Source organism: Ursus maritimus, unplaced genomic scaffold, assembly GCF_017311325.1.
Source record: "Ursus maritimus isolate PB19 unplaced genomic scaffold, ASM1731132v1 scaffold_9, whole genome shotgun sequence".
Lineage (NCBI taxonomy): Eukaryota > Metazoa > Chordata > Mammalia > Carnivora > Ursidae > Ursus > Ursus maritimus.
The window spans coordinates 40,575,244-40,645,622 of NW_024427107.1; the positions used below are offsets into that span (position 1 = coordinate 40,575,244).

The window sequence follows — 70,379 nt, forward strand, 5'->3', positions numbered from 1 at the left end:
TGTAGAGGGTAGGGGACCAGCGGCAAGGACCTTTATTTCTGCCCTTACCGTAGGGACTCTGACGTTGCAGTGATGTACTGAAATGACGGTGTCCTCTGAACCTGTTTGTGGAGTTCAAGGAGGACTAGAAGCACTGTTCAGCACAATAAGGACAACAACAACAAACCTGCTGACTGTGTTTTTACGGATTAGTTCCAAACTAGCTATTCCAGGCCACACACTCACAAACTAGGTTCTCCTTTGATGACCCCTATGTTGAAATAAAAGGAGGTGGTGAGTTATGCAGCCCCGGCCCTCAGGAACTGCCTGAGGGCCCTCGTTGCAACAATCTGATAACAGCGGAAAGCACTGAGGAGTACCTCCCCGCCCATGTTTGTGATCCTCCACTGCCCAAAACACTCCTTTCCAGGCTCCCACAGACTAGGCAATGGAAAACCTTGGCCCATATTAGTACCCAGGTAGGAGTCATCAATGAGAACACAAGACAAACTCAAGCACACTTTGTAAACACAAAAGAACATTCCTACAAAGTAGGCAGGCCCATTAAAACATAGGAGGTAAAAAAGAATAATAATAAAAGATAAAATAAAATAAAATAAAATAAAATAAAATAAAATAAAATAAAAAAGACCAAGGGCAGCCACAGAGAGTTGAGGGATACGTCAGCTTGTATTTAAGGACCTGCAAAAGGGGATCACATGTCAATGAATAGCATTGGGAAAGTACCATGCACCAAAATGTCCTCAATCACCCTATAAAGACTTCATATTCTTCAGCTCAGGAATGAAAAAGATACCCCATTCCATCAGGTGCATATGCCAAAAATCCAGGAACCATCATTTATTTCTCTCTTTTCTCCACTGCTTTCCTCCCACCAGTCTGTCAGCAAGCCTACTCCAAATTATCCCAGTCCAAGACACAATAATCTCTTTGCCCAGACAACCTCAATATCCCACCTACTGGTTTCTCTATACTCACTTCGGCTCCCCACCATCTCTGATTTCAGTATGGGAAGGTCTTTCTAAGCATAAACTGATGGAAGAAATTAACATAGGAAGAGTTACATATTTGACAACAAAGAAAGCTTAACATTTTGAATGTCAAAAAAAAATCACCAAACATATCCCTTAGCAGAAGTGAGAGGACTGGGGCAAAGAGAAATTTCACTTTCTACTATACATGTTTCTGTATTATTTAATTTATTCAGTGCATAGATATGTCTTTTAAAATAAAGAAAATTGCATACAACAAAACATGCTACAAACAACTAAAAATAAACAACAAACTGGAAAAGTATTTGACACAAATATGATAAGACTTAATAAATTTGATGGTCTTAATATATAAAAATTCATACAAATCAAAAAGAAAAACATTAAGACCATCAGCATTAAAATGGATAAGGAAAGGGGTACCTGGGTGGCTTAGTGGGTTGAGCAACTGACTCTGGGTTTCAGCTCAGGTCATGATCTCACGGGTCGTGGGATAGGGCACTCAGTGGAGAATCTGCTTGAAGATTCTCTCCCCGCTTGCGCACGTATGTGCATGTGCACGTGTGCTCTCTCTCTCTCAAATGAATAAATAAAGCTTTACAAAAATGGGTAAGAAAAAAATTATACTTTGAAATAAACTGCCAGGTTTTTGACAAAAAAATGAGGAAGGATATTGACAATAAATCACTGAAAATCCAATACAAATATGTAGTAAAGAGAAAATGTCCTACTCACTAGTAATCAAATAAAAGAAAATTAAAAGTGAGATAACACTTTTTACATTTTAGGGTACCAAGACTTTTTAAAAATTTAATAAATCTATCACTTTCACCCACATTTTGTGGGAGTACCTAACGTCTTTGGTAAGAATTTTGGCAATGTCAGATATCTCAAAAGTCACAGCCTTTTTTTTTTTTTTTAAGATTTTATTTATATGAGTGAGCGAAAGAGAGAGAGAAAGAGAGCACGCGGGAGCACGTGCGTGCAAGAGCATGGGAGGAGGGGCAGAGGGACAGGGAGAAGCAGACTCCAGACTGAGCAGGGGCCGGACATGGGGCTAGATCCCAGGGCCCTGAGATATGACCTGAACCAAAGGAAAATGCTTAACCAACTGAGCCACCCAGATGCCCCAAAAGTTCACAGCCTTTGACTAGTGATTTTATTTCTAGGAATTTATCACGAGGTAATAAAATCACAGATATGGACAAAGATTAAACTATAGTGGTTCATCTAAGAATTATTTATAAAATAAAAAATTGGGGAAAACATAAGGATCAAATAACAAGAACACAGTTAAATCAATGGTGTTACATCTAACAGTAAGGTAAGTTATAATAGTGCCATTAAAAATGTTTATGGGGGTACCTGGGTGGCTCAGTTAGTTAAGCGTCTGCCTTCAGCTCAGGTCATGATCTAAGAGTCCTGGGATTGAGCCCCCTGTCGGGCTCTCTGCGCAGCAGGGAGTCTGCTTCTCTCTCTCTCTCTCTCTCCCTCCCTCTCAAATAAATAAATAAAATCGTTAAAAAATGTTTATGAAGGCTCAATATAATAAAAATACCTATTTTCCATAATTTAGCTATAAATTTAATATAATTCCAATAAAAATACCTTCAGAATTTTTTCAATAGAAAAACTGATCCTAAAAGTCAAATGGAAAAATAAACAAGACTGGCCAGGAAAACACTGGTAAGGGAAAAGAGCAATGAGAAAGGACCAATATTACCAGACATATATGATAACATACTTTATGCAATAGTTAAGAGAGTACAGTATTAGAATATTAATAGACAAATGGAACAGTATAGATACAAAAACATACATTAGTTCATTCCTTGGAAAAGTAAGCATCTTAAGTCAAAGGGGAAAGGTGGACCCATGAGTATATGATGTCAAGACAACTAGAAAGATACAAAGAAAACAGCTGGATCCATGCCTTTGCAATATTTATCCCCTCCAAAAAACAAACAAACCCAAGAAAGACAAATATAAAAATTAGAAGTATAGAAGTACTAGAAGAAAACAAAGATTAAAAAATTTTTTTAATTGGGAAGGTCTTTATAATGATGATTCAAAATCCAGAAACCATAAAAGTAAATATTAAGTCTGACTACATAAAAACATATGCAAAAATTTCTACATGGGAAGATTCTACAAGAAAAGTCAAAGCCAAAACAAACTGAGAAAAAAGTTGTGATTTATGTCCCAGACATAGGACTAATCTCCCTCATGTACACAGAGCTCCTATAAATCAATATGGAAGGACTGTAACCTGTAGAAAAGTGGGCAAAGTTTATGAAAAGACAGTTTAGTTCCATACAAATTTTAGGATTGTTTGTTCCAGCTCTGTGAAAAATGCTGATGGTATTTTGATAAGGATTGCACTGAATGTGTAGATTGTTTTGGGTTGCATAGACATTTTAACAATATTTGTTCTTCCAATCCATGAGCATGGAATGTTTTTCCATTTCTTTGTGTCTTCCTCAATGTCTTTCATAAGTGTTTTATAGTTTTCAGAGTACAAACAAAGAGTACCTCTTTGGTTAAGTTTATTCCTAGGTATCTTAATAGCCAATCTGTTGAAAAAGACAACCAAAGCTGGAGGCATCACAATTCCAGATTTCAAGCTCTATTACAAAGCTATAATCATCAAGACAGTATGGTATGGCACAAAAACAGACACATAGATCTATGGTCCAGAACCCAGAACCCAGAACCCAGAAATGGACCCTCAACTCCATAGTCGACTGATCTTCAGCAAAGCAGGAAAGGATATCCAATGGAAAAGACAGTCTCTTTAACAAATGGTGTTGGGAAAATTGGACAGCAACATGCAGAAGAATGAAACTGGACCACTTTCTTACACCATACACAAAAATAAATTCAAAATTGATGAAAGACCTAAACATGAGACAGGAATCTATAAAATCCTGGAAGAGAACACAGGCAGCAACCTCTTTGACCTTGGCTTCAGCAACTTCTTGCTCTACACATCTCCAAAGGCAAGAGAAACAAAAGCAAAAATGAACTGCTGGGACTTCATCAAGATAAAAAGTTTGCACAGCAAAGGAAATAGTCAACAAAACTAAAAGGCAACCTATGGAATGGGAGAAGATATTTGCACATGACTTATCAGGTAAAGGGCTAATATTCAAAATCTATAAAGAACTTATCAAACTCAACACCCAAAACCAAAAAATCCAGTCATGAAATGGGCAGAAGACATGAACAGATATTTCTCCAAATAAGACATCCAAATGGCCAACAGACACATGGAAAAATTCTCAACATCACTGAGCATCAGGGAAATACAAATCAAGACCACAATGAGATACCACCTCACACCAGTCAGAATGGCAAAAATTAAACACTCAGGAAACAACAGACGTTGGTGAGGATGCAGAGAAAGGGGAACCCTCTTACACTGTTGGTGGGAATACAAGCTGGTGCGGACACTGGAAAACAGTATGGAGGTTCCTCAAAATGTTAAAAATAGAATTACCCTACAACCCAATAATTGCACTACTAGGTATTTATCCAAAGAATACAAATACAGTGATTTGAAGGGGTTCATGCACTGCCCCAATGTTTATAGCAGCAGTGTCCACAATAGCCAAAATATGGAAGGAGCCCAGATGTCCGTCGACAGATGAATGGGTAAAGAAGATGTGGTATACATATACAACAGAATATTACTCAGCCATCTAAAAAAAAAAAAAAGAAATCTTGCCATTTGTAATGATGTGGATGGAACTAGAAGGTATTATGCTAAGCAAAATAAGTCAAACAAAACAGATGGGACACAGGGGAAGGGAAGGAAAAATAAAATAAGATAAAAACAGAGAGGGAGGCAAACCATAAGAGACTTAACTATAGGAAACAAACTGAGGTTGCTTCGGGGGTGGCTGAGAGATGGGATAACTGGGTGATGGGCATTAAGGAGGGCATATGATGTAATGAGCACTGGTGTTATATGGAACTGATGAATCACTAAATTCTACTCTGAAATTTAAAAAAAAGAAAAGCATATGGAAGAATTCTGTACCGGATGTCCTTTTCAAGACTCTTTAAGATTTCATGCCACTTTAAAGAAGTTGAAATTTGGAATTGTGGATTACACATTATAGATGTGATTTATGCAAAAAAGAGATAGCAAGGATCCCCTGTGAGGGCACCAGGCTCAAAGAAAAGGCTTTGGCCCTATGTTAAAATATTGGCAAATAGGGGTGCCTGGCTGGCTCAGTTGGTAGAGTGTGGGACTCTCGATATTGGGGTTGAGTTCAAGCCCCATGCTGGGCATAGCGTTTACTCAAAAAAAAAAAAAATATATATATATATATATATACACACACACACATATATATATATACACATATATATATACACACACATATATATTCTTTTTAAAATATTGACAAATAAATGACACAGTGTTTTAAGTTAAAATGTTTAAAGTACAAAAAAATGACAGTTTATAGGAAAGGATATAAGAATAATTCTAAAACTATGAAAAGATTCTCATCTTCACTTTTTTTTGGAGAGGGAGAGAGGGAGGGAGGAGAGGGGCAGAGAGTGATAGAGAATTTTTTAAAAAGATTTATTTATTTATTTATTTGAGAGGGAGGGAGGGAGAGTAAGTGGAGGGGGGCTGGAGAGGGAGAGAGAATCCTCAAGCAAACTCCTTGCTGAGCCTGGAGCCCAATGCTGGGGGTGGGAAGGGGGTGATCCCAGGACCCTGAAGTCATGACTTGAGCCAAAATCAAGAGTCAGATGCTTAATTGACTGAGCCACCCAGGTGCCCCTCATCTTCACTCTTAATAAGAGAAATACAAATTAAAACTAATCTGAAATACTACTTTTTTACTTATCCAATTGGTAAAAATGTCCAAACTTTTGGCAAGGCTGCACAGAACTGTGTTCTCTCACAGCTAGTAGGAGTCCAAAATGCCGTAAGTTCAATAAAGGGAACTTAGCAGCATCTATCAAAAACATAATTTTGACCCAGAAATTCTACTTCTGGGAATTTATTTATGCATTTGCATGCAAAAATAATGTACAAAGCTAATAATTTAAGCACTGGTTGTCATAGGAAATGAATAGAGAAAAACAAGTGTCTACCATTAGAAGACTAGTTAAATTAACCAGTATGTATCTATTAAAAAAATGGTAAAACTCACTATGAACTTCTATGGAAATATCGATAAGAGAAATTATGATAATGTGAACAATATACTATCTTTTATGTAAAAAGGAGGGGGAGAGAATAAAATCTATATTCATATCTGCATATATATGCATAAATAAAGGGTATGTATTAGTTATTTATGGCCATATAACGAATCACCCTAAACCTTAATGGATTAAAACAACCAATATTTAATACCTCATATGGCTTTTGAAGGGCCAGGGATCAGGAAGTAGCTTTGCTGGGTGGCTCTGGGTGGCTGTGGCACAGGGTCTCTCATGACGCTGCAGGGAAGTTGTCAGCTGGGGCTGCAGTCATCTGAAGGGGCTGGAACATCCACTTCTCAGCTCACTCGTGACTGCTGGCAGGAGGCTTCAGTTCTTTGCCATACGGGCCTCTCCATAGGGCTGCTCACATGTGTGGCAGTTTTCTTCCCACAGTGCAAGTGACGGGTGGGGTGGGGGTGGGGATCCCAAGATGGCAAGTGCAGACCTTTTAGCTCCTCATCTCAGAAGTGGAATATCATTTTCCTTGTTAGAAGCAAATATGATAGAATTTGTGGACATGGTTTTTAAATTACCACAGACACATTCTAACTAATGATAGTGGTTACCTAGGGGTTATGGGGGAGTGAGGAGATGGGCAGGTATGGAATGGGTCAGAGAAAAACTTTCACTGGTATCTTCAATTGTGGTAAAATATATATAACAAAATTTATCATCTTAACCGTTTTTAAGTGTACAGCTCTGCATCATTAAGTCCATTCACATTGTTGTGCAACCATCACCACCATCCAGCCCCAGAATTATCACCATTTTGCAAAACTCAAACCCTGTACGAATTAGACAATGACTGCCCCCTCCTTCCCTACAGCTCTGGCAACCACCATTCTTTCAATCTCTGTGAATTTGACTCCTCCGGGTACCTTATATAAGAGGAATCATATAGTGTGTGTCCTTTTGTGACTGACTTACTTCGCTCAGCATAATGTCCTCAAGTTTCATTCACAGTATAGCATGTGTCAGAATTTCCTTCCTTTTTAAGGCTGAATAATATTCCACTGCATGTATAGACCATATTTTTTATCCATTCATCAATCAGTGAACATGTGGTTTGCTTCTACCCCTTGGCTATCATGAATGATGCTATGAATATCTGTGTACAAATATCTCTTTGAGTCCTCACTTGTGTATTTTTATATTTAAAAATTTTTATACCATGGAAATTGTATTAATAACCAGTTGCTACATAAGAACAATGACTTATTATTGCTTCTGGTTCTGTGGCTTGGCTGGGTGGTTCTTCTGCTTGTTTATCTGGCCTCAGTCACGTGGTAGCATTGAGCTGGGAGATGTGGTGGGCCCGAAGGCCCAAGTTGGCCTTGTTCACATGGCAGCCAGTTGGTCTTGGCTCTTGTTTTCCTCCCTAATCCTCTAGTGGGTTAGACCAACTTCCTTACAGGGAGGACTCAGAGAAGTATTCAAGACAGGAAAAGCAGGGGTGCCTGGGTGGTGCAGTTGTTAAGCGGCTGCCTTCGGCTCAGGGTGTGATCCCAGCATTCTGGGATCGAGTCCCACATCAGGCTCCTCCGCTAAGAGCCTGCTTCTTCCTCTCCCACTCCCCCTGCTTGTGTTCCCTCTCTCGCTGGCTGTCTCTCTCTCTCTGTCAAATAAATAAATAAAATCTTAAAAAAAAAAAAAGACAGGAAAAGCAGAAGCTGCAAGGTTTCTGAGGCATACGCTCTGGGACTTGCACAATGTCACTTCTGTTATCTTCTATTGGTCAAAGCAAATGTCAAAGACAGCTCAGATTTCAGATACAGAAAGACAAATGCCACATGATTTCACTCATATGTGAAATCAAAAGAGCAAAACAAACAAGCAAACAACAACAAAAAACCAAAGAGACTTTTAAATACAGAGAACAAACTGGTGGTTACCAGAGGAGAGGTCGATGGAGGGGGGGATGGGTGAAACAGATGAAGGGGATTAAGAGGTACAAACTTCCGGGTATAAAATAAATGAATCACAGAGATGAAAAGTACAGCACAGGAAATAAAATCAATAATATTGTAATTGTGTAGTATGGTGACAGATGGTGACCACACATACCATGGTGAGAACCAAGTAATGTATAGAATCGTTGAATTATGTTGTTATACAACTGAAACTAATGTAATGCTGGCTGTTAATTGTGCTTCAAAAAACCCCAGCTCCACTTCAAGGGATGGGGAACACTCTACCTCCTGATGAGAGTAGCTACAAGATATCTGTGGCCATATTCAGGGGCACCTGGGTGGCGAAGTCAGTTAAGTGTCCCGCTCTTGGTTTCAAATCAGGTCATGATCTTGGGATCCTGGGATTGAGCCCCAAGTTGGGCTCTGCGCTCAGTGTGGAGTCTGCCTAAGATTCTCTACCTCTCTCTCCCTCTGCCCCTCCTGCTCGTGCTGTCTCTCTCTCTCTAAAAAAATAAAAAAATTAAAAAAATGTTAAAAAAAAAATCTGGGGCCATTATTTAACCCACCACAAGAACATATTACTTATTCCAAAACATTAAATAAAAATGTCTATAAGTAAATCTTAATGATACGGGAAAATTCATGTTATATTTTAATAAGCAGAGAGCAAAACTGTATACAAATGATTTATACCTCTACCACCATTGTCGCCTGGCTTCCCTGCTGCTTCCCTGACTACTCTGTGTTTAGTCCTTTTCTCTGTCTCCACGAGAGGGAATGGCTCAAGCCAAAATGCTTAAATAGTAAGGGCTATGGATTATTTCACATAACAGAGAGTTGGGAGGAAGGCAGCTCCAGCGGTTGGAAATGCATCTGCTTGCTCATGTCAGCAGGCCCCACAGCCAGGTCAGCCGTTCAGCCAGATGCTCACGCTAGTCTCCCTCATGGCTGCACCACCGCCGTGTCAGTTACAGGCGTCGCATTCAGAACTGACAGCCTCCAGCGGGAGAAGAGTATGTGTCTTCCTGGTGTCTTTCTGCCCCCTCATCTCTTCACTTTGAAAAATTTTAAACATACAGAAAAGTTGAGAATAGTAACCACGACCCATATACCCTCCACCTAGATTCAACAATTGATAACATTTTGCCACATGCTACAATTGCTTAATCTCTCTCCTTCACTCTTTTTCCTGGACCATTTGAAAGTAATTTGAAGACATCATCCAGTACCCCTACACAATTCAGCCTATATTTCCTTTTTTATAAAGATTTTATTTATTTGAGAGAGAGAGTGAGCACAAGTGGGGGAGGGGGCAGAGGGAGAGGGACAAGAAGACTCTCCACTGAGAGCGATGCCCGACATCAAGCTTGATCAAAGGACCCCCGAGATCATGACCTGAGCTGAAGTCAGACGCTTAACCGACTGAGCCACCCAGATGCCCCATCCGCCTATATTTCCTAAGAATACAATGTCTCGGGGTGCCTGGGTGGCTCAGTCAGTTAAGCGTCTGCCTTTGGCTCAGGTCATGATCCCAGGGTCTTGGCATCCCTGTGTCGGGCTCCCTGTTCCGCAGGTAGTCTGTTTCTCCCTCTTGCTCTGCCTCTTCCCCTGCTCGTGCTCTCTCTCTCTCTCCCCCCCTCACTCTCTCACTCAAATACATAAAATCTTTTAAAAAAGAATAAATATGTCTACTACAGATCCACAATAACAGCACACTTAAGAAAAATTAACAGTAATTCCCTAGAATCACTTAATATTCAGTCCAAGTTCAAATCTCCTCAGTAGTCCCTAAAATGTATTTTATAGCTTATCTTTTTTTGTACCAGAATCCAATCAAGTTTCATACACTGCATTTGGTTTTATGTTTTTTGGTCCCCTTTCATTTAGAACATTCCCTCAATTTGATTCTCATTGCATTGTGTTTTTCTTTTGAATCATTCTGATATATTTCCTCATGATGCCATTTATTTTGTTCCTCTTGTCTTTGTATTTCTTGTGAACTTCAAAATTAGATTTAGACGCTTAACTAGATTTATGTTAAACCTTTGGCAAGAATATTTCATAAGTGGTTTATTGTATCTTTATCAGTGAGGCGAATTTCTCAGAAGCCCCATAGTAGACTTTTTCATAAGTGCCACTGGCCACAGCAGGGACACATGCACTGGCCTGGACCAATCACTGGTGACGGAAGTGGAAATACCATGCTTAGGTTGAGCCCACAGAGGTCTCAGGGTGGTGCCTGGCTCCCCGAAGGGAGGAAGGTGGATACACGTAGAAAAAGGGTTCTGCCAGGTGGAGGAAGCTAGGACACACCCTTTCCTTGACCCCTCCCATGCATCAGCAAGTTCTGCTGGTGCGACCTTCACCCACATGATATCTACCCACTTTTCTCCATCTCCACTACTCCACTTGTCCAAGTCACCAACAATGTTGGCCCGGGCTCCAGCCACAAGCTCCTAACCAGTGTCCCTGCTTCCAGTCTATTCTCCAGACAGACACCAGAGCTGTCTTTTAAAATCTAAATTGGATTATCCCAAACCCCTGCTTTAATCCCTCCACGGGCTTCCTTGTGCACTTAAGCTAAAATCCTCAAATCTCAACTTGGCCTACAACACACCACATCCCTGGTTCCTGCTTACCTCTCCACTTTCCCTTGGCCCACCCTCCTGCACATTCAATAAATGCCAGCTACGCAGGTTTCGCTCTTTGAATGCACTACTGGAATCAGTAGTGACTGATTCAGGGTTTGTGCACACGCCGTTCCCTCTCGTGGAACACTACCCCCCATCCCCACACACAGTCTTAGCCTGGTAGCAGAATGTACTAGTTGTTATGGGCTCAAATTGTGTTCCCCCCAAATTCATATCTTGAGGCCAACTTCCAGGACCTCAGAATGTAACTATTATTTAGAGATAGCATTTTCAAAGATGTAATTAAGGTAAAATGAGGTCATTAGGGTGGGTCCTAATCCAATGACTGATGTCCTTATAAAAGATAATATTAGGCCGCAGACACAGAGGACAGAGCATGTAAAGACACAGGGAGAAGGGCGCCGTTTACCAGTCAAGAGAAGCCTCTGAATAAATCAACCCTACTGACACTTTGATCTTGGACATCGAGCTTCTAGAAGTGCAAGAAAATAAATTTCTGTTGTTGAAGCCACTCAGTCCGTGGCACTTTATTATGGCTGCCCCGCCAGTAGTGAAGCAGGCAGGTTCCGGAGCGGCCTTCCTGGACGCAAACTCTGCCAGTTACTAGCTGAGTAATTTGGGGCAACTTTCTTAACCTTTTCATGCCTTGGTTTCCTTTTCTGTAAAATGGGGATGGTGACAACAGTACCGCCACAGTGACAACCATCCAGTTTGCCCCAGACTGAGGGGTGTCCCAGGATGCAGGACTTTCAGCCCTAAAACCTCAACAATCACCCTAAGTGAGAGACTGAATTAATACCGGGAGCAAACTCGAAGAAGGCCCGGCACTTGGGAAGCACTCAATAAGTAACGAGCGTCGTCACTACTATTATTACTAATTACATTTCGAATCTCAGTTTAACTGTCACTTTCTCAGAGATATTTTCCTGACTCCATAATCTGAATTAGGACTCCCTGTTAAATCCTTTCATAGTGTAAGGTTCTTTTTTTGTTAGTGGTACCCCAATATCCGTTCTCCTCATTTTCAATAATAATAGGACCCCTGATTTCTAACTGGGTACATGGCTGGCTAGAATAAAAACGATCTCCCAGCTTCCCTTGTAGAAAACTAAATTCTGACCAATGGGATATGGGCAGATGTGATATGTGGGAATTCTGGGGTGTTCCCTTAAAGCAGAAGGTTTTCTGTGTTGTTTTTTTTTTTAAGATTTATTTATTTATTTGAGAGACAGAGAGAGAGTGCACAGTGCAGAGGGGCAGAGGGAGAGGGAGAGAGAAACTCTAAGTAGACTCTACACTTGGTGTGAAGCCCCACACAGGGCTTGATCTCATGACCCTGAGATCATGACCTGAGCCAAGACCACAGGTCAAAAGCTCAACCAACTGCACCACCCAGGCACCCCAAGCAGGAGGTTCTTAACCTAAAAAAGTTGTGGATAGAATTCTCGGAGCCTGTGAACTAGAATGGGGGAAAAAAATTACATCTGTAGTTTTGTGAACTGCTAACTGAAATTCAGCATTTGCTTCAATTATGAATACAGGCAACGAAGCACAAAAATATTGGCACTAACTGTGATCCTGTCACCGAACGAAATCACAGACTTTTTCATATCACATAATTGTTTTGCATATATCTAATATATTGTTTATGTTCATCGCCACTATGAAATTTGAAATTAGACTCACTGCAAGTTTATTAGTTAATGCTTAAAGGAGCACATACTTGGTTATATGCCATGGCACAAAAATGACTTCATTCTTAAAGAGAAGGGCGTCTTGCCCCTATCCTTTCACTCATGCTACTGGCTGCCATATGGAACTACTAGAGAGCCATGCTAGACATACCGGAGAGGGCTACACTCCTCAGATGGTAGAATGACCAGACTGAAAGAGCCTAAGTCTCTGGGATCTCCGTACAATCTGAGACTGCATTCACCCAAACTGCCATGTGACCGAGGGATAAATGTTTACCTTGTTGATAGCACTGTTATTTTGTGACTTTATTTGAGCGGCTGAATTTATATCCTTAATAACACACTAGCAGTTATCACATTTTATGATTATATATTTATTTGTGATGATTTTTGGATAAGTGTCTTTATCTACTACTAAAGAATAAACTCTTTGAGGACATGGAGCATGTCTATTTGCTTGCTCTGGAATCTGGGCAACTAGTATCGTGTAGGAACAGAGTACACGTCCAATAAATGTTTTAGAATGAATGAAATAATAGCATAATAAAAGTTTATAACCGTGTTTAGCTATTCAAATAATATTGTACAGGCAATATTTAAAAGCAAGCAAAAAGCCTATGCATAGAAAAAAGGTTAGAGCTAATACCAAAATGTAAACAGTAACTGTTTGAATTATTGGTTTTAGCATTATTTTTCCCCTACATATATATATCTATATCTATACTTTATATACTTCAATTGTATATATATATTTATGCTTTAATGATTATATATATACACACACACACACACACACACATATATCATTGAAGGAAATCTGGAAACTATAGGCAACTCTGTGTGTGTGTGTGTGTGTGTGTGTGTGTGTGTGTGTGTGTAAAATGAAAAACATGTAACAAAACAAAATGGACTAAGAAGTCAGTTGATCCCTGAGGGCCTTGGAGAAGGAGGAGAAAGTATGTGGAGTAGTCTTATCCTGGGAGATTTAACCAGCTGTGATCTGGTGTAGACCCTCTCAGACCGTTTAGATGCTCAAGATGTCATGTAAAAGCCAAAATGCCAGACTGACTCTTAACATAAGGAACAAAACTCACTTCTTGACAGAGGGCCTGGAAAAAATAAGAGGGGGAGCAATATTATGGAACAATAAGGCATAACTCTATAAAATATAGCAATCAGGGGTGCCTGGGTAGCTCAGTCGGTTAAGCGGCTGCCTTCGGCTCAGGTCATGATCCCAGGGTCCTGCGATCGAGCCCCGCATAGAGCTCCTTCCTCAGCGGGGAGCCTGCTTCTCCCTCTCCCTCTGCCTGACGCTCCACCTGCTTGTGCTCTCTATGTCAAATAAATAAATAAATAAATAATCTTAAAAAAATACTAACTCCTCTAGTCCTTATAGCAAAAAATACTATTAAAAATAAAATAAAATATACCAACCAACCATAGGACAATCCTTATTGGGCTAAAGCTTGGAAAGAAATGTTATTATATTTCATCCATTATTACACAGATGGAACAGTTATAATCACCATCGACTCAGAAAGGATATAGTGAGCAAATGCCATAGCTAAAGGCCACGTTAACGAATTGTTCTCTGTGGTCATTTATTTGTAAATGTTAGTCCTGGTGTTAAGCACTGAGTTTCTGCCTTGATTGTAACCTGGACTGAATAAAAGTTGATGCATATTTCAAATATATTGGTTTTGATACCAAGTAATTAGACTAAGGAAATCTTTTATGTGCTCATAATTCTAAAAAAATTAATTCCAAGATTAGCAAATAATAGACGTTCTTATAAATGTTAGTTGGTGGCAGTGTGTTATCCATAGCATAATTTTAAAAGTCCTTAATTTTTCCTCCATTGCCATTAATTGGAATTCGGCCTTAGGGTTTATAGATCTATGGACTCATACTGTGCGTTTCTTAGATTTGCATTAATTTGTGATTACTAGAAATGATATTCTTCAATACAGACTGATTGACCTGGAGATAAGGAAACAAATGAAATATGTCCATCAGAAAGATGTGAAACTAGGTACTGGAAGTAAAAGGGAAGAGAAGTTAATAATACCTAATGGTAGTTGTTAAAGAATAATTTTTAACAAGATTGTATAACCACGACTCTCATACAGATATAAAATGAACACATGTCAAAAATTTCATTTAAAGGGCACCTGGCTGGCTCAGTCAGTAAAGCATGAGACTCTTGATCTTGGGGTTGTGAGTTCAAGCCCCACGTTGGGAGCAGAGATTACTTAAAAATCTTTTTTAAAAAGATTTATTTATTTATTTATTTGAGAGCGAGAGAGAGGGAGAGAGAGAGATAGCACGAGTGGGAGGGGCAGGGGGAGAGGGAGAGAGAATCTCAAGCAGATGCCATGCTCAGGGTGGAGCCTGATGCCCAGCTCGATCTCACCACCCGGAGATCACGACCTGAGCCGAAACCAAAAGTTGGATGCTTAATCGACTGTGCCATCCAGGAGCCCCAAAATAAAATCTTAAAAAAAATTTTTTTTTCATTTAACTCATTAATTAATGTGGGAACCAGTAAGATGTTGCAACCAATTCAAAGAAGTAATCTAAGTACCAGACTATATACGCAGTTAGGAACACTTAAGTAAATCTGCTGAACAGACACAAAGCTGGCAAAACTGGTCAATATCCATAGAACAGTAATCAACAGAATCTCCTACAAACATAATTTGCATATTTATGGACAAGAATTATTTGCATTGTTGTCAATATCCTGCAACTTGTGGAATTGTAAAATAGCTCAAAGATGATGAAAGGCACAAAGACCCCATCAAATCAAATAACCTGAACAATGTCTAGCATCCCACTGGGACACCCAGCAATCTTTTTGCTTCTTTTATTTATTTAAAGAGAGAGAGAAAGAGTGCATGGGGGGGCCAAGGGTTAGAAGGAGAGGGAGAGAGAGACTCTGAAGCAGGCTCCACACTCAGCACAGAGCCCATGCAGGGCTCTATCTCACAAGATCATGTGAGCTGAGATCATGACCTGAGCTGAAATCAAGAGTTGGACACCTAATGGATTGAGCCACCCAAACACCCCTTTTTGCTCCTTTTAAACAGTCTTTCTTAATATTTCCCCTACATAGCTGACTTGTGTTAAGTGCTGTTTATGGGCCAGACACTGCCTAGGTGCCTTTAATGTATTATCTTATTTAATTCTCATTAGAACCTTATGAGGTAGGTTTTATTATTATTTCCATTTTGTAGGGGAGGAATCTGAGGCACAAGAAAAGGTAAATCTGTCACCCAAGGTCACAGAGATAGGAAGTGGAGCCAGGATCAGAGTCCAGGTTTCTCATCAGCTATGAAGCCACGGATGAGAGTATGTGAAGGAAAAAAAAACTGATGGACCTGACCAACTATATTACATTATATAGAGAAGAGGGAAAAGGGAAGGATGACTCCAAAGTGTTTCCTCTGGTTGTGAGAGGGGGAATACTGTCCAGAGAAATAAAGAGACTGAGAAGTGCAGTTAGTTTGATTTGGTTTTTAGACAGATGGACTTTGAAGTAATGGCAAGATGTCTAGATGGAAAAGTCCTGCTGGGCAGGAGATCAGAATTGGAGATGTGGATGAGTGATTTTTCTTTTATGGATCAGGTTTAAACTGTGGTATTGAAAACACTAGTGTGTGTCTGTTTGAGCTAAAGGACAAAAGGCCACCGGGAAAAGAGAGCATTAGGCAGGAGGGACTGAGGTCCTGCACGGGCTGCAGGGAGGCGGTCTCAGGGAGTAAAACTAAAGCAGGGTGAATCCGCTAGATTTCGTAGGTCCAGGCAACAGGGTACACACTCCTTTGGGTTTAAGGAGAGGGAGTCACAAATGCAAATAGTTAGGGTTGAGGCTGAAAAGTAAACAGAGGCCATATCATGGAGGGGCGTTATCCAATGCACAGTAAAGACTGTCAAGCAAGCAAGGATCATGATCAGATATACACATGAGAAAGAACCAGTTTGGCTACCGCATGAACAGTCCGGGCAAATCTGCAGGCAGGTGTCACTGGGATCCAGATGTAGGCAGGGATGGCCTGGACCAGGGCAGGTCTTGGCAACTAGACCCAGCTCTAACATTTGAAAGGCCACGGGTAAGAGTACCAAAGAAGGCTCACATACCATGTGATAAGTACTTAAAAGTTGTAAGTTAAGCTAGTAAACTATCAAATAACATATTCTCTATCCTCCTACCTCGATAAATATTTTCAGAAGGACCTGGAAGGAAGGAGGAGAGCCGAGGCGAGGTCCCACGGATTTAGGCGGGGTTTTTCTGGAACCCACAAGGCAGAAGAGCGCGGCGACCCACATGCAGAGGACCACAGCGACACCTGGCTCCCCTCCGAGCTGCGTCCGCGGGCCGCCTGCCCGCCACTGAGAGGTGGGCGGGTGAACCTGCGGAGGCGTGGCGGGGTCGGAGGGCACGCGGCGTCGGTGTCATGGCGGCCTCTGTGCTGGGCTCCGCCTGCGGCCCGCTGCGGCTCGCTGTTGCCGGCGTGGGCCGTCGCCGGCCGCCCCGGGGACTGTGGGCGCGCGCGCGGCGGCTCCCGGGGCTCGCGGGATCCGGGCGGAGCGTGGCCGCGGCCAGCGGATCGGGCGCCTGGGGCACCGACCGCTACTGCTTGGAGCTGCTGCGGTGAGCGAGCCCGGCCTGCCCCGGCAGGCGGTCGGGGAGCGGCCCGAGGGGACCGGGTGGGCGCGGCGGGACTCGGGGCCGACCCGGGCGAGCGGACGACTGCCTTCCTGCGCTCGTGTTGGCGGGGAGTGAGGCCGTGGGAACTTTCACGCGGGTCACGGAATGGTGGCAAAACTCCGTCTGTCACCTTGACTGAAACTTTATTTTTACCTAGTTAAACGTACTGTCCGTACACCTTTTAAAAAATGGACAGACGACTAGTAATTTTTAGCCCAGTTCATATGTGTCAGGCACTACGCAAAGTACAAGTATTTTACTTAATCTTCGTTACAAATTGTGATACACGCGTGTAGACCTACCATTTAGGGTTAGGAGGATTAAAGCGTTTAGAACAATGTCGGGCACAAAGCAAGGGCACAGTGAGTACAATATAAGCCGTTATTATCATATTTAAATGGATGAGGATACGAAGGTTTTGAGAGATTAGGGAATTTACCTGAGATTCAGTAGAATAGTCTCATGAAGTCAGGGCCTGATGACAATAACACCGGAAAGGCTTGGCACATGGCAGTCGCTGTTAATCACGTGTGGTCGAGTTAGATGAATCAGGTCAACCAGGTGACCCAGTTCATTAGGCCTGACTGCAAAGACCAGTGGCTGAGGCCCTACTGACCTTCTGCTGCCTTTGATTTATAACAGTGGTGAAATGCTCAAAGTACCTGGTGTTAAGAACTTCTGAGAAGTGCTAGAATAATTAAGCTACCTTGGATTTGATTGGGCGAATACATCCAATTTTTTTGAATTTTATTTTAGCAAAATGTAGCATAACACAACAGAATTCCCATGCATTTCAGAATTTTGTTTTTAATCACTTTTAAAAATAATGTTCCTGCCCCACTCTATTTGTTGATTACTTGTAACTGAAACAAGATAACAATAGTGGAAATCAGAGCGATAAGAACTTGTAAAAGCCAAAACTGCTAAAAGTTATACTCATTTTTATATATTTTAAAGTTACCATTTTTTGATAATAAAAAGACACAAGTTACCAAAATGTATACCACCCATATCCACTGGTCCAGTACAATTTTTGACACTGGTAGTGTCCTAACTTCCCTGTCCAGAGGTGAATAATCACTCTTCCTTTTTTTTTTTTTTTTTTAAGATTTTATTTGAGAGAGAGAGTGAGTGAGAGAGAGCATGAGGGGGTAAGGAGCAGAGGGAGAGGGAGAAGCAGACTCCCCGCTGAGCTGGGAGCCTGATGGGGGGCTCCATCCCGGGACTCCGGAATCATGACCTGAGCCGAAGGCAGACGTTTAACCTACTGAGCCACCCAGGTACCCTCACTCTTCCTAATTTCTTATGTACTACTATGTATAAGTAATAGTATGATCACTATATTACCTATATAATATATATATTACTACATGTATATAGTGTATATGGTACATATAGTGTATATGGTACATATATAGTGTGTGTGGGTGTATATTTATATAGTGATCATACTATACTTCCAGTAATAGTCTGTGGGTGTCACATGACAGTTTTCTCAAATATATATTTACAAATGGGCAGATACTTAATCTGTCCATATAGGTATTTGAGTGGAATGGATGCTTTTGACTGTAGTGATTTATTAAAACCCTGGATTTTGCAGACAGACATGATCTGAGTTTATTAATCCTAGGTCCATCACTTGGGAAAGTTACTCATATTAAGATATTTCCTCATTCGTGGGGCGCCTGGGTGGCACAGCGGTTAAGCGTCTGCCTTCAGCTCAGGGCGTGATCCCGGCGTCCTGGGATCGAGCCCCACATCAGGCTCCTCTGCTATGAGCCTGCTTCTTCCTCTCCCACTCCCCCTGCTTGTGTTCCCTCTCTCGCTGGCTGTCTCTATCTCTGTCGAATAAATAAATAAAAATCTTTAAAAAAAAAAAGATATTTCCTCATTTGTAAATTTCTACTCCTACTTTATAGCCTGGTTATGAGGGTTAAATGCAATGATGTATATAAAAATGCTGGCGTATAACATGCACCACAGTAGTTCTTAAATAAAAACAAAAACTTGAAAGAAAGATTGCAATGTCTGTCTTCTGATTGTCCATTAATCTTTTTGGCCTCTGAAATTATCTGGGCAGAGTTGTTTTGGACATGTATCTTCTGTAAGGCTTCCAAATATTGAAAAAGATACCAGGCCAGAAGTGCAGGTTAGCCAGCCAGAGCTCTGCTAGGAGTCTAGGTTCCTGGGAGTATCTCAAACCTAATTTACATAGGTTTCTTGGGGTATGGTTTTGAGGAACCCCCAGGCTGCCTAAGGCCTTGGGATTAGCACTATAAGGAGGTAAGGAGGTGCTAGTGGTGATGTGTGAAAGTGTACCTGTTCTCCATTCTCCCCCAGCCACACTGGGGAACCACTTTTTGTACCTTGATGGCACAGGTCCATGAACTAGAACTAGCATAGTGGTCCTAACATCACATATGCTTATTTTTCATGTCTGCCTCTCCCTGCCAGACTGAAGTCTGAATCTATCTTCAGTGTCTAGCACAGTGCTGGTGCATAGTGGGCACTGGATAAATGTTACAATGAATGAATGAATGAAAGGTTCTTGGCCCTGTTGCTGTATAAAACCATCATAGTATGGAATGTCTCACTATCTGGAACAGTTCTCCAATAACTGGACCTTGTTTGGCTACTTAAGATACCCTGTCTACCAATAGTCGGTATTTATAACAATGATCTAAGTGATGAAGAAATGGTTAGATATTCAGTATATCTTACTCAGTGTAAAGAAGTTGGTAATTTTGTTTAGAAACATTTCCAACCAAAATTTAATTTAATTTAATTTAATTAAAAAAATTTTTAAAAATTTAAATTAAAAAAATTAAAAAAAAAAACTTTACAGGGAAACCCTTCTCTGCAGAATATCTTATTTCCCAAAGCTTGTTACCATACTAGTATGTCTTCATTTTTCATTTCCCTGTAAGAAACCTGAAGTACTTCACATATTGATTATTTTTAGGAGATATGAGACAGGTTATCAAGCGTCATTTTGCAAATTAGGAAATAGATGTGGCAGGTATCATTTCTGCTAGCCACTTGAATGGAAGTTAAGATTGTAATTTTGATTCCTACCCACTATTTTCTCACTGTTTCATAATAACATCCTAATGTTTTTAAGCAGTTTTGATGTTCAGAGACTTATACTAAAATTAAATTTTAAAATTTGTATTTATTATAGATATATATTTATATTATTAAATTTATTAAATATCTATATATTATAGATATATTAAAATATATCTATATGTATTTGAAAGTAGAAATTATAGAGCTGTTTTGCCCACACTGTGCATTTTGTAGCTGTAACCACTTACAGTGAAATTTTTTCATAGAGCTGTTTTGTGTTAGCAGGGTTACTTGTCATTATTGCTTCCCTTTGTTTATGTGGAAGTTGGAGGAAATTGTGAAGGGTGTGGCTAGAAGAAGTTTAAGTTCTCTGTTAGGCAGACAACAAAATGTAACCAATTGAGGGGCGCCTGGGTGGCTCAGTCAGTTGAGCATCCAAGTCTTGATTTTGGCTCAGGTGGTGATCTCAGGGTGGTGAGATCAAGTCCGGAGTCAGGCTCTGCACTGAGCATGGAGCCTGCTTGGGATTCTCTCTCTCTCCCCCTGCCCCTCCCTCCTGCTCACATTCTTTCTCTCTCTCTCTCTCTCTCAAGAAAGAAAATTAAATTAAATTGAAAAAAAAGTGAACCAATTGAAATGTGGGAGTAGTCTGAATTTCAGTACCTAAACTCCATGGAAGGATGTTGGACCCCCTTTATTTAGGTTACTGTTTTAAAGGAAATAATGTTACAATAAAGTTCCAATATATTGTAGTGAAAGCCTTGTTGATAGGCAGTCATCCTGTGCTGTATATAATAAGGATTATATTGTTTTAAACTTTTTATTTTGAAGTAATTTCAAATTGATATAGAAATTATAGAAATAATACACAGAGCTCCAGTATACTCTTCATCCAGATTCCCTCATTGTTAACATTTTGAGCCACTTGAGAATAAGATGTAGACATGATGCCCCATTACCTCCCCTTAATATGTTGGTGTGTATTTTTTAAAGATTGATTGATTTTAGAGCGCGCGCGCGAGAGAGAGCATGGGTGCGTGTGAGTGGGGGAGAGGGAGAGAGAGAGAATCTCAAGCAGACTTCCTGCCAAGCGTAGAGCCTGATGTCAGGCTTGATTCCACAACCCCAAGATCAAGACCTGAGCCAAAAGCAAGAGTTGGTCACTCAACTGATTGAGCCACCAGGTGTCCCTTGGTTTGTATTTTTTAATGCACACGGGGTCCTCTTCCATATAACTATGGTAAAACCATCAAAATCAGGATATTAAAATCAATCCATATTACGATTGAATCCACAGACTCCATTCAAATTTTGCTGATTATTCGATTATGACTTTCATACATCCAGGATCATATGCTACATTTTTTTGTGAAATCTCTAGTCTTTTCCAGCCTTGAACAACTTCTCAGTCTTTCCTTATCTTTCATAAGTTTGACAGTTTTTGAAGAGAACAGGCCAGTTACTATGTAGAATTTTTCTCAGTTGGGTTTATTTAATGTTTCCTTGTGATTTATACATTTTTGGCAGGAATATTACAGAAGCGATGCTGTGTTTTTCTCAGTATGGTTTCAGGAAGCACATGATGTTGATTTTCCTATTTCTGTGGTGTGAACCTTTTATTGCTTTGTTGAAAAGGTAGTTTTGGGGTTTCTCCCCTGTAAATTTAGTTAATAAGAATATTAATTAGTAACATGTATTTTGTGAAGAGATACTTCACAGGTATGTCAACATTCTGTTTCTATCACACTTTCATCCATTTAACATTTTAAGATATTTATTGATGATTTTTGACTGAATTGTCACTTTGATAGTTATCAAATAATTATTTAAAAATTTTTCAGCATGTCTTCTAGATTTATCAGTTGGCATTGTACTGTTGTCAGATTTTTCCTTCTCTTCCTATTCATCCATTCTTTTATATTGGTATGGACTTACGGCATTCTGTTACCGTCTGTTAGTATCATTATTTTTTTTTTATGCTCAGATTGTCCCAGACTTAGTGAGAACTTCGTCAGGCCAGTTTCTTTGTCATTTTGACAAGTCCCTCAAACATTTCATTACTTTCTGTCCAAGAAGATGTTTCTGGCTTATCTTGTATTTTCCCTGCCCCAGCCCTGGACTTAGTCCCTCCTCCAATGAGCCCTAGTTTCTTCCAGTGGAGAATGGTATTTAGAAACCAAGGATCTAGGTGTTAGGTGTGTTCACTGATACTGGGGGCTTGGGGGATATCATTGCTTCTAGGCTTTCTTAGCAGACGCTGCTAGGAGACTAAGTGTGCACCCAGGTACACACACCCACACGCTCCATATTATTTTCTGTTTCTATGCCTTATCTGTGTCTATCTGTGCACTGAAGACTGTGAGTTCGTACCAGTACTTGCTGGTATTACTTTCTTGATTTCTACCTTAGTAGGTTATTTGAATTCTTATTAAAATGAAAGTGATTCTGAAACAATAAAAATTGTAAGTACTATATAAGTCCAAATAAATTAATAGAGATTATTTCTTTTTAACTGGTCTGGGATTGGGGGCAGATACATTTTTTGTAATTTTAAAGAAATAAGTATAAAATATAAGAAATTTCAGGCCTATTTTGAATTGAAGTCTTGTTTTTTCCAGTTAATTCTAGTCAGCATTTTTGTGTGTGTACAGTTTAGAAAGTGAAAAGTGACTGTCTTTTATTGCCTATTTGTTATAGGAAACGAGATTATGAAGGCTATTTATGCTCCCTACTGCTCCCTGCCGAATCCAGAAGCTCTGCTTTTGCACTGAGGGCCTTCAATGTGGAGCTGGCTCAGGCTGGTATTAAAATACCTTAAAAAATTACTTGCAAAAATGGTGATATAATGTGTTTAATGCTGAACCATAAAGAAATACAGTTATAACTTACGTTAGATGTGCATAAGGTCTCTGCTGGTGATTTGTTTGTCCTGCTGTTTAGGCTTATCAATTCAATTCCAGAAATAAACTAGCTAACAAACTTCATGTTTGTCATGATATCAGGGTTGTGGGATCGAGCCCCTGGGTAGGGCTTGTCGCTGAGTGCGGAACCTGCTTAAGATTCTCTCTCTCCCTGTGGATTTGTGGTGAGGGCTGTGATCAGATAATCCCTGGGACGGAACCTAGCAAAGGGCCTGACACTCCTGGTCATTTGATACATGTTACTTCCTTCCCTGCTGCTTCTGGAAAGCCCCTGGTTCTGTTTCCTAGGTTTATCTCCACACTTAAACATAATTTTACCATCACTAATCCAATGAGGATTGTTTTTCTTCTCTTCTACTTATTTTTAAAAACCTTTTTATTATGGAAAACTTGGAACATACATAGAATTAGAGAGCGTAGTATAATAAATTCCCATAAACCCATCACCCAGCTCCATCAGTTACTAATTTATGGCCAATCCAGATTTTTCATCTCTATCCCCACCTACCCTATCCTCACCTCTGTTATTTTGAAAGAAGTCTCAGATAAATTTTTTCATCTGTAAATATTTAGGTATGTATCTCTAAAAGATAACTCATTAAAAAATAACTATAATACCATTGTCATACATTAAAAATTTAATACCTCTTTAATATCTTAAACATCCAGTGTTCAGATTTTTCCCAGTTGTCTCTCTTCAAATCAGGATACAGATAAACTCCACATAGTGCAGTTGGTTCCTCTATCAAATTTCTTTTAATCTAAATGTTCCCACCCCACTATTTTTTTCCTTGCAATTTATAACTAGAAGAATATCTCCTATTTTGGAATGCAAATCTTGAAAATATTGGAAGTAATTTGTAGGTTACTTAGGAAACTCTTAATGACAACAATTTAATTGACATCTAGTTTCAAGGAAAAATTAAAACAAATGTAAAGAATTAAATAGTTTTGGGCTGAATTATGTGATTATGCAGTCAACAGATTCTGATTTTGAGACTGTGAAGAGTGCATTTATTAAGGTTTTTGAACGCTGTTTATAGGTAAAGGACTCCGTCTCTGAGAAAACAATTGGACTGATGAGAATGGAGTTTTGGAAAAAAACAGTGGACGACATATACTGTGACAGCCCACCCCAGCAGCCTGTGGCCCTCGAGCTATGGAAGGTAAAAACAAAATGCTACTTTCAATTTTTAAGTGTTATTTGAGCATACTTTTTGATGCATATAATTTGGCTAGTGGTGATAGGGAGTCTATCCTGAAAATAATGTTAGTCTCATGTAATGTTCAGAGCTCTGTTTTGACAGGAATTTAAAATCATCTGCTAATAATTTGCACAGATCTTTAGTGAATTTCTTTATGAAAGGAAAAAAAGAGGAATCTGGTCTCTTTGTGTTATAAATTATGTATTTATTTTCCACATGTTTGCTGTAGAAATTAAACCCCACAAATTTTGAAGCAGTGGCAGGTTAATTGTCTGTTTTGTCTGCCCAGCAGCTCCTTATTCCAGTGCTCTGATCCGTACTGGGGGCTGTAGAAAAACACAGACTGATCTTTTGTGAAGGGAGACTTGCCCTCACCATTGTCCAGACACAAATATAAAACTGTCTTGTTGAGTTTGATAGAGTTGCATATTCATTGATGAATTTGAAGTATTAGAGAATGGAAACCTGTGCGCTAGAGAATTCTTTGGATAGCTAGATGTATCTAGTGAATGGTTTCACGTAGAGCAGTTATATGGATCCTTCGTTCATGAACAGCTCTGCGGAGTTTGGAAATGTGCTACACCATGATTGGAGGAAGGGAATTAGGTGCCTTTTGTCACTGATCTGTGTCCCCACTATAGCGTCAGGAGTGCCAAAAGACAGGTTCTGTGACGGAGCCACTGAACGGACCTGACAGGGGTGCACCTCTCCTCAGGTCTGCGTACCAGCAGAGGCAGGCCCCATTCCTGGGCCCCCGATTGACTTCACAGAGCCCCAGTAAGGATGGAAAGCCAGGCAACCCCCCAACTGGGGACTAAGAAGAAAAAGTGGATGGGAAGCTGTGAGTATTAGATTAGTTGTTTACCTCTGTTCATCTCCCTTTAAGAACCTCAACCTTGCTGACTGCGTTTAAAGAAGAGTTTCTCTAAAGCCCAGAAAAACGGTGATTTTACACGCAAACATCACTGCAGTGGGAGTTTATGCTAAGACTTGCATTGAAGGTCCTGGCCTTTGCCAGGAAACATCGTGGAAGATTAGAGATTCCTTCATCACAAATTTATCTTGTTCTTGGCCCCTCTTAAAAAAAAAAAAAAAACAGAGGAGGTATCTGAATTGTAGAATGTTTACACGTGTGCCAATTTGTCCAGTTTTCATAGCTGCTTAAATTTAGATGATTGCTGTTGGCCAGCTTTCTGATATGACCAGTGTTGAGTTTAATATGAATATTTGAAATAAGCGGGTGGTGTGCAGAGCAGTTGTCCCCATTGCATGTTCTCTTCCCTTCCCCATCCTGCTGGACCATATGCTTACTGGACTGCTGTCCAGTAAAACGTTCCATTGGTTCTTTGGAGAGGGTCAGGTTCTTTTAGAAGATTAAATAGGGAAGGAGTGACAGGGTATTGTTCAGAGGACACTTTTCTGCCACAGTGATTCATTAGTGCTTTTAGGGTACAAAATCATTGCATTTCTATAATTACATATGTGTTTCATATGGGCTTCTTCATTTCTCTGTATATTAATGTTAGTTGCAGTTTGAATTTATGTTTATAGCCAAGGTTTTTATTTTATTTGTCTTTGTTTCCGAAATTGATACTATTCAGCAGATTTTCAGCTTCTTATTAACTACTTGTTTTTTACCTTGATCTCTGATTTCCTCCAGAATCAGACAGAAGAATTGTATTTTGTGGTCAAGGAACTGCAGCTGGTATGGGTTCAGCCTTGAGTAAATAGGAATCTGACTTTCAGGGGTTAAATATTTCTTGAGTACTTTATGTACCAGGAATGGTGCTTGATGGTGTTGCAAAGATCAAACATGCCTCACTCCACTTAGACACGTACAAAATAAAGCAATATCAGGATTCTGTAATGACTGAGGAATCCCAGGCTGATTCCTGGGAGTGGGGAGAGGCCTGTAGGTAGTCCTACCATGTAATAGTGGCTGTACTGAGAGCACTTTGCAGCCAATGCCATGCAGCACTTGGAGCTTCTGTTAGGTTCCCGCCGGGCAAAATGGGCTCTGTGCTCCCTGCTTCCACCTCTGTCACAGAAATGTGTATCGATGAGCATGCTTTTACATTTTAGTATCAGTGACATCTTAGAGTCTTAGGTGGTGTATAGGATAGTCCTAAGATTTTGTTTCACTACCATCTTTATTTATTATGAAAATATATCTTGTTGACTTGGTAAGGAAACGATGTTTTAAAAACTTACTTGGAAATAATTTCAAACTTTCAGAAAGGTTGCAAAATTTAAAAGAGTACAAAGAACACTTCTATAAGCTATATCCATATTCACCTGTGGTTAACATTGTATCCTATTCGTTAATGATTTCTGAGTACTCACTTACATGTGCATGTGCGCTCTGTGCGTGTGTGTGCATTTACACACTCATAATTTTTATCTGAATCACCTGAGTGGAAGTTATATACATCATGGCCCTTTATCCCTAAATACTTCAATGAGTATTTCCTAAGAATAGCGATATTCTCTTCTGTAACCAGAACAGTTACTGACTTTCGTAAATTTAACTTTGATATAATACTTTTATCTAATTTTCCATTTATATTCCACATTTGTCAGTTTCTCCGCTAATGTCCAGGATAGTATTTTTCCCCTCCGGTATAGGATCCAGTCTAGGATCAGGTATTAGTCATCATGTTTCTTTAGTCTGCTTAATCAGGAACATTTCTAGAGCTTCTCTTTGTCTTCTAAGACATTGACTTTTTTTTTAAGCGTATAGCCCCTTCCCCCCTGCCATTTTAAAGCATTCCTCATTTTGTAATTGTCTGATGTTTTCTCATGACTAATTCGGTTTATGGGTGTTTGGGCAGAATACTGCGAAGGTGACATGTTCTTCTCAGGATGTCATGTCTAGAGGCACATTTTGTCCATCTGTCCTTTATTGGCGTTGTTAATTTTCATCACCTGGTCAAGGTGTTGCCTGGTTTTCCCAGTCTATAATTATAATTCTTCTTACAAAGTAGTTGACTTTAAGACGATGCGTGTATCCTGCTCCTCATCAGTTTCTTCCTAAACTTAGCATTCATTGATGGTTCTTGTCTGATTCAGTCTTTACTTGTGATGATTGCAAAATGATAATTTCCAGAGTCTAGCACTCTGCCAACATTACTAGCTGGCACTTGGCATTCTGCCATAAGGAAGAGCTCTCAATCTCCTGTGTTTATTTATTTGTTTATTAATTACTGCTATGAACTCATGAATTCCTATTTTTTCCAGTAGTTTATAATTCATTACTATATTTAATTATTTTGGTGTTCAAGCTGGCCCAGATTTGGACAGTGGGAGCCCTTTCAAACTGGCTCCTTTTGTCATGCACCCCATCACTTTTGGGGGCACTTTCTATTTTCTGGCACAGTAAAATATTCTGGGATTACCTTGACTCTCCCCTGCCCTAGTTCTGGAATCACCCATTTTTCCAGAGCCTTTTTTCCTTTGGGAGGAATGGGACTGGAGACCATGATCTGGGCACTAGGTCTGCTTTTTCCTACTGGAGTGTCTTTGTTTGCTAAGATAACACTGTGCCCTGCCGATTATTTTCTTTGGATCTTTAGTTATTCTTTTCATGTTTGGAGAAGTGGTTATTTTCACTAAGTAGAATTTTTATCCTATGGAAAAAAGTTTATGTGGGATAAAGAAGCATAGAACTTAAGACGCATCATATAACAGAAGCTGGTATTTAATTCTTATTTTGTTTTTGTTTTGAAAGTGGAATTGTTAAATTACTAATAGCATAAGAAAAAAAATCTAGTGGAAATGTTTTGGATGTATCATCTGTACTTTGAAATGTTTTGAAATATTTTCTAGGGACATTTTCTTTTCCCCTGATATTTCTTTAACATGGCTGTTTATCTGGTGATGAGTTATTACAAATGTTTTCTTACCTAGTTTTGTATTTGGTTTGTTTATTTTATTCAGGTCTGCTGAAGTAATTTCTAGTACTTTCTAAAAATTTACAACACTGTTTGTTGTTTTTTTAGGCTGTCAAAAGACATAATCTGACCAAAAGATGGCTTATGAAAATCATTGATGAAAGAGTAAGTTGAAATTGCTCAAGTTTTCAGTGTTTTCTTCCTTTTTAATCCGTAAGCTAATTCCTCAGGGAGGAAATGTCTTAATATGTGTATTATATTTTGGAGGAAGGAACCTCTTAGAGGACTGTGCCATTCTGTCTGTTGTCCCTCACTTCATGCCACCCACCTCAGCCCCTGCCCTGCATCGAGTCAGACAGGCAACCACAAGCACCCAGGCAAAAGCGTGCACGAACACCCACATACTGATGTTTTGTGGGTTTTGTTGTTGTTTTTTAATGGAAATTTTCGGGCTTATACAAAAGTAGAGAGAATAGTGTGATATACTTTCACGTATCTGTAACCCAACTTTAGCTATGAACACATGTCCACTCTTGTTTCATTTATACTCTACCAGCTCTTCTCATTAAACCTTATGGGATTATTTTAAAGTCAACCCCAGATATCATATTAGTTGATCTGCAAATATATATGAATCTTGAAAAGATTTAAAAAATGCTTTTAGAAAACATACCCACAATAAATGATCATACCTTTAAAATTGACAGTTCCTTAATATCATCAAAACTTGAGTAGTCGTGCACATACCTTTATGTACACCCAGTGTTTGGATCTCTGTCTAGATAGTAGAGGGAATAGGGAAGGTCTGATGATTCTATTCTAGTGAATGGAGTACTATACTATGTTCTAAGAACTGAGTTCTAGGTCCAACCAAGCATGCAGATTGCTCTCTGTCCTGGGCTAACTTATGTAATCTTTCTGACACATTGTTGGCTCAGTGTCCTCATCAGCCTGACATTTATCACATACTGTTATCATGAAAATGTAAGTTTAGTTTATTTGGATACAACCCATTAATACCATAGGCTGTGGGGCAGCTGGCTAGCTTAGTCGATTAAGCGTCTGCCTTTGGCTCAGGGCTCGATCCTGCCCTGGGATCGAGCCCTGCATCAGGTGCCCTGCTCAGCGGGGAGCCTGCTTCTCCCTCTGCCTGTCGCTCCCCCTGCTTGTGCTCTCTCTCTCATTATCAGATAAATAAATATCTTTAAAAAATAATAATCATAATCATAAGCTACAGTAATTATAATATAAACCAAAATGGGAGATAATGATTTAGCATTTTAAAAAAATTGCGCAGTTGGCCTACAGAGTTAATTGGCACTAGAAAGATCTATTTTTCAGGTGTTTTCTGTTTTGTTTTTTTAAAGATTTATTTTAGAGGGAGAGACCACGTGCTTGCATGTGTGTATGTGTGTGAGCTGGGGGTGGGGGGTGGGCAGAGGGAGAGGGAGAGAATCTCAAGCAGACTTCCTGCTTCGTGTGGAGCTTGGGAGGGCGGGGCTGGATCTTATGACCCTGAGATCATGAGATCATGACCTGAGCCAAAACAGTCAGAGGCCTAACCAACTGAGCCATCGAGACACCAAAGGTGTTTTCTGTTTTTATGAGGTAAAGACAGAGAATTCAAGACAGAGCTTTTTGGTTTAATGGAAAATAACATTTGGCATTTGTAGGGAGGGATATTTAAGAGTAAAAGACGGGGATCAATCTCTCACATTGATCTTTAGATTCAGTGCAATTCCTATAGAAATTCCAGCTGCCTTTTTGCAGAAATTGACTAGCTGGTCCTGAAATCCATGTGGAAATGCAAGAGACCCAGAATCACTAAAGCAATCTTGAAAAAGAAGAAAGCTCCAAAGTTACAATAGTCAGACATGGAGTATTAGCATGCCATGGACATACAGATCAATGGAATAGAATTGAGAGTCCAGAAATAAACCTATATATTTATAGTTAATCGATTTTTTTTGACAGGGATGTGAAGATAATGAAATGGGGAAAGAATAGCCTTTTCAACAAATAATACCAGGACAACTGGATATCCACATACAAAGGAATGAATGTGGATGCCTGTTTAATACCATGTACAGAAGCTGACTCCAAATAGGTCAGACAACAAAATCTAACAGTTGGAACTGTGAAACACTTAGGAAAACGCTTTGGCATAAATCTTTGGGACTTCGGGTTAGGCAGTGATTTCTTAGATATGATAGTAAAAGCCTAAGCAATAAAAGAAAGAAACAGGTAATTGGACTTCAACAAAATTAAAAATTTCAAGAAAGTGAAAAGGCAGCCCATGGAATGGGAGAAAATATTTGCAAGTTATATATTTGATAAGGAAGAAGTATCTAGAATATGTAAAGAACTCTTACAACTTAACAGTAAAAAAGACAAATAACCCAACTTAAAATGGGGCAAAGGATTTGAGTAAACAGTTCTGCAAGGAAGATCTACAAATGAGCAGTAAGCACCTAATGAGCATCTTTTCATTAGGGGAATGCAAATCAGAACCAGACTACATGACTCCTTTCCACGCATTAGGACGGCTGTGATAAAAGAGATGAGCAGTAATGAGCGTTGGTGAGGACGGAGAGAAATTAGAGACCTTCGTACACTACTGATGGGAATGGGAAATGGGGCAACCACTTTGGAAAAACAGTTCGGCAGTTCTTCAGAAAGTTAGACATAGAGTTACCGTTGACCCAGCGATTCACTCCTATATTTATAGCCAAGAGAAATGAAAACGTGTCCACACAAAACTTGCACACAGCTGTTCATAGCAGTGTTATTCATAACAGTCCAAAAGTGGGAACAACTCAGTCTATCAATGAGTGAATAAAAATATAATGTGGTATATCCATACAATGGAATATTATTAATAATTTCTTCAGTTAAAAAGCATCAGGTACCGATACATGCTCCAACACAGATGAACCTTGAAAACCTGCTAACTGAAAGAAGCCAGATACAAAAAACTACATATCATATTTCTGCATTTGTTTTTAAAGATTTATTAGAGAGAGAGAGAGTGTACAAGCAGGGGGGAGGGGCAGAGGGAGAAGCAGACTCCCCGCAGAGCAGGGAGCCCAATGTGGGGCTCCATCCCAGGACCATGAGATCATGACTTCAGCGGAAGGCAGATGCTTAACCAACTGAGCCACCCAGGTGCCCCATGTATCACTGCATTTTTATAAAATGTCCAGAACAAACAAATCCATGGAGATAGAAAGTCGATGTGTGGTTTGCTGGGGGATGAGGGAAGGGGGAAATGGTTTGTAACTGCTTAATGGATACAGGGTTTCCTTTTTGAGGTGGAGAAAACATTCTGGGATTAGATCATGGTGATAGTTGTACAACTTTGTGAATACACTAAAAACCACTGAATTGTACATTTGAAGAGGGTATATTTTATGGTATGTGAATTAAGTCTCAATTTTTAAAAAATGTAAAAGATCGGACATAATTTTTTCCCCCTGGGATCATTGCTGGTGCCATTTTCTTCTGATTAAAAAAAAAAAAGGAGGAAGCAGTGTATTTCCTTAGCAATAGAGTCTTTTAAATGTATTATTATAAAAGTAGCTAGATGTTCTTGCTCTGAGATTTACATTTTCCTGTTTCTGGGATATAGTTGTCATCAGGTAACATAATCATCCCTGTTACTTTATTGAACATGGTTTCTTTGGGGTGGGGGCTAGTTATGATCTCTTTTCCTTTTCTAGGCACCTTTTCTTTATTAAGAACATGGACTTAACAGTTAAAATATATGGGTTTGAATCCTATCCCCACCATTTACTAGCTCTGTGACCTTGGGAATATTACTTAATGTATCCGTGACTCAGTTTCTTCATCTGCAACATGGAAAAAGCATTAATTCTTATCTTTTGGTAAGAGGTTTTTAGGATTAAGAAGTAATGTCTAAAGTATGTGAGAACTCAGTTAAGTCTGTTTCTCATGATTCCTTGGGCTTTTGAAGGAATTAAAAATTAAGCTAACCACATGTCTGTGCATTGATGTTATTCCCAAGGTATTATTTTGAGGGGTGATTTGTAAGTATTGAATGTGTAGGACTTTAATATTTTAATTTTATTGTGTACTAAACAATATATACTAATTTTAAAAAATTATTAGTTCTTTAGGGCAAAAAAATGGTGCCTTTTCTTTATAAAATATTGACAATTCATCAAACTGTAATTGAATTTTGTTTGACTATAGGAAAAAAATTTGGATGACAAAGCATATCGTAATATTCAGGAATTGGAAAATTATGCTGAAAACACACAGAGCTCTCTTCTCTACTTAACACTAGAAATATTGGGTAAGTCTTTTTTCTGTTTTATAATTCTCTTTTTCAAAGAAAATACCCTTCAGACTTGATTCATAATTTGACAGTCTGATCAGTTTAACACTGAAGTTTTTCTTTGCATCACCGATAAAAGAACAGTTTTTAGTTTTGTTTTTTAAACAAGAAGGGGAATATGTAGCTTTCTTTGGAGTACAGACTAATCAAATACTCAGGCTCTCATAAAAGTACTTTAGCTACCTCATGGGAATGCTGTAATTAATACTCTGGTAATTGCAGATGGTGTTTCTTTTTTAAGTGTCTCCTACAGTTTGGAAGGCCTGGGGCCTAACTCTTCCTTCCCTGTCAATAATACTTCCCCACATTAAAAAAAAAAAAAAAAAAAAAAAAAAAAAAAAAAAAATATAAAACTGCATTTCTCAAAGTTTTTATGAGATTTTTCTTTCTCTTTCTTCTTAAAAATAAATAAAACAAATGAATTGAGATGATACTTTTCCTCATCTGACTTTTAAGTTGGTGAAGTCTTATTATAATGAGGAAATTATTTGGACCAAAGACAATACCCTCTCTTTGAAGAAGGTAATATATCTTTATGTCATCCTAAAGGAATAGCACAAGTCCCTGTTGAGATTCCCAGGCCTCTTCTGCCTGTACACCCGGTGACACGTTTGCCAACACAATGAAAGGAGGGAGCAAAGAGCAGAATGTTTGTCAAGCGTATACTTGAAATGAGGTCACATGGAAATTGCATTGAGGAGAAGAAATGGAAGACTTGTAATGTTTTTCCAAGACAGCTGATTAAAATTCCAAATGTGTTCTCAGTGGGCCGTAGTCCGAGGAGAACTCTTTTCTTTAAAAGTTGAGGTTCGGAAACCTGTTCAGTGGTAAACAGTCAGCTTGATCTTGTGCCCAGTTTTGCTCAAATAAGTCCTGTTTTTCAGCTTTACAACATAGGATGAACACCTGCTTTTCCACGTGTAGGTGGTTTCTGCAAGCTGCTTCTGTTGAGTTGTTGTGCACGTAAGGAGTAAAGAGCAGCCCTGTTGCTTAATTTCTGAAATCATAGGTGTAAGGGATCTTCATGCAGATCATGCCGCAAGTCACATTGGAAAAGCCCAGGGCATTGTCACGTGCTTGAGAGCGACGCCCTATCATGGTAGCAGAAGAAGGGTGTTCCTTCCCATGGATATTTGTATGCTGGTAAGACTGACTTGTTTCCTCTAATGAGTTACCTCAGGAACTCGGGGAGGGCCGTGATCTCTTGGTTCTTTTGCTTCATCTATTCAAGTAACTGCTTTGAAATGAATGCTGATTGCTTTTTGGCTCCATTTAGCAAGTCAGATTTTTATCAGTCAGGCACCTAGGTCTATGAGGGATCCATATGTGTGTTTTCTTGTTTGTATAATTTTGTTCTACCTGCAACTGTGGTTAATTAACATCTTGTTGTATATTCTTCTAGGAGTGTGTGTGTATGTGTGTCTGTATACACACACGTGCATAAACATGTATTTTCAAAACAAAATAGGCATTATACTGTACATACTGTTCTATCACCCGTTTTTCTGGAGCTAAAAGTGTCCCTTTAGATTCCTAATGTAATATGTATTTTCCCACACAGCATGGTGTTTCACAAGAGGATTTTCTACGGAAGAACCAAGATAAAAATGTGAGAGATGTGATATATGACATTGCCAGTCAGGCACACTTGCACCTGAAGCACGTAAGTAGCCTCTCTGCCAAACCATGTAGGAAACTACCATTTCTAGATGTGGCTGTTCCTAGCGTGTGGTGATGGTTCCCAGCCTTTATTCTGTTTCTCATTGAAATCCCAGCAGATTTATCTCAGGGACTGTTGTGAACTCTCTCCAGTTTTTTACAGTCCCCCTTTCTCCCTGTCAGCGGATGAACACATCCTTCCTCAGCTTCCTCGCTGAGCTCCTGTCTGTTCTGTGCGCCCGCCAGCTCTCGCTCTCGGGGGACAGGGTGTGTCTCTGCCTTGCCAGGGCTGGTGGCTCCTTTCCCGGGAGCTCATGTCCTCAGCGTCAGCAGCTGGCCTGATAATTCGCCCCTTTTCTGGGCAGCTTGTGGACCCTCCTGTGGCTCATTTGCCCCTCCCAGGTAAACTTCTGTAAGTGGTCTGCATTCATTCCCTCAAGGCCAGCATCACCCTAGCACCATTCATCGTGCTATCATTCCGCTTCCTTCCCGCCTACTCTGATAATAAGCAATCTCCTTATTGCCGCATTTAACGGGCACTTAAAACTCTCATTCATGTTAACTCTGCTTTTGACACCACAGACATTTTTTTTCTCCTTGAAACTTTCTGATATCTTTTTCCCTTGGTTCTCTGACTTGGCTTCTAAACTGGATCCTGATTTCTCCTGCATACTACTTTCAGTTCTTCCTCAGAGTTAGGCCTTCATGTTTTCTCAAACTGTAACTTGTCTTCTCTTGACTCCCCCCACCCCTGCTTTCTTTTTTTTTTTTAAGGCTTTATCTTTAAGTAATCTCTATACCCAATGTGGGGCTTGACCTCACACCCCCCAGATCAAGAGTCATGTGCTCCATGGACTGAGCCAGCCAGGCACGTCCTGCCCCCACTTTCTTGAAACTGTGTCCTTCATTCCAATAATTTATTCCTTCCCAGTTCTCCTGGAACTATTCCTTCATTTTAGTGGCTCCTGAGAACTTGGTGGAAACTTTCTATTTCCTTGACTCCCATGATGCTGTTTCTTCCTGGTTCTTCTTGTGAAACTGCCCCCCCCCAGCTTTTTTTTTTGAGCTTCAGTGGATCCTAAAGACTTGTCATTTACCTGCAAATCTCAGGGCCTTTGTACTTGCTGTTTATCTGCCTGGAAGGTGTTCTCCACCCCCCAACTCCTCCACCCCTAACCCCACAGACAGTATTAAATATCACCTTATCAGAACGATCTTTCCTGGCCACCATATCTAAAATAACATCCTCCTTTTCCATCACCCTCAGTCCCTTTACCTGGCTGAGTACTTTTCACTACCTGACATACTAAAACTTTGTTTAATGCTTCCCCATCTCATAGAATGTAAGTGACTTTGGTTCTTCAGCATCTAAAGTGCCTGGTACATTATAGGCACTCAGTAAATATTTGTGTAATATTAAGTAGGTAATCTGATTGTAAGCTTTTTGAAGGCAAAGAGTCTTTCTTAATCTTTTTTTTTAATTTCCTGAAGCACGGTTCTCTGCTATAACAGAGGTATAGATAAAATACATGGGACTTTAGATGAGAAATAAACTAGCAGAGTTTTAGGTAAGGTCTGAGAACACAACAAAATCATAGAAGCAGGAAAGCCTTATGCTGGAAGCTGAATAGTTCCAGTTGATGGACACTTAAGGCACCTGAAAAATACAGATTCCCAGGCATCACCCCCTGGAGATACAGTAAATCTAGGATGAGGCCAGGACTTAAAATTTCCAAATGATTTTAAACAGCCACGTTTGAAAACTACTGGTGTGTAGGTTATGTGAACCAGGACCCTGATAAACAGGTTTGGAAGGGTGGATTGAAGAAAGAGTACGGCGTGTGGGAAGCTTACGAGAGGCGCTGGAGCATGGGAGATCAGAGTGCAGACTCTGGAACCGGAACTTGACTTTCAGTCCTAGCTCCGCAATTTACTAATCACATGATCTTAATCTCTGTGCCTCAGTTTCCTCCTCCTGGAAAGAGGGTCAGATTAGTACCTAGCTCAAAGGGCTGTGATTTGGATAAATGGGGTTAGCGTGTATAAAGACTTCATAACTGTGCCTGGCATACCGTAAGTGACATGTTTCCCCATTGTCACCATGAAGTGGAGCAGGGACAGTCGTGTTGCACATGAGAGAACCTGGCCAGCAGTGTTGGAGACGAATCTGGGGAGTGGGAGATCTGTTATGAGGCTTGTTCAGGAGAGAGAGAAAGAGGATCTGACTTAGAGACAGTAGGTGTTTATGTAGATTTACACACACGTACACACAGCAGAGGTGGAGTCAGCTAGACTCGATGATGGATTGGGTCGTGGCAGGATCGGGGAGAGGGAAGGCTGCAGAGTTCAGGTTCAGGTAGTGATGGTGCCATTCAGAGACTACAGTGAAAAGCAGTGGCCTGCTGGTGCTGATCAGTAGCCTCTGGACCAACTGTTGGACATCATGGAATTTAAGGGGATTCAACAGGCTGTTGAAGACTGCAGGATTGTGAGTTTGCCGGGAGGTTAGAACTGGAGATGGAGATTTGGGAGTCATGCACAGAGAACGCCTATGGTTAAAGCTCTAAGTGTGGATGGGGTTGTCCGAGGAGAATGTACATCTAGACATGAGGACCAGGGGCAGAACCCGAGGCCCACCTCTGCCTCTCAGGTTGGAGGAGAAGGAACTAGTGATCAAAGAAGTAGGTGCACTAAGAATCAGTCTCTTGGAAACCAGGGGAGGAGAAAATTCTCGAAAGGGGAATATTAAAGTTGTGCATGCTGTAGAGAGGTTGAAAAGTTGGGTATGGTGATTAAGTAAACCATGGATGATCTTGAAAAGAGCAATTTTAGTGGACAGGTGAGGGTAAAGCCAGAGTGCCGGGGGTGAAGACGTCAGGAAGTAGAGGCCCTGTCTGACAGTGTAAACGAAGAGTGGCTTGCTGAGTGCAGGGTGATAGGCATCTGCGTGAGTGGATCCGGGCTTCGTAGTCCAGGGCAATAGTGAGATACGGAGGCCTTGGAACCCCAAAATGAAGCCAACACTTGTGTATCAGGGAGTTAAGTTAAAGAAAGTAAAAACAAAACAGAGACTAAGGACATTCATTTGGCTGCCTGTATGAACTGGACGAAAGGTGGAGAACGCAGGCAGATCAGTCAGGACGCTCTGAAGTTCAGGTAACCGGGAGCTGCCCACGATCGAAGCTAGGCTGCTGCCGGGACTTGGGAATGCCACTATTTCTTCCTTCCCCCTCACTGCAGAGCTAGAGGGCCAAAGCTGTGAGATGTTGGAAGACAGCTGGCAAAGGCCAAAGTCGATCTGCAAGAACGAATGGGATTCTTATTAGAGTACTTTTTCCTGAGTCCTTTAGGCTTAAGAAATTAATTTTCATTGGCAAGAGAGCTATTTTCTTGTCTTTGAGAGAGGCCCTAGCCGTGTTGTTGAACTTCTAGTGTTGCTTTGTGATCACTTTCAGAGGCAGAGTGTTTATTTCCAGAAATATTTATGTTTGAAACCAGTTTCCTTTTGTCTTCCTTTGTAGGCTAGGTCCTTCCACAAAAGTGTTCCTGTGAAAGCATTTCCTGCTTTTCTTCAGACGGTAAGTGGATTAACAGAGAAGGCTGTTTAATTAATGAAACAGATGTGTATGATCTCTTTTTCTGTTTTGTAAGGTTCCCAATGCAGTTCTTTAGCGTGGGATCTTTGTGTTTGCTTCCCTCCCTTCTGGTGTGTTTGTTCGTTACGTTCTGCTTTTGGTGACGGCCGTGCCTGTGTTTCTGGGGCAGGGAGTGCAGTCACCAGACTGCATAGGTCTATATAGGCGCGCGCGCGTGCGTGCGTGTGTGTGTGTAGCCAGACTTTCCTTTGGATCCAATCCTAATTTGTGAATGTCCAGTTGAGCTCTGATTTTGAGGTCACATTTCATCTATATTTGAATGGAATTTTCTCCTAGTTGTAAAAACTACATTCTCAGTTGTAAAAACTACATTCTCAGAACAGAGATTTGGACAGTATAAAAAAAATGAGAAGGAGGGGCGCCTGGGTGGCACAGCGGTTAAGCATCTGCCTTCGGCTCAGGGTGTAATCCCGGCGTTATGGGATCGAGCCCCACATCAGGCTCCTCCGCTGGGAGCCTGCTTCTTCCTCTCCCACTCCCCTGCTTGTGTTCCCTCTCTCGCTGGCTGTCTCTTTCTCTGTCGAATAAATAAATAAAATCTTTAAAAAAAAAAAAATGAGAAGGAGAGAGCAACCACCTATAATGCCGGGACCCAGACATAACCACTGCTTATTCTGTTTTGTTTTTTTTTTAATGAATTTTTGTGTACAGTTGAAATCCCACTTTATAGGTCATTGTCCTACCTATCAAGCATCTAGCTACATCATTAAAAATATTTAGAAGTACAATATTTAATGGCTATATAATATTCTGTCATGTGCTGGCACCTTAATTTCATTAACTATTCCTTATAATTAAATATTATAAACTACTAAAATGAATATAGAATTCTTAGAGATGGAAAGTTGATCACAAAATATTTTTCTTTCCTTCTCTTTAAAATTTTTAATATTTGATATCTACAAATGAATGTGGTCTATCTACATATGTGTGCACGTGTTATAAAGCATAACGTCATGGACACCCATGAGCTCACCACTCAATCCAGGAGCGAGAACGTCACCATCAAACTGCCCTCGTGTGCTTTCCCCCATCTCACCCCCCTGCCTCTGCCTGCCTCCTTCAAATAGCTCTCCCGAATTCTAATTTATTATTCTGTTGCTTTTATTCCAAAGGGCTCTTCCCCATTTTACATATTCCTAAGCAACAGATTGTTTAGTTTTGGTTTTGAGCTTTATAAAAATGGATCATACTGTTTATGTCTCTTAGGTCACACGTTTCACTGCAGTGTATTTCATTGTGTGAATAGTGCTTTCTTTTTTTTTGGGGGGGGGGGGTCAAAGGCCTGGATTGTTTGCAGGTATTTTGCTAATACAACACACAGCAGCTGTGCACATTCATGCGTATCTCCTGTTGTACACATCTATAAGTTTAGGGTTTAAAATGTAGATGCTGAATTTGTATGTACATTTGTCTGTGTGTAGGAAAAGAGTCTGGGAGAAAATACAGTCCTTTTTGTTGTCTTTTGGCTCCTCCATATATTCTAGCGAATCCGCAGCAGGGCCTCTGCGGGGTCACACAGCTTGTCCTGCAGACACTAGGCGGAGCTATGCACGTGGACTGAGAAGGCGAGAGGTGCCTCAGGATGGTGCAGTGCAAAACTAAGCGCTTCTGTTTAATCAAGTTATTGCGATAACATTAAAATGTACAAATTAATAAAAATAACTGAAAACCATAAAATAAAGAGGACGGCCCATCGCAACTGTTTTCCGTCCTGCTTCCCAGTCCGCATGAAAGTTTAATCAAGTTTTGCATGATGGGCGAAGCATGGGGTGATATTTATTAGGGACCTGTGGTGGTTCTCCCAGGTTGCTAATTGTTTTCTAACAAGAACATGGAGACCCATTAAACTTTTCCACAAAATAATGTTTTCAACAAACAACTTAAGCTCATCTTCACAGAACAATGCATTTGTGGGGGGGGGGGCTTAGTGTCCTTGATTGACACACCCCTTCTGTTGACTACAGAATCTAGTAATAATACCTGACAAACAATAATTTCTCTAATTTTTTACACATTTTGTGTAAAACACAAATTCGAATACATATATGTTCTATTAAGTTATGATCAGAATTGACTTGATAATTTCTAGTACTAGCTCTTTGATCCTGTTTTACTGGTCTACTAGAAACTTCTTAGATGTCTTTATTTTCTCTCTCCCTTTTAAAATTCTCATTTAGAATTAGTACATAGTACATACGTCCTAGCACATAGAAGACCATCTCAGGGAAACTAAAATAACCTTAATGCTTAGAATTTTTCTTTAGTTTCTTTAAAAACCTTAATCATTCTGTGACCTCATGACCATTATTCTCCTTTTCCAGGTTGCTCTGGAGGACTACTTAAAGAAAATTCAACAGGTGGACTTTGACATATTCCACCCATCTTTACAGCAGAAGAATACGTTACTTCCATTATCATTGTATATTCAGTCATGGAGAAAAAGATATTAAAATAATTTTATGGCACTGCTCTTTACTTTTGTTAGTTTCATAAAAGTATACTGGTTAGGGTTCTTGTTTACAAACAACAGGAGCTGACTGTTTACTTGAGGAGAAAGCGGATTTTTAGGATGGGTGTGTGTGGCTCACAGAATCAATGAGACGTTGCTGGGGGGGCGGAGGCACCCCAGCGCCGCTCGGATTCTGCCACAGGCACCACTGCTGTCGCCAGCTGTCACCAGCAGCCCAGAGAAGTGTGCTGTGCTATCCCTGTCAAGTCGGAGCCCCGGGAGGGACTGCGGTTTTAGTGGCACTGAGAGTGCAGGCTGTGCGTCAGCCACCAGGGGGCAGGGAGAAGGACCGTCTCCTCCCTTCTTCACTCTTGGAGCCAGGCAAGGAGCTCAGGTGGCCCCCCCCGTCCGTTTGCATGTGGAGCAGCCACACTCGGGGCCCGTACAGCTAGGAAATGCTTTTCCTTAGGGGTCACGAAGAGTGAAGTTACTACTGGGGAGTGTCAGTCACTATGGCGAGGGCTTTATATCCCAAACATTTCATCTTTACAACTCTGTAGACTTTCCCATGATGAGAAAATAAAAGGTAAGCTGGCTGGCTGTCCAGAGCTAGAACCCTAATTTGACTCGAGGTCTGGCTGACTTGTCCTGTGCTTGTATAAGTTAGTATACTCTTAGTTGATGCTGATGCCGAAAGAATATCCTCTTGTTTAACTTTGTGGCTTTAGAGGGCCTTTTAGCTTATCTAAAAGAGGCAAGTACAAGGAAATGGCACACATTTCCTCTTGGGATTCTGAGTGGAGTTCAGTAGAGACATTCTTTGTTAGTAAGCATTGTCTGTGTGTCTTCCCAGGTTAAATCGGGTAGCAATCAGCTGCTAAGCATCTTGGTTCCTATCTAAGGGTCTTAAAAAGTAGGGTTTAAACATGAAGTGGATTACTGGATTCTTTACTGGCTCAGTAGCTAACTTACTATTAAGTAAATAATTTCAAAATACTCTCTAAGCCGTTTTAAATTTGGTGCTTAGAAATTTGGACGAACTGATGTTTCCAGTATGCTAGAGATTAAAATGGCATCTTATTCAGTGACATTTACCGTACTCCTAACTTCATGGCAGAAAAGACACTCCTTTAGGTAGTGGTGCCAACATTCTTTTTCATTTTTCACATTTCTTTTTTTTTATTGGAGCATTTTAAAGGAGTCCGATGCATTTTTAAACCATTTAAGATGTATTTTGGTATTGAATAGGTGGAGAGCAACAGGTAACATGTTAAATATAAATTACAGATTAATCTCAATGTAGGTAAAGTTGCATATCATTATAAAATACACCTTGAGTAATTCCTACTCAACTCGCAGTATCCTTCCTCTCTTTTTGATTAAATGTCTCCTTTTCACAAAACTAAATTCCTCTTGAGAAATACCATAGCAGCTAACACTCAGCTGAGCATGAATTTGGACAGGTGATAGCTCTGCACCCTTTGCATTAATCTTCACAGAGAAGGAAGTCTTTATTTTCCAAAGGATAAAACTGCCTCAGAGTTGTTAAGTTCAAGGTCACATAGCCATTAGAACTGGAGTTGGATGCCAAACCCACATTCGTTCAACGCCGAAGCCCACAACCCATGTATTTTTACCATTCTTGAGATTGTAAAATAAACTGCCAAGTTTAAAAGCTCAAGGGCACAGCTAAAAAGTAAGTATGACTATATGTATTTTAGGTACAAATTAGGTTAAAAAGTATAGTTCCAACTACAAATTAGGTGAGAGATAAATAGGCAACTGAAATAGATACTAAGTGCTGGGCACGGGGTATATACAGGGGAGACACGTCACCACTTTGGAGGTCAGGGGACGTGGCATGCGAGGAGTGTCAGGGAGGTTGGGTAGGAGCCAGAGTTTGGGGAGGGGGTGTAGATGTAGGGCGGGCCTGGCTGAGGCAGCAGTAGAAACAAAGGCCAGGAGGCAAAACAGATAGCATATCACAAGACTCCTAATATTTTGGCTTTCATGAGAGTAAAAACAGAATGTGATGTCCAGAGTTCTTAGAAAAGTCTGTGAATAAAATGTGGCCACATCCCCTCGTCCAGTGAAACATTTTGAATGAAGATCAAAGAGTTGGGAGTTTATATTTTGCCCATTTCACGAAATCCCTAAGTGCCCCTGGATTTGTTTTAGCTCACATAAATAGGATTTCTCTGAAGACACTGGCCTAATAACCGATTGCCTTGTCCAGAAAGATCCACAGAGTTGTAAACATTACGCAGTTATTGAAAAGAAAGCATTATCCCGTTTGTACCTGTAAAGAGGACTGGGCAACAAACCACCAAGCCCCAGAACTGGGAAGGGTATCGCAGTGGGTCGGAAGGAGGGGGGGAGGAGCTGGAGAGTGAGGGAATCCGTGAAGCACCAGACCCTTCCCTGGGCCTGCTTTCTGGAACACAGGATTAGGACCCTTCAGATCAGAAAGATGGTGATAAGCAGGGAATGTGATTAGGTTCATGAAACAATGGATAGATGGACATGAATTTTTCCATCAAAACTGTATACACCAGATAAAAGAGTTTGTTCAACAAAATGGAGTAAGATTTGGCATGCTAAATCATTAACCGTGTAACTCATTCGTATGATAAGCTGAATAAAGAAATGTTAAAAGTTCGGGTACAGAGCAACAGAGTGCTTTCAAGCACTTCTTTTAAAGGTGTAGACTCTGGAGATGGCTAGTGCCAGACCCCAGCTCCCCCCACCCTAGCCGCTGTGCCACCTCAGCAAGGGACACGAACTCTCCAGGGCCTCAGTCGGTCCACTTAGCAAATGCGCAAAATCATAGTGTCAGTCTCAATGGTTGTGAGGAGTACGTGAAAACACGTGAAGTGCCTAGAACAAGGACTTACACGTACTAAACGTGAGATGACGCGTCAGTATTATACAGAAGCCACCCACTGGCAGCCTGCACCCCGTGAGGCCTGCGGGCAGATTTCATTTTGCAGGCATGGCACCTGAAAAAGACGGAGACCTTGAGTGACGTCGGACAGAATGTGTGCGCTCCATCCGGCCTCAGCCCCAGCAGGCGCGCCCACAGCCAGCCGGACGCCTGCGTCCGTGTTACTCGCTTACGCTCCAAGCGCTCGTGTCTGCTCGAGAATTTGTGGATGGTGGATTCATAACAAGTGGTCACCACAAGCATGGCCCCCCCTTTCTCCACCAAAGCCAGCCAGCTTGTAACTATTGTTGATACGTCTGTCCCGCACTCGCCAAAGTTCTTTGAGTGCATGACCACGTTGTAGTCATGTCTCTCTTCGTCCCCCGACCCTCCCCTAGGCCCTGATGCCGCTGTGTGCATCTCTCTATCTGAATGAACGTGCTGTAGTATGAGGCGGGGCGCTGGGCTCTGAGGAAACGTGAACACGTTGGGGCTCAGACGTGCAGGCCGAAACTGGAAATGCGTGTGGAAGGTGTGCGGCGAGGCAGTGCCCGGGCGTTCGAGAAACGAGGTTGTTGGGTACCCCGGCAAAGGAGGGTGTGAGGAAGGAAAGAGAAATCACAGACACATTCAAGTGTTTGGCTTTTAAGAATGGGCATGAAATTTGAAAATGGTCCATAATACATGTATTTTGTGTATAGGCTCACGGAGAGTATTTGCATTCATTCCAATGTAATCATTTCTTTGGGTAAGCAGTACCTTTTGAGTCGCATGAGATACAATGTCTTTATTCTTATTTGATAAGTCTGTGGCTTGACTTTTCATTACCCTGTACAAATATTGTTTCCCTTCAAGTTACCCTTTTCTCATAAAACAGTCCTGCCCTGGTGTACTGTGTGTTTTCCCTTTTTATTTTTAATCACGATTAATCTTCCCAGCTGCTCAGTTATATAATAATATCCTGCGTGTATTTAAACACAGGCCTACAGATTAAATTTCTCAGAGAGCAAGTTCAAGAGCTGTTCAAAACCACAGGATCCCTTTTACGGGTGCTCCAAAAATTTTTTAGGAAGTCAACATTAATGATTTGAGAAGCTATTTCACTACGTCTTATATTAATCTCTTGTTGCAGTGATTCTATCCTATATTAATCTCCTAAATTGACAAACAAGTTGAGAAAGTTCTCACCTAAATTAATCAACATAAAGACACTTCTTCCATTCTTTGTAAGTTATCCCATGTGGTTGTTAGAAATCTGAGTCTTGGCTTGGAGGAATGTATCATGCACTCTTTCCTGGGAGAGATTTTTTTTTTTAATTAATGCGCTTATTTTTTTATACAAGTAATGTACATGTGCTCATTGTAGAAATATTGAGAAAAAGAAATACAAAAGTATAAAGAAAAAGTATTTTAAAATTCAACTATAATTTTACTAGGTAAGAGATAACCATCATTAACATTTTGGTCTATGTTCTTCCAATTTTTTCCTTGACATACAAAATATACAATATTGGGATATTCTATATGCTGTTTTTTAGTCTGCATTTTAGCTTAGTAATACAATGTAAAAAGATACTAGAAAAATATTCTTAATTTTTATTCTATAGAATGTTAATTTAATAGGAATATGTTCTCTTATTTTGCAATTGTAATCTAAATTGTACCTAAGGCCCTCAGCCTTCTGAAGTCAACCTTTCCTTGAATAACCAAATAAAGTGGTGTAGGCCACATCCCATGGAATGTTCTATGAAAAGCCAGCATAATAACATTTGCCAATAGTTACAAGATTTCCAGGGTAGAATGGAACACAGGATTTATTGATTTCTATCACTTCTCCATACAGTTTCATTTGTCTTTCTCTTATTATGGATGAATTTGAACATCTTTTCATGTATTTAAAAGTCCTTTGTTTATCCTTTAATTCTGTATATTCTTTGCCCACTGGAAGATTATAAAAAAACATTTCTCTCACAATTTTAGTATTTGTGTGTGTGTATTTTTTTCCGTGTAAACCCACATGAAATGAATGTGAGGCAAGATGTGGAGTATGGGGCCACAGATGGTCGCCCAACTGAACCAATGCCATCAGCCTTGTTGAGCGTACACTCAATTTCCAATTTGAATCTGAAGGGTATTTTAAATCAATTAGAGGAGGTCACTTTTTAAAGAAATGTTCCAACTCCTCTTTGTTAAAAATAAAAGACTCTTTGAGAATTGGGCAGTGATTCTCAACATATTACACAATTATAAATCATCTCGACCTTTTTCTTTTTTCTTAGTTTTGGACAGCTACAAAAGAAAACAGGATTTTCCTTTTGTTGCCTGAAGTGCTAGCTCAGACATGAGCCATCATAAGAGAAATGGCATGTTGGGTCTCGGCTTGACCCAGGAATATGAAGCAGACTAATAATTTAGCTCTATCCAAACTAATATTCATTTAAATAAAATTTCATGGTTCATTTAGTGTGGATGGAGCCGGTGCCCACGGGGACCATTTTCCCCACTCAAGGCACTGTCTTCTTCTGTGGGAGCGGGACCAGTTTCCATATACTGGTTATGTGAGGAGATGCTTGTGGGACCTGTTATTCCTGTGATGTTTACTGGTTCATACGGACTGAACACGCCCCACACAGCTGTTCAGCTCACCTCTTAAACTAGTTCTGGGGGGGCAAGCTCTTACTCTCTCTGACCTTTTCATGAGCGTGCCTGTGTGTGTGTGTGTGTGTGTGTGTGTGTGAGAGAGAGAGAGAGAGAGAGAGGATGAACAGTAGATGAAATTTATCTTGTGTTGCCTGAATGTCACAGGCAAAATTATGTCAGTGTGTGCCTCAGGCTGAATGGGCTCTGAAGGATCCACCCAGCTGGGTCCTGGTGAGAATTGGAGGTCGAAGACACTTATTTTGCTCCTGTCAGAGGAAGAGTTACTACTGCAGCTGATTGCCAGGGCAGCTGCACTGGTCCTGGCTCATGGAATGTTCCTAGAAAATACACTTAGGGGGATGGAGAAGCAGGAGAGAAGAGGAAATTGGGGCAGACACAGATATGAGGAATGACTGCTTTGTGGAAAGGCTACTCTCCCATCTTGACCACAGAGCAGTCCACCGAGAGGCCTGGGCCTGGTTCTGCAGTTGCCCAGAATGCCCAGTGCATGGACACATTGTTTTCTGGGGCAAAGGGCATTTTCTTGTCACTGGTAAATTTTCTCCCATAATTAAATGGGAAAAAAAAAAAAAGAGTCATTTGGCTCTTCATTTTTTCTCTTTGTTCAAAGGGAGAAAGGAGAAGTGTCCTTGTGTGTGTCTCGATTTTAAAATTTTTCAATCTTGATGCAAACTCCCCAGATAGGAATTTTTTTTTTCTAATGGCATTTCTGGGATATAACTCATTTGATGTGTAATTGTAATGTAAATCACTATTTAGATTGACATGATACTTCCTGTTTGGAGTCTTATCTTGCCTGAACCAAGGAAACCACACTAGGGAGTAGAGAATGCGGTTAAATGTTAAGTGCGAACCTATCCTAGGGATAGGCCTCTTCATTCTCCCTGGTGAACATCAGGACTTTCTTGTGCTAGGCCAGTCACTACTTCACACACATCACTGAGTCCATTGGTGGTTCCAACTCCTCATTGTCTACACCTGAAATCAGTTGCCCAGGGAGTTTTGTTACCCCCCCCCCGAAAAAAAAAAGATATATTAGTCAGTCATTCAGCAAACTGGATGCTCTGTTGCAAGCTGGGTAAGCAAAGATATCTATGACGCCACAGCACGCCTTGTCCTGCCAACAGTTTGGCTTTATGAGCCTTCCAGTAAATTCCTCCTTTTGCTCATGCAAGTTTGAGTTCAATTTCTGTCATTCATAACCACAACGGTCTGGTCAAGAGAGGGGCTGAGAGCCTGAGGGGATGAGATGTGTGTGCCACATCCTTCGCTGAGGAAAAGGCCCAACCATCATCTTGCCGCTGTGTGACCACGCTAATCAAGTGTGCGCTTATGCGTTTGTTCGCATGTCCCGAGAAGGTAAATGACAAACTTTTGTCATAGCCACTGTACATGTGCTTTTGTTAATGTAAGAAATTTTCTATAGAAGTAGAATGTACAGGGGCACTTGGGTGGCTCAGTCAGTTGGGTGTTGAACTCTTGATTTTGGCTCAGGTCATGATCTTAGGGTTTGTGGGATTGAGCCCTGCCTTGGGCTCCACACAGCCTGGAGCCTGCTTGAGATAGTCTCTCTCCCTCTCCCTCTGCCTCTCTCCCCTTTTACACTCTCTTGTGTACATATGCTCTAAGAAAGAAAGAAAGAAAGAAAGAAAGAAAGAAAGAAAGAAAGAAAGAAAGAAAGAAAGAAAGAAAGAAGTAGAAAGTACTTCTTGGTTAGGAAAGAGAATTTAGGCTTAAATAGGGGAGCTTCCAGTAGAGCAATATTTTGGCCAATCTTTTATGAAACCATCTGTGAATGTGAAAACATCTTTGTAAATACAGATTTTCGTAATTTGGGTTTGCTTAACGTGAGTGCTTCCCCTGCCCCCTATTTGGGAAGGGAAGAGAGGAGTTATCTGTTGTGGCAGATAAAATGCAGTCAACATCAATTTGTAATGAAAGTGAAATACAATTTAAATCTTCGCTTTTGATAAACTAACTCCAATATAAACCCAATGGTTATTTCTAAATATTTCAAGGGACAATAGGTGTGATTAATAGAGTTTTCTAAATTGTGAAATTTGGTTATAATCCTATCTTGGCATATGTTCCATGGGCAGTTGAAAAGACTGTGCATTCTGCTATTTTTGGGTGAGGTGTTCTGTAAATGTCAGTTGAATCCTGTTACTTGATGATGTTCTATATCCTCGCTGATTCTATGTCTAGGTGTCTATCAATTGCAGAGAGAAGGATACTGGATTCTCCAACCATAACTGTGGATTTCTCTCCTCCTTTTCAGTCTAGCACCTGTTGCTTCCTGTATTTCGTAGCTCACTGTTTGGTACCTCCACCATATTTAAGATTGCTATGTCTCCTTGCTGGATTAATCCTTTCATCATTACATAATATGCCTATTGCGGGTAAATTTCTTCACTCTAAAGTGTACTTTATTGATATTATTATAGCCACTTCTGCTTTCTTTCAATTAATGTTTGCATGATATGTCTTTCTCTATCTTTTTACTTTCAACCTACCTATACAGTTATATCTAAGTGAGTTTCTTGTAGACGGCATTCAGTTGGGTCATATTTTCTATTCCATCCTGCCAATCTTTGTCTTTCAATTGATGGATTTCGATCACTTACATTTTTGAATTATTTTTATTTATTTATTGAAGTACAGTTGAGACACAATGTTCTTTTAGTTTCGGGTGTACAACATCATGATTTCACAATTCTGTATATTATGATATGCTCCCCATGGTAACTATAATTACCATCTGTCACCATACAATGTTATTACAATATTATTGACTATATTCTATGCTGTACTTGAAGTTTGTAACTCTTAATCCCCTTCACTTATTTCCCGAACCTTGCTCCAACTCCTCCTCTGGAAACCACTAGTTTGTTCCCTGTGTTTATGATTCTGTTTCTGTTTTTATTTTGTTTTTGAGATTCCATATATATACGTGAAATTATATGGTATTTGTCTTTGTCTTATTTCACTTAGCATAATACCTCGTTTTGCATATGGCAAGATCTCATTCGTTTTTAATGGTTAATATTCCTCTGTGTGTGTGTGTGTGTGTGTGTGTGTACCACATCTTCTTATCCATTCATCTATTGATAAATATTTGGGTTGTTTTCATATCTTGGCTATTGTAAATATGCTACAATAAACATTGGGGCGCATGTATCTTTTTGAGTTAGTGTTTTGTGTTCCTCAGGTAAATACCCAATAGGAGAATTACTAGATCATATCGTATGATATTTTTATTTTTTTGAGGAATCTCCATACTGTTTTCCAAAGTGGCTGCACTAATTTATATTCCCACCAACACTGCACTAGGGCCCCCTTTTCTCCACATCTTACCAATGCTTGATCCTAGCTCATTCTGACAAATAGAAGGTGGTGTCTCCTGCTTTTGATTAGATCATTTACATTTAATATAATTATTGATATTAGGACTTAAATCTGCCATTCTATTTTTTGTTTTCTATTTGTTCTATTTATTTTTCTATTTATTTATTTTTGGGTTTTTTTGTGGATTACTTGTACAATTTTTGGAATTCTATTTTTATCTATAGAGGGTTTTTTTTAACTTTAATTTTTATTTTAAAATTATTCTATACATTCTCTTAGGACTATGGTGTTTGTTTGGGGTGTATCTCTTTGTAGCTTTTTTAATGGTTGCTCCAGCTATTACTTTATAGATGCATAATTTATTATAGTCTAATGGTGTCAATATTTTATTGTTTAAGTCAAGTATAGAAAACTTAAATCTGGGATGCTTGGGTGGCTCAGTCAGTTAAGCACTGGCTCAGGCCATGATCCCAGGGTCCTGGGATTGAGCCCTGCATCAGGCTGCCTGCTGAGCGGGGAGCCTGCTTCTCCCTCTCCCTCTGCCTGCCACTCCCTCTGCTTGTGCTCTCTCTCTTGCTCTGTCAAATAAATAAAATCTTAAAAAAAAAAAAAAAAACTTAAATCCCTTTACATCCTTTTGCCTTCCCCTGCTTATAAATTCTTTAAAGTATTTTGTTCACATACATACATTTTTTTTTAAGTAGGCTCCAAACCCAGTGTGGAACCCAGTGTGGAGCTTGAACTCATGACCCTGAGATCAAAATTCAGATGCTTAATCAACTGAGCCACCCAGGCGCCCCTCCTCTACATACATTTACAAGCACAACAGACAGTGTTATAATTTTTGGTTCAACCATCAAACATAATTCAGAAGCTTAAGAGAAGAAGGAAATGTATTTACTTTTAACTTCTACTCTTTCTATTGTTCTTTCTTTCTTCCTGATATTTTAGGATTCTTTTCTTTTTCATTTCTTTTCTGTTTCTCTAACAGAACTTCTTTTAGTCATTCTCTTAAGATAAGTCTGCTGATGACAAATTCATTTAGTTTTTCTTCAGCTGATAATGTCTTGGTTTTCCCTTCATTTTTGAAAGATATGTTCACTGGACATAGAATTCTGGGTTGTCAGTTTTTTCATTTCATCACTTGTAAAATGCGCCATTTTCTTCTGGCCTCCATGGTTTCTGATGGGAAATCTGCTATCCTTCAAGCTGTTTTTGTTCTACATGTAAGGTATTACTTCTCTCTGACTGCTTTCAAGATTTTTTTGTCTTAGTTTAAAAAAAAAAAAAGCTCTAAATTTTATTATTATACTCAGCAGGCATAAAATTACATTGAAGTAAATATAAGAACAAATTCTATATTCAGTTTTGAGAGGTGCCTGGGTGGCTCAGTCTTTAAGCGTCTGCCTTTGGCTCAGGTCACGATCCCAGGGTGCTGGGATGTAGCCCTGCATCAGACTCCCTGCTCAGCAGGAAGCCTGCTTCTCCTTCTCCCACTGCCCCTGCTGGTGTTCCCTCTTTCACTGTGATTCCCTGTCAAATAAATAAATAAAATCTTTTTAAAAAATTCTATATTCAATTTTGAGAAGTTTGAGTTGGTATGGATTTCTTTGGTTTATCCTGTTTGTGATTCACTCACACCTTGAATCTGTAGGTTTATGTCTTTTGTCAAATTTGGAAAGTTTTCAGCCATTATTTCTATAAGTATTTTTTCAGCTTTGCTCACTTTCTCCTCACATACTGTGATTTGGCTGACAGAAATGTTAGATTTTTTGTTGTGGGCCCACAGGTCCTTGAGCCTCTGCTGGCTTTCTTTCTCTTTTTTCTTTTCTTTCCTTTCCTTTTCTTTCTTCCTTTCTTTCTTTTTTTTCTTTCTCCTTCCTTCCTTCCTCCCTCCTTCCCTTCCATTCATTCTTTCTTTCTTTTCCTTCCTTCCTTTCTTCTTTCCCCCCATCCCTTCCTTTCCTTTCTTCCTTTCCTTCCCTCCCTCCCCCTCTCTCTGTCTTCTTCTTCTCCTTCTTCTTCCTAGTCTATTTTCTCTTTATTTTTCAGATTGGGCAATTTCTGTTGCTGTATATTCTAGCTCACAGATTTCATTTTTCTCTGGCCCCTGCACCCTTCTATGGAGCACATCCACCAAGTTAACTTCTGTTATTGTATTTTTAAGTTCTGAAGTTTCCATTTGGTTCTTTTTACCTTCTATTTCTGTACTGAGACTACATTTCTTTACTTGGACTTTTGATTTTTTTCACGTTTCAAACATGTCTGTAATTGCTTTTTGAAGCATTCTCAGATGGCTCCTTTAGTACCTTTGTCAGATAATTCTAACATCTCTGCCACTTTAGTGTTGGCATCTATTGATGATCTTTTGTCTTGAGATTTTTCTAATATTTGGCAGATGAGTGGTTTTCAATCAAAAACTGGACATTTTGGATATTGTGTTATGAGACTCCGATCTTACTTAAACTTCCTGTTTTCACTGGCTGTTCTGATGCCAATCTGGCAGAGGAAGGGAGGAGCACTGCCTTGTTACTGCCAGGGTGGGGGAGTGTGGGGCTGAGGGGGTAGGAGGCCACATTCATCACTTGACCTCTGTTCACGCTGGAGAGGGAAGGGGCTCCTAGTTGCTGCTGAGCAGGGGTGGGAGCTCTAGATCCCACGAGGCATCCACTACTATTACACCAGCCTGCCTGGGAGGGGCAGAGGTGCTTTGTTATGGCTGATGCTACAGGAAGGGGGTTTCCTTACGTCTGGGCAGTGGTGAAAGTCCTGACGGCTTCTTTGACACCACTCGAGCAGGGAGAGGGAGAGGGAGGGGTACTTTATTACTGCAGTCTGTGGGTAGAGTTCAGATTCCCCATGTGGTCTCTACTGATCCTGTGGTGGCAGGGGCCTTGCTACAGTCATATGGGAATAAAAGTCCCAGCTCTCTATGGCCTGCTCTGATAGCACCCCAGCATGTATGAGTGTGTGTGTGTGTATGTGGTGCGCAGTTGGAGTTCTTTGCTAAAGCCTGGTGAAGCAGGAAGTCTAGGCTCCTGCTCCCTGCTTTACTGCTGTGGGTGGGAGCGGGGCCACCATTTCTCCTGTGTTTTTGTTTTGTTGGGTGGGGGGGAGGCAGAGGGAGAGGGAGAGGGAAAATCTTAAGCAGGTTCCATGCCCAGCATGGAGCCCAGTGCAGGGCTTGATCTCACCACCCTGAGATCATGACCTGCTCTGAAATCAAGAGTCAGACACTTCACCGACTGCGCCACCCAGGCGCCCCTCTCCTGTGGTTTTTAGCTGGAGTAAGTGATTACTGTCTAAAAGTTTTTAGTCTTGGTAGGCCGCCCTTTTCCTGGACTTTGAGAGAACAGGCTTTTGTTGGGGATTTTTTTTTATTTGTTTGCTCCCGTTGGCATTTCTAGGTTGCCAGCTTCTTCAGCTCTAAGTCTGGTATACATGAAACTAAGAGAAAACCCAGACAACTCATCACCAGGGTGTGCTTTGGATCCCACAGTCCCTAGTCTGTCCCTTCTCTCCACCTTTCAGGATCGTCTCATGTCTTATATACTATGTCCAGGGTTTTTAGCTGTACTTAGTGGGACCAATAGGAAAAAGTGCATCTAACTCCATTTTCCTAGAAGTGGAAGCCAAGGTATAATTTTAAAATACTAGTTGGCTTCATGTCTTTGGAATTGTACAGAGATCTATTTCCCATGGTATGCTAACCTCCCCACCAGAACAGTGTCTGGCACATGGTAAAACTTAATATTCAGTGACTAATGTTCAGTGACTGAATCCCCACTTTACTGATGAGAAAACTTAGGGAATTAAGCCATCTCCCTCAGGTCTCACAGCTGGTAATAGGAAGAACTGGGATTTGAACTAGGGCATTCTGATTCCAAAGCCTGAGCTCTCAGAAGCATCACTGGGGCACTTGTGAAATTCAAGGCCCCTTTTGTTCTCTTAGGACAAAGGACAAGTGAGAGGGAGCCTCCACTTGAGACAGTAACAAAGTAACAACAGGACACTTCTCTATTGAATTAACAATGTCATTGCATTTGCAAGAAAATGTCCAATGCTGTCATCTCTCTTTCCTTCCATTCACTGCCAAACTTCCTGTCTAGCATCTCAATTACTCCTTAAGTCCCTTGCAAATGGGGTCCCACTGCAGTTTCTCTCCTGCTGTTGCCCCTCTTTTCAGCCCCAAGACCAAATGCAACAGTGTTTTCCCAATTCTCACTCTTCTAAATCTTTCTGTAGCGCTTCCTAATGCTGCTCACCACTTCCCGAACTGCACCCCTACTCTTGGCTTCCACTTTCTGTGGTTGCCCTTATCCTGCTGCGTTCTGCCTCCTCTTTCGGTCCCATCCTTAAAATGCCAGTCTCATCCTCAAATCACTTCCCCAAGCCCACGGCCTCAACAAGGCTAGCAATACACTCACTCGCTTGCTCATTCATTTGTTCAGTGTTCATTTATTGGACACCTGCTGTGTACCAGGCACTGTACTACAGCAGGAAACAAGGTAAACAAGGTAACTATTCTCGTGGACCTTATATTCTAGGTAGAAGATACAGAGAGTAAGAAACAGCAACAAGTCAGTTAGTTATGGAGCCATATGACATTTCCACAATATGAATCACACTTGTAAACTTTCGCGTGCATAGTCTCAATGATCCATTAGATTCTAAAAATACTGAGGGTAAGAACTGTGTTATTTCCATAAAACTAATGCTACCGCCTTATATTTATTTGTATTATGGTTTGCTTGAAAGATGGGCTTTCACGTAGTCGGTGATTTTAAAAATCCTTTGAATTATTAAATATTAGTTTTTTTCTAAGACCTTTATTTACAAATGCCTCAAAGCAGTTTCATGTGTTCTTGATGTGACACAATGACTTCGAAACCTGTCCAGCCACACAGTCTGAGGCAGACTAACCTCTCTGAACAAGAACATTATTCTTGTATTCTTGTCACTAGGAGCACCTTAACTTGTGAACCTCATCCCCACACAAGGACTCAACTCAAGGCAGGTGTCTTGAGGGTCCTTTGTCTCCTAAGGAGAGGAGGACCTCCTCCTCCTCCCCCTCTTCTTCTTCTTCTTTTTTTCTTTTTTTTTTTTTTTTTTTTTTTTTTTGAGAAACACTGCATATAGAGCAGAATGTGGCTCTGGGACCAGGCAGCTTGGATTTTTGTGCTAGCTCCTTCACTTCCTAGTGTTTGACCCTTAGCAAGTTATTTAACCTCTCAGTGCCTCTATTTTTTCATCCATAAAATGGGGGTCATGATAATGCCTACTCCCTAGAACTGTCATGAAGATTAAATGAGTCAATACCTGTAAGTGTCTACATAGTACCTGGCACTGAGTAAGTGTTGCATGTGTGTTTGCTCCTTTAATCCATACACAGTGTCTATTTCCCGTTCAGAGAAAACTGCGTCACTCTATTTTATCTATTGTAATCTTATGACGTTAAGGTTTGAATCTCAGACTTTTACATCTTGGATGCTTTACTGATTTCAGGTTATCAAACAACTTTAAGAGAGGAAATACATTTTTATCTCTTTCAACTTCAGCGAATGAGCTTCTAAAAATAAGTGTTGCGTTTCTCCCCACTTTAGATTATGGAAAAAAGAAGATGTATGTGTGTGTATATATATACACACACATATACATATATAAACAAAAGAAAAAGCACATAAAAATCCATTAATTCAGAAGCTATATTTAAAATAAATGGGCCAGATGGCAGGTAATTAATATACACTAAAATTGTTAATATCACACATAAGGATTAAAATGTATCAACAACCAGAAGCCAGGCAGAGAATTTTTGGTGTCATAATTCGTTTCTATAGCACTTTGCTGTGTAATTCATCCACAGTGAAAAACAGAAAAAACCTCTCACACGCGTCTCTTTTTCTCAGGTTTGTAATTTGAAAGTGTATCGCCCATGATTTTCCCCCACCCTGATCACTTTCCCTATATTATTTGTCTAAGTCAGAGGAAGAAAATGATCTTAGAAGAGCAACAAGCAATAAAAAAAAAAAAAAAAAATTCTATTCCAGGGAAACAAGATCCTGACTCATCTCCAGATCACTTAGCGGCGGAATTTCCAAGCCCAGTAAAACCAGCTCCTTTGCTTCTGTTAGTACCGTAGGGTTCTGCGCAAGCCTGAGGCCGACTTCACCAGCACAGCACCTCCTTGTGCAGCCAGCGTCACCGCCTCGCGCGCCCCCGCGGGCTGTCCTGGGGGCCCCGGGGCCTGCAGAGGGGTTGAAGAGGTTGGCCATTCACCAGGGCTGACTCAGCGGCCTCTGCAGCTTCCCCGTGAGGGTTTCAGGGTCCTGCATCCTGTTCAGAGGGCAAGGGAAAGGGCTCATGGGCTGAATATAGCTAGCCTGGCTCCATGAGGCTCAAAGTAGTTCCTGGCAGAATTCCTGCAGGAATGAGTTTGGATGGTGCTAGAGTCGCGTCCCTCCTCCTTTCGGAGGTGGTGGCTGGAGGGGCCTGTGGGAATCTCGAGGGCAGCCATCTGAAGCCATTCCTGGCCCGGGCTCAGCTCCAGCCATGCCCAGGGCACCTTGGAACCAGCTGTGCCTCAGAGCAGAGACCCTTTCATGGGCTTTTGGTGAGAAAGGAGCTACACTGGCATAGAAATCAGTACCAGGCACGGGGGTTTTCTTGCTTCTCATACCCACTTCTTTCAAGTCTTCTTTCATTCTGCACACACTGGTTTTATCTTCAAGGGAAAGGAGGAACAAAAGATGCGGGTTTCCACCTCAACAACGTTTAACCCCTCTTGCCCAGAACTTAATCTGTTTCTCTGCAGCAGCACAATGGCCATCTCGATGTGCAGGAAGATGACAGTTTCCTTGCCCGGCGTATCTCCTGCCTTCCCCATCCAGGCTACTCACTAAGACCCAGGGCCTTCGTGTTGGGCTGCCCACTTTGCAGCCCCATCTGGACCTGTCCAGGGCTGCTCCCCCTGCTAGAGCCCGCTCAACCCCCATCAGAACCAAGCTATCCATTGTTCCTTTCCCCATACATCTTCATTTTCATCATTGAAGCCACCATATCCTTTATACTAATCTACATCTTATAGTACATTTTGAGAGGCATTGGGTATCTGCTGGTACTGAGTTAACCTTGTGCCAGAGGCCTCAGGTGCCGAAGCAAAGCTGTGATGGACGCTGAGATTTGGGGGTGTCTGGGTAGTTGGAGAAAGGGAGTTGAACTGACTCTGCTTCTCAGCTCACAGGTTTCCTATTACGGCTCAGAAGCCCTGCCCAGCATTTCCTTCTGAAGAGAGACCTTTGTGATGAGCCCAGCCTCTTTCCAGAACTTTCCAAGGCAAAGAAGGACTTACTGCTCCTGGCTCTGCTGCAAGGCAGAGTGAAGCAGCCACCTGGGCATTCCTGGGACACAGGTGACCAAGTTGGCTTGACCCACCAATCTGAGACCAGGTGTGTTTGCACGATGGTGCAACCCGCTGCTTCCTCAGGCCTGTGTGCAGGACAGGAGTGTCCTTCATTGAAGGCACAGAACAAGGGTGACTCCAAATACCTCCACAGGCAGCAAGAAAGTGGGGCACAGCTGTGAGGACAATGGGTGGTGGGCACTTGGAGGAAGAGCGAGGCCCCGGGGTGGGGGGTAGAGAGAGAATCCACAGGGTAAAAGAGACTTAAAAGCTTATCAGCCAATCCCAATCTGTGGCCTAATTTGAATTCTGATTCAAATAAACTAGTTGTGTGTTTTTTTAATGGAAATGTGAACCTGACTTGACATGAATAATATATCACTCAATTTTTAAGGCATAATAATGGTATTGTGCTTTTGTGTTTAAAAAAGAGTCCTTATCTTTTGAAATTCATACTGAAATATTTATAATGAAAGATGTGATGTCTGGAATTTGCTTCAAAATCACAATCACAGGGAGAAGTGGGTGCAGGCGGAAGAAGACAAGATGGACCATGATTTGATCGTTGCTGAGGCTGCGTGATGGGAACATGGGTGTCCATTATGTTCTTTCTACCCTAGCTTATTTTTTAAGTTCTCTATAATAAGAAGTTTAAAAAAAAAGAAAAGAGGAAAGAAAACAATATATTCCAGCTGACTGGTCTCAACGCTGCCAGGGCTAGATATGAGTATATGGAGAACTGGAGAAGACTTGGGGTTGCTGAGCTGTGTGGCTCCTCTGGTGCCCTCTGACCCCTGACTGGGGTGACCTTTGACCTGGGGCTGGGGTTTCTAACCCTCTGCACTTCCCTTCCTGAACATTCACGAAAAGTGGCCCTGGGTTTCCAATGACCTGAAAGGCAGGTTTCTAGTTCTTCCAGCCTCAGTATGTCTGAAACCACGCAGCTTCGTGCTCTCGCTCCAAACTCCCCATTTCTATGAATAGTTGAGTAGGTCCCCTGCTGCTGTCACAGACTAGAGCCACCCTGCTGAGCCGTCGTCAACCACCCGCTCCTTTTCTCTCCGTATATCCATGTATTTGGCAGGTTCTATGGATTCTTCTTTCACAGCGGTTCTCAGACTCACCTCTTCCTTTCCGCCCTTGCAGCTATCCTCCAATCCCAGATGTGGATTCTGTCCTGTGTGCCTTTCCGTCCCCACAAGTTCCCTGCCCTTCCTGCCATCCTTCCAGCCATCCCCCTGCCCCTGACCATTAGAGAGTGCCAGGAGCTCAACAGCCTCATGTGTAGTCTGAAGCCAAAAGAGGGGGAGTCATGACGTAGGCGTTGCAAATCCCGAATTCTACCCTGACAGTCTTGAAAGAGTCTCATTCAAAGGAACTTGGAACGATGTTTATCAGGCAGCCAATAAAAAGGGCAGCACAGCTCCACCAGAGCCTAACGTGTAAAACGTTACTTCTCACCAATGGTTGGTAGGTCCACAACACCCCAGACCTGGGTGATCAACAAGCAGGATCCAAGGTCACAAGGGTCGCATTCAAGTGGGTCAACAGACAAATGAAAACTCCAATGACAGAAGAAGGCAGATCCAGAGATGCCTGCTAATGTCTCTAATATGTCCTACAATACATCAGGCCTCCTAAACCAAGGACAGAAGATTTGACAAATCACTTTCAGATTTGTTCATTCATATGAAGTTGTACAAAGGTGTACCAAAAAATCACACTTAGTTATACACTTAAAAATCTTTACTAAGGAAAAATTATATTAAATGAAACTGGAACTATTCAGGAAAATTCAGGCTATGAGGTCACCAGGAACAGCCAGCCTCAAAATGCTTGAAAATAAAAATGATTTATTTGAGGCCCCAAAACAGACATTTATTATTTTATCAGCCTAGATTAGCACCCCCTTTTTTGAGAAGGGATTTTCTGCTTCCCAGGCCAATCATAAGCTTCTCTTGGGGCAAGGGTGGATAGATGAACTAATCAGTATTTCCCTATAATTTTCTAGTTGGTTCTGGTAAGGAAGGCTCCTCTTTCCTCTTTGGAGGAAATGAAGGATGTAGCCATTCAGGATGTGAGTCTTGTGTAACCAGCCAGCCAGCCAGCAAGAGTGAAGCCAACATAAGACAGATTTGAGGGACTGGAATTCCTGGTTCCAGGCATGACTAAGGCCAGCTGCACCCCCACTCCTCTAGTTGCTTGGGCTTAGAAAACTTTTGCTTAACTAGCTCTAGGGGGTTTTTTCAATTACCACAAGAGAATCCTCGACAAACACAGATCAGTGGTCGTGTGAGCAGGGCAAGGTAACCCCAATGAAATCGAAACAATAAAAGAAGAGAGCCACTTGCTGGGTCTCCCAGAAGGCCAGTGGAATTACCCCAACTCTTTAAAACCTTTAAACAAGGATAGTGACTCGCCCCTCCTAGAAAATGACCTGGTTGTGTCATAAAAGGAGTCGATTTTAATACGAGGACTCAAAGATCCCGTTACCTAATGTTACATCACGAGAAAAACCAAACTTTGACCAGAAAGAGGTAGTCCCGGCCCCCCTTCACAATTTTCTCAAATTCTTAATAAAAACTGCATATCTCAGGCAGAAGTTCTCTGAGGCCAGATTTTCCACTAACATTCAAATGCTGGTTCTCTCAAGTTCTTCCTCTGCTCATGATCTCTAGGGCAGCTGTGTCACTTGCAGGGTAATTTCCAAATGCCTCAGCTGGGCAGTCGGGACTTCTAGAATTGGGCTTGATCAGAGCAAGGAAGAATGTATGTATATTAAGCCATGTATATATACTATATATGTATATGTAAATATTTCTACATGTCACCTTCTGTATCTATATTAAAAAACATGAGTTTTTAAGTTAAACATGAGTTCATACTATGTCTCCCAATCTAATCATAATATGTCTGTAACCTCCCACTCGAACAGAGGGAAATCTGGCTCCTCCTATCTGCCATCATTTACTTAATTGCTGAATTCCAACATACATGAACAGTGGTTTCTGAATTAACTTGTAGCCCCTTGGGAAACAACTATACCAACTAGAGCACGGCACTTATGTGTAGTTACTTTTGCCTTTAGCTTTACAGACTCTAATCATTTCCAAAATTAATTAGGTCAGCACTTTTTCTCCTACCCCCTCCAGTGAGGTTGTTTCATACATTTATAAAGCAGTCAGATGCTTTGCTCACATTCCACATTCCATCCTGGGATTCCCCCAACCTCCTAAATGATGTGTTAAAAAATTTGCATACATTAAGGTTCATTCGTTGCGCTGAAAAGCCCTACAGGTTTTGACAAATGCATAGTAGCATGCATTCACCATTATAGTATCACACAGAATAGATTACTTTGAGTAAAATTTCAGACATCCTGTCATTTCAGCAGTAAATATTTAGTATATACCTCTAAAAGATAAAGACACTTTTAAAAAGTACCACTACTACATCTTTAAAAAAAAAAATCTAACATCCAGTCTGTGTTTAAATCTTTTCGATTATCTCATAATTTTAAAAAAAGTACCAGTTTGTTTAAATTAGGATACAGAGAAATCCCAATATCACCCTTCATATTGCTCTTGATGTCCTTAGTCTCTCCTTGATTTGAGTCCAACACCTGGCTACAGCTGGGGTGCGACCTGGCTAGAACATCTACTCACACTAGTGGATTTGTACGCATATCCCATTGGGAGCCATTCATCTTCATTTGGTACCACTACCTTGGCTTGACACCAATTCAGCTGGCTTTCTACTTAATTGGACTCAAACACCAAGACTTTAGATGGCAAACTCCACAGTAGGTGAGACCATTAGAAATCTAAAACCCCCTCTCACATCAGGCTCAGAAAGGGAGGTTCCTTTTTGCACCAAACAACACTTGGGTGCCTACCATGAGAGTGAGCTTTTGTAACTGAACTTTCACAGAAATAGAACTTGAGAAAGTACTAGGGAGTAAAGGGAATATATTTAGAGGCTGCCTTACTTTCATAGATCTTAAGTATAGTATAGAGGCTCAGGTCCAAGTAATTTTGGTTTCGAACTCCTTGATGATCTCTATACTAAAAACTTCATTGCTTGGTCTAGAACCACACTTGGTAAATGTGCAACGACATTACAATACCGACAACTCCTTCATGGTGCTTTGGTCAAAGACAGATTTCTAATGGCCTCTAATACCTGGGATCAGATTTGTAGCACAAAAGCCTATTGGCTGTCACCTGTAAATTGGACAGAGATCTGCCATCTTGGTAAACTAATGCTTGCCTTCAGGATCATCCAGGGTCCCCTTGACCCATAAAATTCCCTTAGATTATGTGATTCTAAGAATGAGAAAAACTGGATTTTGATCTGAGTTCAAAAACTTTCACCGCTCAAAAGGAATTTGGGGCTATCTTTTCCAATGTCTCTTCATTCCATTCTTTACAAAAGGCCTGAAGAATGAGAAAAATCCCCTGAACTTTGGCTCAGAGAATAGCAGGAGAGCTAGACACCGTCACTAAGGTGATGGAAAACTTCAGGAGGTTCATAAAATCAGATGGGTGATGGTATAGAACACTCTAGATACCATAGAGGCCTCCCAAGGTGGAACATAGGTCATCTCAGAGGAGTGTTGCACCTGCATGCCTATAGACCTCTTCAGAATCTTAAACATTATTAAAAAGACCTGAGAAATAAATGTGGAAATCAGGAGAATAGGTAATTTAACTAATACCCCTGTCTCTGGTTCCACAGGCTCTGCAGATTGGGGATGGAACTGGTTCTCTGGCATAATTTTGAGTAAATTGGCTCTTGGTTTAGAAATGGACTTGAGGCGCCTGGATGGCACAGCGGTTAAGCGTCTGCCTTCGGCTCAGGGCGTGATCCCGGAGATCTGGGATCAAGCCCCACATCAGGCTCTTCTGCTATGAGCCTGCTTCTTCCTCCCCCACTCCCCCTGCTTATGTTCCCTCTCTCGCTGGCTGTCTCTATCGCTGTCGAATAAATAAATAAAAAATCTTAAAAAAAAAAAAAAGAAATGGACAACACACACTGATCATGATCTATTCTGCTAATATTTGTCTGTGTTGTAGTTATCAAATGGGTGACCTCCAGAGTCCATGCTAATGCATAGCCATTGTCCTATCAGATGAGCCGCAGTTTATCTCACAACAGAAGGAATGAGAACCTTCCTTTCATCTGACTATGGGCTATGTTCTCTGAACTGCTTTCAGATCAACCCAGATTATGGTGAAGATCTGGGTTTCACAGATGAATGTCCTACGGGCTGACACTGTCTGCTCGTGGCCAGAATGGGACTGAAAGAGAAAAACCTGACTGATACTTAAGAGTAAAAACCAGCTCAAATTGAGACAGAAAAAAGCAGTCCTACCTTTAACTGCGGCGGGAGGACAGACAGATTGGGCCAGCTGCAAAATAAACAGAAAACATTTTTTTCTCTCAAGACTGCAAAATGTCATAATACTCCTCTCTTTGAGCGATTATTGATTTGTACCAATGACGCCCCCAGGCCTACCTTGCTACTTACATAGATGACTGTGGACAGCCCATTCCTCAGCCACAAACAGCTCTCAATTCTTAGGTAATCCTGCTTCTAATGTTGCCCGAGAAACAGCAATCAATCCAGAAACGGCCCTTTCCTGTACACCCTCCTCAGAATCCTGACAGAAGATGCTTCCTTCCTTTCTCTCGTCCTCTGGGAGTGCCCTCCCTCGCCGCCATCCGGTCCGCACAACCTCGTGTCCCCACACCAAGTCCCCTACACCAAGTAAGGTGTGGCCGCCATTACCCCAGGCAGGTGTTCGCTATCCTCGCGGTGCGCCTGCGCCCTCCGCAGTTTGTGGGTTACCAGGGGCCAAATAAAACAGTTCATGCTGGGCACCTGGGTGGCTCAGTGGGTTCAGCGTCCGCCATTGGCTCAGGTCATGATCCCGGGGTTTTAGGATCCCGGGCTCCCTGCTCAGCGGGGAGTCTGCTTCTCCCTTTACCGCTCCCGCCTTTTCTCTCTCTCTCTCTCTCTCTCAAATAAATAAAATCTGAAAAAACAAAACAAACACCAACCCATGCTTACACCTTGCCCTGTCTCCTTTCTATAATGTTTTTTTCTGGTTCTGGCTGCTTCTTACACATTTGTGGGCGCCCCCATTTCTGCTCTCCAGAGTCTTCAACCCCATAGCGGGCGCCTGGTACTTCTTTTCTTTCTTGGAGTAAGGCACTCTGTTCCCTTTCCCATTTCCCCTAAAGTCCCCCCTCCCATTCCTCATTCTCTGATTTGGGCTATGACAACTGCTCCTCGCACTTTTCTGGCCGCTGTGTCATTCTCTACCTTTCTCTCCTTGACCTATCCGCTTCATCTAAACCGCGGGGCCGCCACAAACCTGCTTCCGGTTAAAACCTTGCTGTGCCTTGCTCCTTTCCTGACATGCTTTTAACTCACAACATTTTAAAAGCATTTCTCGCCATTCTGTGCTTCCTTGAAAAGAGATCCAAATACCCTTCCGTTGTGCTTTTATTTTACTTTGCATTTCTCTGTACGGCCCAGTCGCCGAGGGCTTGGTGCCGCGGACCCACCGCCCGGCCTCGGAGGTCCGGTTTCCACTCTTACCACAAGGTCCGCAGCGAGGCGGCGTCTTCCGACTTGGGTTTCACAACCTGCAGTCTTGCTTGCACGTTCGGTTCAGGGCCGGGGAGGGGCACGCACCCGATTACAACAAAACGCGGTTTCTCAAGACTCCCCTCCCCCAGCTAGCTAACTGGAAAACCCGGCCTCGCCCGGGCCGTGGGGAGAGGAAGGCAGCCGTCCCCGCGTGGGTGGGTGTATCTTCCCGCAGGTGCCCGCCCTTGCCGCCTGCAGCGCCCTCTGCAGCCCTCCCCGCCGCAGGGGCCGCGGAGTCCAGGGCGCCCACCTGGCTTGACAGCCTCTAATGGCTGTGCCGGCTCTCTCACCTCTGTGGCAGACTCGCCCATCATGGACCCCTAGGCCCCTGGCAGGACTGGAGGGAGACAGGCATGCCCATTAGATGGCGTCCCAAAGTGAGGCACCCCCACCCTTGCCCATTCTCGGTCTTTCTAGATTCCTTCCAGAAACTGGAAGTGGAAGGATCGAAGTCGTTACCGGTCCCAGACTGTGCAACAGTTGGCTATTCTTCCATTGTACACTGTCTGGTTGGATTCTGCTCCTTTCTACCCCGACTTCACTGAATTCCCCGCCCGCACACCCACCCGGCAGTCTCCCGCGCGTTGCAAGCCCACCAGGATGGGTCTGCGGGGGCAGCTCCCCGCGGCAGGCTCCCCGTGTTCATAGCGCGCCGCAGATGCATACTCTGTTACTCACACAGTGACCTAGGGTTTTGGCTTCAGAAATCGGCCGTAGGTTATTTTCAGCTGCATCGCTTTCCTAAAGATTCCTCTGAAATTCCCTTCCAGTGTCACTTGATATAGAAGTGTATCTACGTTATAAACTACTTAGAAGAAGGAAGGGGGAGTTGTCAATATTCTTACTCCTCACATTTCATAACAGAATTTTCCCCCTACAATTTATTTCTCCAAACATCCTCTTAAACCTCAGAGCTCCTGTGCATGTAGTGTGGGTGGAAGCAGTCATTCTGGGGAAGAGGAAGTGACAGCATGGCTGTGGCCGGCTCACTCCCTTCAAACCCAGCAGTCCCCTCCATAGCAGGCGTGACATGTGCCACCCCCGATAATGGGCACGTCCTTTCCAGGCTGGCCAAGGTCCTCAGGATCATTTGTGCTTGCGCAGTTCAGTGTAGCGTCTGTGGGGCTCAGAATCAGCTCTTCTATCATGTGTGTTTTCTGTGAAAATATTTTGAAAAATATTATTCTTAACGCCACCATAGTGGGGCCTGTGTTTTGTGTTTAAATACTGCCCCCCCCTTATGACACGATTGTGCAGTTTTACTGGACTTCCCTTCCTGCTGGTTGGGTAAATATCTGACACCTGAGAGTCCCCCTACCTTGGGCTCTTCTCAGCCCTTCCTCTGAGGTATCTTCCCCCACCTCCTGTGTCCCCCACAGTGGGAGGGCTCCAGACCTTGTGCCTCAGCAGAGGTCACCTCCTGACTGGTGTGGGAAGTTCTCCTTATTCTATATTTTCGATCACATTGGAGTCTACCCAATGGGCCCCCCTCCCCAAATATCCCATGGTGCTGGGGAGAACCCCCTCTGCCGTTTCTGTGCACAGGAAGTGGCCCTCTCTGTATCACATTAGAAGTTCCCTTGTAGGGGCGCCTGGGTGGCAGAGCGGTTAAGCGTCTGCCTTCGGCTCAGGGTGTGATCCCGGTGTTATGGGATCAAGCCCCACATCAGGCTCCTCTGCTATGAGCCTGCTTCTTCCTCTCCCACTCCCCCCGCTTGTGTTCCCTCTCTCGCTGGCTGTCTCTATCTCTGTCGAGTAAATAAATTAAAAAAAAAAAAAAGTTTCCTTGTAGAGTTCCCATCTCTAGAATTTTCCATTTCCAGGCCACTTAAGTAGCATGGTCCCACCTGCTACTCAAGCGTCACAATGTTAATATCCTTCTCCTGTTCTGCTTTATTTCATGTTCTACTGGTGTCTCCAGCTCTACGCTCCAACATCTCTTTTCTTGGAGACTTGAGATTCCGACAATGAACCTCATAATCCTTCCTCTCCTTTCCCTTATTAATTCTCCTGGGTGGTCTCCCTGCCCTCCTTTTCCTCCTCTGCAGGCTTAAGACAGAATTGAGTCATGGTCCTCTCATTTCCTCTCAGCAGCTCTCTTCTCCCACTCTTTCTTGTTGCTGCTCTCGTTTATTGCTTACAGTTATGAAAGTCACCAGTCCCATTCTCCAAACACCTGCCCCAAGCTGAGTTCTATCTTCTTTATCTTCTCCTGGAAGCTTTTCCAGAAATACTCCATCCTTTTACATATCTCCCCACCCCAATTCTTCCCTTCATTCTTTCAGACAAATGAAAATAACTCATTCGTTCCTCTTCCCTTTTCTTTCGTATGCCCTTCAAGCAAGCCCAGCTCTGCCCACCTCCTTCTAATTTTGTCACGCTCTTGGGCAATTGGCCCCACTGCATGCTAACCGTAAACAACTGCTGTTGTTCATCTTCCACATTTACACTGTCTCCCTTACAGCTGGACCAATGTTCCCAGCGTCACCTTGCGCTCAAGAGCTTTCAATCACACCTGTGTGACTTCCACTGTCTCTAAATGCAATTATCTAGCATGTGGTTAACCTCAAGTTCCCCTCTGATATACTTTGATTCCATACTAATCATCTCCAAGCTCGACACCCAAACTCGGTCAGCACCTTTAATTAGGCTCACGAAGCCTCTTAAAGCAAATCATAAACTCTCCTATATCCATCCTTACCTGTAGAAATAGTATCCAAAATACAACCGACCCTTGAACAATACAGATTTGAATTGCATGGGTCTACTTATATGCAGATTTTTTTTTCAGTAAATATATTGGAAAAATTTTTGGAGATTTGTGATAATTTGAAAAAAGTTACAAATGGCATAGCCTAGAAACATTTAAAAAATTAAGTGTGTCATGAATGTATACATATATGTAGATTCTAGACTATTTTATTATTTACTACCATAAAATATACATGAATCTATTGTAAAAAGTTAAAATTTATCAAAATTTATCCACACGAGCACTTACAGACTGTACACGGTACTATTTGCTTGGAGAAAAAGGTAAACAAGTGGGAAGATGCAGTATTAAATTGTAACTGCACAAAATTATTGTAGTACTTAATGATTTCATGGCCATCTCCTGTTGCTATTACATTGAGCTCAAGTGTTGTATCTGCTTAAAACATCATGTGATGATAATTATCTCCGTGAAGAGTTTGTCTCTCCAGCAAATCGTGTATCACTGTAAAAACTGATCTCGCTGTTCCCACGTATTTTTCACTGTGGTTAGTACCGTACCTTAAACCTTGAATAACATCATGAGACCCATAGGAAGTGCCACTAGTGATGTTGCAAATGCTCCCAAGAAGCAGAGAAAAATTGTGACATTACAAGAAAAAGTTGAGTTGCTTGATACGTCCACAGATTGAGGTCTGCACCTGCAGTGGCCCACCATTTCAAGATAAATTAATCCAGTGTAAGGATCGTTGTAAAAAAAGAAAAGAAAAGAAAATCTGTGACGTTATGCTGCATCTATGCCAGCAGGTTGCAAAAACCTTGTACTCTTTGCAAAATACCTTTTTATCTCATACTGAAAATGCAGCCTTTATGTGGGTGTAGTATTGTATAAGAAAGGCATACCCGTGTACTCTAATATGATTCGAGAAAAAGTGAAGTCATTATATGACAACTTAAAGCAAAAGGAAGGTGAAAGATCTCAAGCTGGAGAATTTAATGCCAGCAAAGGATGGTCTGATAATTTTAGAAAGAGGTTTGTCTTAAAACATGTCAAGATAAGAGGAGAAGCAGCTTCTGCTGGCTGAGAGGCAACTGACGAGATCCCAGACGCCACTAAGAAAATCACTGAAGACCCTGGAAAGATGCTCAACATCATTAATCATCAGGGAAATGTAAATTAAAACCACAATGAGATACCACTTTACACCTGTCAGAATGTATCAAAAAGAAGAGAAATAACAAATGTTGGTGAAAATGTGGAGAAGGAACCCTTATGTACTGTTGATGGGAATGCAAACTGGTGCAGTCACTGTGGAAAACAGTATGGAGGTTCCTCAAAAAGTTAAAAATAGAACGACCATATGATTCAATAATTCCACTACTGGCTATTTACCCAAAGAAAATGGAAACACCAGCTCAAAAAGATACATGCACCCTATGTTTATTGCAGCATTATTTGCAATAGCAAAGATATGGAAGTAACCCAAGTGTTTACTGATAGATGAGAGGATACAGAGATGTGCCATATATGTATCCATCCAGGTTGCTGAAATGGCAAGACCTCATTCTTTTTTTATGACCAAGTTATTCTCTATTGTATTGGTCATAAAAAGAATGAGATCTTGCCATTTCAACAACATGGATGGACCTAGAGGGTATTATGCTAAGTGAAATAAGTCAAAGACAAATACCATATAATTTCACTTACATGTATAATATAAAAACCAAACCAAACAAACATTTAAAAAAAGCAGAAACAGACCCATAAATACGAGAACAAACTGATGGATGCCAGAGGGGAAGAGTGTGAGGGGATGGGCAAAATGGGTGAAGGGGAATGGGGATACAGGCTTCCAGTTATAGAATGAATAAGTCACAGGGATGAAAGGTACAGCATAGGGAATGTAGTCAATAATGTAATGGCATTGTATGGTGACAGATGGTAGCTACACTTGTGGTGTCCATAGCATAACGTAAGAGTTGTTGAATTACTATGTTGTGCACTGAAACTAATGTAACATTGTGTGTCAACTATAGTTCAATTGAAAAGGAAAAGAAAATCACTGAGGAGACAGGATATGTACCCCAAAACTTTTTCTTTCTTCTTCTTTTTTTTTAAAGTGAGCTCTACTCCCAATGTGGGGCTCAAACTCAGGACCCCAAAATCAAAAGTGCCATGCCTGCCAGATGCCCCTGCCTGGAAATTTTTTAATGCAGATGGTAAGTGTCCTGTTCTGGAAAAAAAATGCCACAAAGGACATTTCTTAGTAAAGAAGATAAGTGAGCATCAGGGTTTAAGGCAGGAAGTCTGTTTAGCGCAAATGCAGTTGGGTTTATGATCAGGCCTGCCCTTATTATAAAGTTGCTAACCCCCAGCTTTGAAGGGAAGAGATAAACACCAGCTATCAGGCTTTTGGTTGTAGAACAAGAAGGCCTGGACAATGAGAAACCCTTTTCTGGATTTGTTCTATCAATGCTTTGTCCCTGAAGTCAGGAGTATCTTGCCAGTAAGGGACTGCCTTTTAAAGTTCTTTTATAGGACAAATGTCCCAGGCCACCCAGAACCCCATGAGTTCAAAAGTGAAGGTGTCAAAATAATCTACTTGTCCTCAAATATAACGTTTCTAGTTCAGCCTCTAGATCAGGGAGTCCTAAGGACTTTTATTTATTTATTTAAAGATTCTATTTATTTGACAGAGAGAAAGAGTACAAGGAGGTGGAACGGCTGGGAGAGGGAGAAGCAGGCTCCCGCTGAGCAGAGCCTGACATGGGGCTCGGATCCCAGGACCCTGGGATCATGACCAGAGCAGATGCTTAACCAACTGAGCCACCCAGATGCCCCCATAGGGACCTTTAAAGCTCATTACACACGGTACTCTATGGAGAAGACTGTCAACACTATGGAGGAGAACCCCAACAGAGAGAAAAACATTAAAGTCTGGAAGGGTTATGCCACTGAAGATACCGTTGTTACAGAAAAAGCCATGAAAGCTATCAAGCCTGAAATAATAAATTCCTGNNGCTGGAGAAAACCGTGTCTAAATGTGCATGATTTCACAGGATTTACAATAGATCCAACAAGGAAATCATGAAAGAGATTATGCATATAACCAAAAAGGGGTGGGGTTGGGGTGAGGTGAAAGGTCTCAAGATATGGGTCTTGGAGAAATTCAAGAGCTAAGAGACACCACGCCAGAGAAATTAACAGAAGATGACCTAACGGAGATGAGTGATTCCAAACCAGTGCCAGATGACGAGAAAGGAGACATAGAAGAAGCTGGGCTAAAAAACAAATTTACATGAGACAATCTGGCAGAAGGGTTCTAGTTATTCAAGACTGCTTTTGACTTCTCTTATGACATGGACCCTTCCATGATATGGGCATTGAAACTAAAGCAAATGGCGGAAGAAGGATTGGTACCCTATAGAAATATTTTAGAGAAATAAAAAGCAAGAAAGTCACACAGAAATTATGACGTATTTCCATGAAGTTCCACTAAGTGTGCCTACCTGTCCTGCCTCCTCCTCCCCCCGCACCTCCTGTGTCTCTGCACCCCTGAGAGAGCAAGACCAACCCCTCTTCTCCTGAGCCCTGTGAGGAGGGGAAGGATGAAGACCTTTATGATGATGCACTTTCACTTAATGAATAGTAAATAATTGTCATGCTGTTAGGTTAAAAAACTTCTCTGTGGTGTACGTGTGTGAGTGTCTTCGTGTGAGAACCTAAGAACTATGCAGCAAGAACTGCAGGAGACATTTTTGTGTCATCATCATCATCACTGCCCAAGTATTCATCGTGTAGACCATCATGGGCAAGACTCATACGAAGTAGAAGCCATCCTTACAGGCATAAAGTGAGTGATTTTCTTTTTTCTTTTTCCTTCTTTCTTTCTTTCTTTCTTTCTTTCTTTCTTTCTTTCTTTCTTTCTTTCTTTCTTTCCTTCCTTCCTTCCTTCCTTCCTTTTTCTTTCTTTCTTGAGAGAGAGAGAGAGTGCACATGAGTGGGGAGGGGCAGGGAGGGACAGAGGGAGAGAGAAAGAGAGAATCCCAAGCAGATTCTACGCCCAGTGCGAGCCTGACGCAGGGCCCGATCTCACGATCCTGAGATCATGACCTGAACCAAAATCAAGAGTTGGATGCTTAATAGACTGAGTCACCCAGGTGCTCCAAGTGAGTGATATTTAATATAAAATTCATAATGTGTTACTTATCTTACTGTTTTATAACCTTGCTTTCAAAGAATTACATTACCATAGAGTATGCCTCTCTCATAATTGGA

The 70,379-nt window shown here is 41.3% G+C and overlaps 1 protein-coding gene across 4 annotated transcripts; it reads left to right on the forward strand.

The window, feature by feature from the left end:
• Positions 1–16,933: 16,933 nt before the first annotated feature.
• On the forward strand, positions 16,934–40,415 carry NDUFAF6 (NADH:ubiquinone oxidoreductase complex assembly factor 6). Of its 4 annotated transcripts, XM_040625642.1 has the most exons (9): positions 16,934–17,130; positions 22,957–23,056; positions 24,224–24,346; positions 28,384–28,440; positions 32,488–32,590; positions 33,642–33,775; positions 34,194–34,295; positions 37,813–37,869; positions 40,272–40,415. In XM_040625642.1, exons 1-9 carry the CDS (start codon positions 16,934–16,936, stop codon positions 40,398–40,400), a joined length of 1,002 nt encoding a protein of 333 aa, XP_040481576.1. In that variant the 3' UTR covers positions 40,401–40,415. The 4 variants fall into 4 exon arrangements, with proteins under 4 accessions (XP_040481576.1, XP_040481577.1, XP_040481578.1 ...); XM_040625643.1 differs by lacking the exon at positions 16,934–17,130 and having other exon boundaries at positions 22,957–23,060; XM_040625644.1 differs by lacking the exons at positions 16,934–17,130; positions 22,957–23,056 and adding an exon at positions 25,101–25,226.
• Positions 40,416–70,379: the final 29,964 nt, after the last annotated feature.

Coding starts and splice junctions, on each gene's coding strand:
- NDUFAF6 (XM_040625642.1), top strand. CDS start 16,934: ATGGCGGCCTCTGTGCTGGGCTCCGCCTGCGGCCCGCTGCGGCTCGCT. Junction 17,131..22,956: donor TACTGCTTGGAGCTGCTGCG/GTGAGCGAGCCC, acceptor TATTTGTTATAG/GAAACGAGATTATGAAGGCT. Junction 24,347..28,383: donor TGGCCCTCGAGCTATGGAAG/GTAAAAACAAAA, acceptor TTGTTTTTTTAG/GCTGTCAAAAGACATAATCT.